The sequence below is a fragment of the Mauremys mutica genome, chromosome 9 (assembly GCF_020497125.1).
Source record: "Mauremys mutica isolate MM-2020 ecotype Southern chromosome 9, ASM2049712v1, whole genome shotgun sequence".
Classification (NCBI taxonomy): Eukaryota; Metazoa; Chordata; order Testudines; family Geoemydidae; genus Mauremys; species Mauremys mutica.
This window is the reverse complement of record NC_059080.1, coordinates 99,968,967-100,024,109: the sequence shown is the minus strand read 5'-3', so window position 1 is coordinate 100,024,109 and position 55,143 is coordinate 99,968,967. Positions and strand designations below refer to the sequence as shown.

The following is a 55,143-nucleotide window of genomic DNA, read 5'->3' as shown; positions in this document are numbered from 1 at the left end:
GAGCTCAGTATCCAGCTCTGTCATAGACTTCTAGTGTAACCTTGGAAAAGTCACTTAATCACTGTGTGCCTCATTTCCTACTGTGTCAAATTGGGATAATCATACAGCTTTACTGTGCATCTGTACCGCACCCAGCCTAGCACAGTGGGACCCTGATCCTGGTTGGGGCCTGTAGGCAGAGTTAAGGTTAAACATACAAGACACCCAAACCTTTGCAAATATGGAAGTCCAGTTAAAGTTGCCAACCTACCTTAACTCTACTGCAGTAGATCTGACCTCTGCTCATCCATGCCTGTGCTGAGAATGTGCACCACAGAACATGGGCATTGTATTGTGTTTCCTACACGTACATAGAATCATAGAACTGGAAGGGACCTTGAGAGGTCATCTAGTTCAGCCCCCTGCACTCAAGACAGGACTAAGTATTATCTAGACCAGTGGTTCTTAACCTTTACTGCGGCCTTTGGTTCTCAAAATATGTTCTCTCAAAAATCGTTGAAGTAGGTCAGTTCAAGTGTTATCTTATGCTTAGGTTTGATTAAACAAAGTAGTTGTACTTACGTGCCTGTGCTTAATTTGTGTTTTCGATGATTTACTGTCTAAAAAAATCTGGCAGGTCTCACACCCCAGCAGGGCCGGCTCCAGACCCCAGCACGCCAAGCGCGTGCTTGGGGCGGCGTCCCAGCGGGAGGGCGGCAGGCGGCTCCGGTAGACCTCCGACAGACGTGCCTGCGGAGGGGCCACTGGTCCCGCGGCTCCGGTGGAGCATCCGCAGGCATGCCTGCGGGAGGTCCACCGGAGTCCCGGGGCCAGCGGACCCTCCACAGGCACGTCTGCGGGAGGTTCACTGGAGCTGCGGGACCGGCGACCGCTGGAGCGCCCCCCGCGGCGTGCCGCCGTGCTTGGGGCGGCGGAAATCCTAGAGCCGCCCCTGCACCCCAGAAAGGGCATCTCACATCCCCAGCTTTAGGAGTGCCTTTTATTAGTTAATTTACAGAGAGATACAGTAATGCAAACTCGTGCATTTGGATTTAATTTAGGGGAGAGCTCTGTGTGTGTATGTGTAAGTCCATTTCACACTGTGCTGAATTTGCTTACATGAAGTTATATTGCGGTCCAAGCACCCACGTTAAGAACCACTGATCTAGATCATCCCTGACGGGTGTTTGTCCAACCTGCTCTTAAAAATCCCCAATGATAGAGATTCTACAATCTCCCTAGGCAATTTATTCCAGTGCTTAACCACCCTGACAGTTAGGAAGTTTTTCCTAATGTTCAACCTAAACCGCCCTTGCTGCAATTTAAGCCCATTGCTTCTTAGCCTGTCCTCAGAGGTTAAGAAGAACAATTTTTCTCCATCCTCCTTGTAACAACCTTTTATGTACTTGAAAACTGTTCTCATGTCCCCCCTCAGTCTTCTCTTCTCCACACTAAACAAACCCAATTTTTTCAATCTTCCCTCATACGTCAGGTTTTCTAGACCTTTAATCATTTTTGTTGCTCTTCTCTGGATTTTTTCCAATTTGTCCACATCCTTCATGAAATGTGGTGCCCAGAACTGGACACAATACTCCAGCTGAGGCCTAATCAGCGCAGAGTAGAGTGGAAGAATTCTCGTGTTTCGTGTCTTACAACACTCCTGCTAATACATCCCAGAATAAGGTTTGATTTTTTTGCAACAGCGTTACACTGTTGACTCATATTTAGCTTGTGATCCACTATAACCCCCAGATCCCTTTCCACAGTACTCCTACCTAGGCACTCATTTCCCATTTTGTATGTGTGCAACTGATTGTTCCTTCCTAAGTGGAGTTCTTTGCATTTGTCCTTACTGAATTTCATCCTATTTACTTCAGACCATTTCTCCAGTTTGTCCAGATTGTTTTGAATTTTAGTCCTATCCTCCAAAGCACCTGCAACCCCTCCCAGCTTGGCATCGTCCGCAAACTTTATAAGTGTACTCTCTGTGCCATTATCTAAATCATTGAAGAAGATATTGAACAGAACCAGACCCAGAACTGATCCCTGCAGGACCCCACTCATTACGTCCTTCTGGCTTGACTGTGAATCACTGAGAACTACTCTCTGGGAACATAGCTTGTCTCTGACACCAGCATCAACTTTTCCTCAAAAACATTCTAATTTCATGAGCACAGCATGTGAGGTTTGCATGTGGAGACGTGGCAGCTTTGGAAAATTGGTAGCTACACAGAACTGCAGGGCCCTGTCCTCTGAGGTGCTGAGCTCCTCCTGTGAGACGCTGCGGGGGGCTCAGTTCCCCCTGCCCTGAGAGGAGTAACAATCTCTCACAACTAGTTGAACAAGAAATTCTTTACTTTCTGCTGCATATTCTTATCAAATCCTTTTTCTCGGCTGACACCCAACACATGTCATATAATTCGGGATCTTCCCAGCCAAGGACAATTTTTGAGCAGAAGGTCAATCCATCTAACAACTCAAACAGGCCTTGACACGGTCCCTGATAGGGGCTGATACAGGACAGAGGAATGCAAAGCTCAACGTTGTTTTAAAAAGACTATTACTTGCTGTGGCCAGTTCTTCCCAATGTGTGAGCGTTCCCTCCCCTTCCTGCTTCCACGCCTCTAGGCTCTTCAGAGCTCCAAGGAGCTCCCCGGTTTGACCTGCTATGCTTCCATGCCCTTAAATCACCATTTTGTGCCTGCCAAGGGAGGCTCAACGCGGCTTATGGTGCCCCATTAATTTATTTATTCTGTGACCCGCTTGGTGAGACAAAAGCTCCTCCCGTGGACTAGTTCCTAGCTCCTTCTCCAATATCCCAGTCCCCCGAGGCAGTAAGAAGACAGTGTCTGGGGCCAGATGTTTCAGAGGGAGTGAACAGAACAGGGCAATTATCGAGTGATCCATCCAGTCCCAGCTTCTGGCAGTCAGAGGGTTAGGGACATCCAGAGCATGGGGTTTGTCTCTGATCATCTTAACTAACAGCCATCAATGGACCTATCCTCCAGGAACTTATCTAACCCTTTTTTGAACCCAGTTATACTCCTGGCCTTCACAACATCCTCTGGCAATGAGTTTCACAGGTTGACTGTGTGTTATGTGAAGTACTTCCTTATGTTTGTTTTAAACCTGAGGCCTGTTAATTTCATTGGGTGATCCCTGGCTCTTGTATTACATGAAGGGGTAAATAACTCTTTTCTATTCACTTGATTGGCATTTTGCTCAGACTGTATGTGGGTGCCCATTGTGAACCATACGACACTCAATTTACGTGTGAACAGACAGACTGACAAACATCTCTTGCCTGAAAGAAACCTGTAAAAGCAGCAAAGAATCCTGTGGCACCTTATAGACTAACAGACGTTTTGGAGCATGAGCTTTCGTGGGTGAATACCCACTTCGTCGGATGCAAGTAGTGGAAATTTCCAGGGGCAGGTATATATATGCAAGCGAGAAGCAAGCTAGAGATAACGAGGTTAGTTCAATCAGGGAGGATGAGGCCCTGTTCTAGCAGTTGAGGTGTGAACACCAAGAGAGGAGAAACTGGTTCTGTAGTTGGCAAGCCATTCACAGTCTTTGTTTAATCTGAGCTGATGGTGTCAAATTTGCAGATGAACTGAAGCTCAGCAGTTTCTCTTTGAAGTCTGGTCCTGAAGTTTTTTTGCTGCAGGATGGCCACCTTAAGATCTGCTATTGTGTGGCCAGGGAGGTTGAAGTGTTCTCCTACAGGTTTTTGTATATTGCCATTCCTAATGTCTGATTTGTGTCCATTTATCCTTTTCCGTAGAGAAAACCTGTTTTCCGTGAGAACCTGTTTCTCACTTTGCAGGTGACCAGCCCCAAGTCACAGATCTTAAGAGCATAATAGTCAGTATCTCTATATGACTCCATACATATTATCCGTATATATGTGTCGCAATGATTACAAGGGTCAGTTTGACGCAGGCTTTCATTGGAGAACTTTCATGACACTCTTTGAGTGAACTAGTATATAGATACCAGTGCCAGGGGACCCCTGTAGCTCTTATTAATGCCTGTGCCCTCTGCCTGTTGGCATCAAGAGGTCCCTGGGTCACAGCTGCCCAACAAGAAAGCATGGTTGTCCCAATGTATTTGCAGCTCCAATGAGTTATTTTTTTAAATGCAGGTTGTGTTGTGTTGTGTTGTGTTGTGTTGTGTTGTGTTGTGTATGTCGGGTCTTCAGGACAAACCTCAGCCCTCCCAAGCTCTGCTATAAATGCAAACCTCGTAATTTTGGCCTGGGTTCTAAGTTTGACAAATGAATTATTAATTATTATTATTTGTATTTGTATTTCAGTAGGGCTTAGAGGCACCAGTCAAGATCAAGGTCTCAGATTAGGTTTTGTACAAACGTATAAAGAGACCCTGCCCCGAACTGAACAGAAAAGACGGACAAAGGGTGGGAGAAAGGAATGGTTATTATCCCCTTTAATAGATGGCCAACTTAGGCACTGAGCAACCAAATGATTTGCCTGAAGTCACACACAAAGCCTGTGGTGGAACCAGGAACTGAGCCCTGATTTCCCCAGTCCCAGTGTGTCTGAACAACAAGGTTGGCTTTCTTCAGGATCCTCCCACACTTTTAACAGCACGGTTGCATCTCATTATTTGTAGACACCTAGGAGCCCCAGTGCTAAGCACTGCACACACACAGAACAAAGGGCTGGTCTACACTGAAAAATCCACCCTTCCCCCAAGAGACGTAGCTATGCCAACCAAGCCCCCTGTGTAGACAGCGCTAGGTTGAGGGAAGAATTCTTCTGTTGCTGTAACTCCCAGCTCTCCAGGAGGCAGGCAGATTAACGGCAGTGCCGGGAGAACCCCTCCTACCACTGTCGTGAGTGTGTCTATTGAAGCGCTCTCAGTGTAGATGTACCCAGAAAGACGGTCCCTGCTCGGAAGAGCTGACTTCTAATCCACATCTGTTTGTTCTGTAAACTAATCATTGTTACTAATGCAACAGGGGCCTAAATCTCAAAATGGAGCCTGTTCAGGTCCTGAATGTGTAAATGTAAATGTGTAATTGCATGCAAAAGTCACCATAATGACCCATTTTGCATATGCATCTCTACGTTTGTGCATGCTAATTTGGGATTAATAAATGCAGTTGTCCTGATTTTTACACATTGCCTTATTTCTGTCATTGACAAATAATTCCCACAGAACTGGAGGCTGAGTTAAGCCTGCTTTAACAGGCACATGTGTACATTTTATGGGTGTGCTTTTGATGGCCAGCTTAGAAAAATTGGCTCAAGACTGCCATGTCAAGCTTCAGGTCTGTTTAATTCCTTCTTTATCAATGCAGGAATGAATTCCTTTCTATAAAACTTAATCCTCTTTACAATCACATGTTACAACACCAGACTTTCAAGTTCCCCTTTGATAAGCCCTGCTTTGCACTGGAGAGAATTTGAGAAATGACTTGCGGTCTTAGTACTACCAGTTTGTTTTCTTAATGAGAAGGAAAAGAACTTAGAAATGTAAAAAATAAAATGTTGAATTATTAGCAAACATTTGGTGCTGTGCGAGACCATTTAGTATTAAGTCCTGATTTAGGTGACTAACACTGAATAGAGGAAACACGTTTTTTTCCACACAAGAGTGTAAAACCAAACCAGGAAATTAAGCAAATTATTTTAGCTCTGATAGACTGGTTCTTACATCCAGGCTTCCAAAATGTTGCACAGTGTTTCAGAACTTGTGTTTGATTCCTACTGCAAGAAATAAAAAAAAGGACGCCAAGAGCAAACTCTCTGGACATACAGAAACTGGGAACAGTAGGGGGAACCAGGGCTAGCTCTAGGTTTTTTGCTGCCCCAAGCAAAAAAAATGCAACTGCAGAAGCAAAAAACTGCTTTGTTTGCTTGGTTTTCTGGTGCCTAGAGCTGGTCCTGGGTGGAACACTGGAGAAACACAGTGAAATGCTTACACAAAACCCTCTGGCTCACCTATGAATTTCATATAACAGGTAACATTTCCACTGAAGCAGAAGAACAAATCCTTTCCCGTGAACTATAGTATGTTTTTATGAGTGGGGTGCTGGGAATATTTCCACTCAGTGCCAAGAGTTAAGAATTCTCAACAAAATGCTGATTACAAAGCGCTGAATATCAAGAAATTTCAATCAAATGTGCAAAGATGCTGATTAAAATTCTTGTGACCATGTTCAAAATACATTGCTTTGGTGGCTCTGAGGAATTAAAAGGTTCAACTGCCAATCGGTTCCAGCTCTGTAATTCATAAATCAATAAATTAGACACATTACAGTTTAGCCAATGTCTTTTCCTTTCCTTTTTTCCTCATTGTTTCGAGCAGTAAAGTGCAGCTGGCTCAGAAAATTACTCAAGCAGGAAAAGAAAGGCACCTCGGCTGCAAACTATGTGGAACTAGCAGGCTAACAAATATCATGCTATAAACAGAGCTGGCTCTATGAATGACAAAAGGTTTGATATTTAACACTAAGACCTGTATTTATGTACTTGTCAACGGAGGGGGAAAATGGGTACATGGCTTTGTCTGCTCACTGTTGTACTGATGTACAGTACAGCATAATCCCCATAACTCTTCCAAACCCAGCAGTTGGGTTCGATCAGTACTTGGATGGCTGATTTCCAAGGAAGCCCCAGTTACTGATCCTGTATGTGGTGCAGCTCCTGGTGAATCCATTCTGAACCAAAACCCCATTGTGGCGCTCTGGGTATTGTGTCTCTCTTCAAATGAGATGTACAGCAACACTCTGACCGTGAAAGGTCACAAGGAATGTTACAGTGGGTGTTTGCCCCAGTGCCCTGTCAAGCACCACTCAGGTCATTACAGTCTACCTCCCTACATTAGCTTTGAAATTTCAACTGGAAATGATGTTCATTACTCCCTGACTCGACTGTGGGATAACCTGACTGTGTGTGTTTATGAAGCTTGACTTCAGTGGTAGATCAAGTGACCCATGTATATCAACTTGCTATGTAAGTAAATAATTTTGAAACGAAAAGTGCTATACTCATAGAAAATACTACGTATTTTAGTATTCCCTCTTCCCAAACTGCATCACATTGGCAGGAGGACCCAGCCTGAGGAAAACAACATCCTTTACCAATGGTGACAGCACTGGAGGGAGGGCATGCAGAAAGAAGCAGGAAAACCACTGTCAGTGAAAAGTGTCTCTGTGTGTGTGTGTATGAGAGAGAGAGAGAGAGAGAGAGAGAAAGAAAGAAAGAAAGAAATGCAGTGTCACTGCATTAGGGTTGATATGCTCCAGCTGTCCTATTTTTTTTTCCTTTTCCATCTTTTTTTGTTCTTTGCAATCATTGCACTGGAAATACTGGCATACACCCACCTATCCCAGGCTAATTCAAGTACTGATTACAGAAGACAGGTCCAGTGCTTAAAGCACAGGCCTGCGAATTTTGGCTGTGCCACAGACTTGGTGCAAGTCGCTTAGACCTCTCTGTGCCTCAGTTTCTCCATTTGTAAAATGGGGCTAGCACTACTTCCCTACCCCACACATGATGAGGAGTTGTGTGATTTACTACTGATGTTTGTCAAGCACACTGAAATCCTGGAATGGGAGATACTAACCTGATGGACAAAGTCTTACACCAAAGCTATTATCCTGTATCTAAGTGCAATTGAGTGCACTATAAAAGACCTCATTTGGGTTCTAAAAAGGGACTGCAAAAAGAGCAGCTTGTCACTGTACATACTGTATCTGCTCCTTCTGTGCTTTCCAAATCTCATCTGCTTAGTGTGCTGTTAAATGTCATTATTATGGGTTGGTGTAGTTGAGAAGGGGAACCTGGATTCTAGTCTGCCTCAGGCACCATGAAAATCAAGGGCAGCTGTATTCTGATTCCTTCTTATAGCGGATGCTGTGCAAGCCAGAGAGAATGCAGCTTGCTTTTCAAAGCCTGGCATGCAGCGTCATCGTGTTTTGACTTGCAGACCTGAACAAGCTTTTGTTTCATTTATTTAAATCATTTATAAAGTGCCCAAAGTCAAAGCAGCCCCTTGGTAAATAAAATTAGACACTAGTGAAAAAAATAGGAATTGAGTTTGAGAACCTAGTCATAGACCCCCTAGCCTCCATTCTCACCTCCCACTTGCTCAGAAAAATACATGGAAGAGGAGACATTAGATCAGGGGTCTCAAACTCAATTGACCTTAGGTCCAGTGCCAATCCTCAAATCCTCCCAGCGGGCCAATAATGTCACTGAAGATGGTGTTCAGAAAAGAAAACATTTATATTGAATTTTTTATTTCGAATTTCTTAGAAATAATAAAACTGTTGTACAACGTTATACAATTCTTTGCCTGCCAGAGAGTTTTTAGTGTTTGCCAGACACCTGGAAATGCTTCAGTTCTGTCAGTTTGTTGATGTTTGGCCTCAGTGACAGAGTAGTTGAAACCTTCAGGATTGCAGCAAGGGGTGCATCAGATAGTTGTGTTCGGTATTTTGACTTGTTTATATTCATTGTGGAAAAAAGTGATGCTGCCTCCATGGCTGACTCTGCCCGGCAACTAATGACGCTGCCTCCATGGCTGATTCTGTCCCGCAACCAGTGATGATAGTTCTGTCCCTCTACCCCAGCCAATGGGAGCTGCAGGGGCAGTGCCTGCAGGAGACGTTGCTGGCAGTGTATCTGCCTGCATCTCTCCTCATAGCCACAGAAGAACCTGTATGAGCATCTTCCAGGGAAAATCCTACAGACAAGGATCTGTCTTCTTCTTCTATGATTCTAAAAGGGCCCAACTCCCTGCCTTGGATCCAAACCTTGGAGTGGTGAGAAAAGTCAACACAGCCAATCTGAGCCCTGTGAGCACCACAGTCCTAGGTTATACGGCAGCAAGTAACCATGGAGCCTAACAAGACATAGTCACTTCTCTGGCTCTAATTCAACCAAGAACTTGGGGGTCCATGGAGCCTCTTACTAATGAGAAATGAGGGGGAAGAAATGGAAAAGTGACTGTTGCTTAGCCTAGCTAAGAAATTGGCAGTGGCAAGAGGCAGTGAGCAAAGGAGGGAGTGGAATCAGTTTAGCAAATCTCAGTGGGATATTTTGTAATTCAACTTCTTGAAAATCCAGCCAATGTAAACAATGATCAGAAGTAATTTGCCTTTTCTGGCTTCGTTAATCCCATCTGAGACTTTGCAACCATTCTCTTCCCTGTTCTCTGTTAACGCTGTACAATGGACACTCCCAACAAGTAAACTCACATAAGACCAAGGTCGCTTGTAGCCACAGTATATTCAGGTTATTACAAATCTCTAACCAGTGCAGTTTTATCACACTCCTCTTTTAGAGAGTAAAAGGAAATGATCAGCGATGGGAAAGAACAGGGAATTTCTATGCTGTTTGTTACTCAAAGGGCCAATTTAAAATCTACAACATCGCTTGGAGAGAGAGGTGTTCGAGACACACACAGAAATTAATGCCGGTAGCACAACACCCATCACGAGTGACTCTTCCAATGTTATGCATCCCAAGTATAAAAAACCAGCACAACCCTACAGTGCCAAACCAGTAATTGTGAGCCAGCATAAATGTGAAACGACTGCCTTGGACCTCGCTATGTATTACTGTTGTTGTTAAAGTAGCCCCCAACGGTGCTCATCAGAACCAGGCCCCCCTCAGTTAGTGTTAGGTGCTGTACAAACATAGGAAGATACAGTCCCTGCCTCAAAGAGCTGGCAGTCTCAGGTCCCAATCCTTAACCCACAGTTGCTTAAGTTGAACCACATGAGCACTCCCATAATAATAACCCTCTCAATGGAAGTACGCACATGAATCCCAGTGGCACTATGCTGCCACACAGCCAGAGCCAGTGCACTGGCAGATGGTCCATTGAGTTCCATCTGGGTCATGAAGATTTAGTGGGGTGCAGGGCTGATGGGGGCAGGTGTTTTCTTATCTAGCTAGGAGTTATGAACGCATGCTCATCAGCATGTGTTCTGAGCCCTTATCTCTTGGTCTCGAACTCTTTCCGTTCTTATAGAGGGCTATGTAGAAAACTCAACAGCATGGAGAGCACTTGCGTGACCAGTGCACACCTCTGTCAAACTTCTGAATGCCCCAAGAGTCTCAGATGGAGCCCTGAAGACCTGGATCGACAGCCACAGATTGGATATCAGGGTTACAGCATAATTCCCCTTAAGAAATATCTGATTATGGAATTCACTGTTAGTGTATAACTGCTTCCTTATAGGAAATGGGTTCTCAGCTTGGGGGGCACCACCACCCTGCCCTTCCCACATTGCTAAATGGGAAAGAGGTCCTGGCTAGGTTAGGAGTTCCAAGAAGGTCTCAAAAAAGGGGGTGTTGGTATGGAAGAGGTTGAGAATCACAGTTACAGGATAAGTATCTGTGGATTGCTATAAAGCTGCACACGACTAGCTGAGTAATTAACGATTTTGAGAGCAGAATGATAACTGATGGCAAAGATATCCCCACAGCAATGCCAACACACCCCTGCAGGCTGCATTAGCACCTGGTGGTAGAAAGACTTATAATTAGGAGTATTTCCAGGCGTAAGAATTCCCTCGCAGCTTAAAACTGGCAGGTAACACTTACATCCACACTGAGCTACACAAGCCAACAAAACAGTGCAAAACTGCTCTGGACAACCTGTATGTTTTTAAAAGTAGTTGAGAATTATAGTGTCATTTACATCATTGATGTCAGGCCTCCCTGTTCTTCGATGCATTTCTCCTATGTCTTGCATTTGCCTCTGTGAGTATCTTTAACTATTGCATTTTATTACTTTAAGTCTTGCCTTTGAGCTGCATTTTGAAGCAGAACTTCCTACTGAGAAAGAGAACTAACAACAAACATTCACTCACATTGCTCTTTTTCTGCCCACTCACTGAAGCCCTTGGGCCCTCACCCAACTCCCACTCAAATCAGTGACGCCTGTGGAAGCTGCACCAGGTCCTCAGTGAACAAAAGGGGCTTAAGTAGCACAGTACACAGGTGTTCTGTTCCTTTGCACCAGTGTAAATTCTGCACCCAAAGAACTTCATCAAGCATTTGAATTCAGTCTAGCCGATCAGATATTAAATTGCAGCTCTCCACACATAGTAATCCTACCTGTATGCAAACTGAAGCAACTTCAGACTAGATTTTCACACTGCATTTTGATAGTAAAGCAATGGGACATGACTGAATGGGCAAACTGAATCCAATTTATTTTCTTCACTTCCATTTTATCTCCCTTTGCTAGTTCAAATCTGGCTTTTATCATTGGACATCAACTTACGCCAGTATTATTTCTTTCACAGCCCATTTATCCTTAGCATGCAGTAAGCATTCACTATTAAAAACACACATGGTGAGGAAGGTGATGGTTTGGGGGATTTCTGAAGTCCTACACAAAAAATAATCTTAATTTGTTCACTCTTTAGACACCAATGTCTCTCTTTTTCACTTCTGATTCATTGACCTTTTGCTTGTATGAGTCATACAGAAGATAATCAGTATAAAATATATGACCTGAAGCTGCAGTTTCAAAGCAGTTTCCTACAGTTTGTCAAATATTGCAATAACATCCAATGCTCCTCTGGTTTTCTTAGAAATGAAACAAGAAAACCATTCAACTACATGGCCGGCTACCTTTCAGAGACAAGCCCCACTGCCTTGCCTTGTGGTTTCAAGTACTTTTTTCTCCAATTTGTGGGTACTGAGTTCCTGACAAGCCCAGAAGCACCACTCATACAAAACAGAAAGAATTATGGCTCAGATTTTTAGAACTGCTTGCACAAAAATGCATGCACAATTGCACACCTAATTTGCATACACACTTACTGTAACTGTGTGTGCAAATCGGTTAGGTGCACACACAAAGAGAAATTAGATCCATAACTAGATATTTGCAGCCACAAATACTCAGTTTGCAGAGACAAAGGATGTTTTTTGAGGTTAAGGAATTGTACTTGGACTGAAGAGCTCGGGACTCAGTTCTTGCCTCTGCCACAGACTTCCTTTGTGATCACAGGTAAATCACTTAATGTCTCTTTACCTCAGCTCCTCATCTGTAAAACTGAGATAATACTTTCTTTTCCATACCCCTTTACCTGTTTAGACTGTAAGCTCTTTAGAGAGGGGCTATCTTTTCCTATGTATATGTAAAGCACCTACACAGTGGGGTCCTGATCTCAAATGGAGTCTCTCAGCACCATCGTAACGCTCACCGTGGAAATTTTGCATGTAAATAAGGCTCACCAATTGCCAACATATTTTTGCTCATTCTGTTCTGAAAATCTAGCCCTTCATATGTGTTACCCATAAACTACTTTTGAAAATCACTTGCTAATTATCAGAGTGAAAGAGTTCTGTATTTGTTTCACACCACACAACTAATGAAGGTGTTTCTTACCCTCTGTTTCTCAAAATGACGAGAACAGGTGGAGTTTCTTGGGTTTGAAAACGAAATAAACTTTTTGTCATCAGTGCAGAATGGTATACCCAAAGATTAAACCTACGCTCACAAATGCCTGTTCTTAGATCATTTGGCGTAGTCAGTTTAGTGATCGTTTTCACAGTCACTGGTGCGAGTCTGTGACCAACACCTCCTCACCCCAACCCTGTTTGTAAAAAACATTAGAGTTGCTGTTTACTAAGTGCTAACTTCAAGTACACAAGGAGCAAAATTCTGTCCATTTCAGAATTCCCCCCACTCCACACCTCTGCAAGCAGCTTGAAATCACATTCACCCAGTGAAACACAAGAAAAACGACTTACATCATCAGACCTTTGGTTGGCCGGTGATCCTGAGAGCAGGATGCTAATACCTAGCAATTTTGCAGAATTGATTAACCTTTTGGATAGGGTGATCAGATGTCCCGTTTTTAAAGGGACAGTCCCATTTTGGGGGACTTTTTCTTATATAGGTGCCTATTACCCCCCACTCCCACCCTATTTTTTCACAGTTGCTATCTGGTCACCCTACCTTTGGAGCTTTCATGTGTATCTTCCCCATAGCCACAAATACACCGCAGATTGTTTACAATGCACCATGATGTGCAGAACAAAGACTGACTCTGTGGAAAAGCAAAGATATAAACTTATGAATAGTCAGAGTGGCCCATGGAAGCAGAGAGCAGATCCTCACCTGGGGCACCAGAAGGACTGCAAAAAGGTGGGCACCCAGGGGTGCTGCCACCCCGTGTGCCAGGTCACAACGCCACTAGCTCAGCTTTGGCCCAGTCTCCCTGTGTCATACCACCTCTTTGCCATCCAGCTCTGCTCATCCTTGGTCCTCTGCCCCCGTTGCACCCCATCCAAGGTCACGTTCTCAAAAATGGGGGGCATGGCCCCACCTTTTTAAAACCGGGGGAGCAATGACTCTTCTCCACCTCCCTCCATCTCCGGCACCTGTGTCCTCACGCATGCTATAGCCCAGGGGTGGCCAACCTGAGCCAGAGAAGGAGCCAGAAATTACCAATGTACATTGCCAAAGAGCCACAGTAATACATCAACACCCCCGCATCAGCTTCCCTCCCCCGCTCCCAGCACCTCCCCCTCCCTCCCCGCACCTCCTGATCAGGTGTTTCATGGCGGGCAGGAGCCTCGGGGGAAGGGGAGAGGAGCGAAGGCACGGCAGGCTCAGGGGAGGGGGCAGGAAGGGGTGGAGGGGGGCAGGGCCTGTGGCAGAGCCAGTGGTTGAGCCGTGAGCACCTCTCGGCACATTGGAAAGTTGGCGCCTGTAGCTCCTGCCCCGGCATCGGTGCCTGTACAAGGAGCTGCATATTGACTTCTGAAGAGCCGCATGTGACTCCAGAGCCACAGGTTGGCCACCCCTGCTACAGCCCCTAGAGTACACTGCTCCGGTGACACATAGGGGCATTAAAACTGCCCTGAAAGGACACCTTAAAGTCTTAAGGCTCCCTTAGCCTCAGAATGCAAGAAGTCCCCAGATAGCCAATTCAGCCCACAGAGTTTAGAGAACAGTCTTCAGCCTTTGTCTGAGCTTTTCCCCCTGCACTCGAGATCACACAATTGTGCACATAGTGCATGCTATATAAACTGCTGTCTAGCCCCATAGATGGGATTAAAAAAATAAGAAGAAAACTTGGAAAACTATCATTTGTGAAGACCAGTAGGTCCACTGCTTCCTTATGCACTTAACACCAGCCCATTCTTCTGCTCCCATGAACCTAATCCTTTAAATTCCATCTGTGTAAGCACCAGCTGTCCCCACAAACAGGCAATCCAAGGCACTACACATTTCTCTCATAGCCTTGACATTTTGGCCAATATGGTATTTATGTCCACATGTAAAAGGGCCAAGGAACCCATTATTTTCCCCTACTAAAGAATATTCCTTTTGAATCATGTAACCGCTGTGCCCAAAACCAGGTTTCACACTTTTCTATACAGTGTTTTCATTGATTGTTTGCTCATATTTTTCCAATTAAATTAGCAGTTATGCTCATGTTTCACATTGCTCTGTTCTATTTCTGTTCTTGTTGGACCACATTTTGGTGGCTCAGAAGTTTGAGAGGTAAAGCACACTGACCAGATGGTATATGCAGGCCCACAGGTTTCCACAAATGTCAGAAAACGGGGAGAGATGAAAACTAGGAAAGCAACAGGTCCAGGCTGTGGAAAAAGGAGGATGAAATGGGTAGATTTTGCAGTCATGGTTCAAAGGACACTGACCTCTACCTTGGCAGTTGTCTGCATTGTAGATTTTAACATCTTCAGTATAAACTGTATTCTCTTGATGTTGTTTTAACTAATCCAGGTTGTAGCACTATAATCTAAAAATGAATCTTACTGCGATGTGGAGATTTTCTGTATCCAGCAGCCAAACCACCATGGCTATGAAGCAAGTTCAAATCTGGTCACTCTTTGATGCAGTGTGCAGTGCTAAGGAGGTCGGTGCTGCTGGAGATGTCATCTTTTAGACGAGATGTAGAAACTGATGGGCAGATCACACCTGGTCATAAAATGGCTCCTTTGGGAAAGAAGAGAGATGCTAATTCTTGTGCCCTGCTCAAATTCCCAAATCAGGCATCTAAATTCTTTCTCCCTAAATTTCCCCTTTTGGGTGGAAGGGACAATGTCTGCTCAGAAATCTTTCTTTCTGGCCTTTTTGAATCCTTCCACAGGGTGGGAGATCAAAGAGCCACAGCCTGGTGTGGGGAAGCCATGGGGTCATTTGCTTGCAATGCCCCCTTCACCTGAACTCTTCCTTGGGGCTAGAGGGAACAGCAGCAGGCTGGAGAGCAGCAGAGTCTTCCATTCCATCCCCAGACTCCTCCATGGACTTGGGGAGAGAGGAGCAGTTCCAGCCATGAACAGGGGCATGAGTCCAGAGCAGAGAGAAGAGCTAGGAGAGACACCTGCCCTTTGGGCTGCTTCCCAGTGGTTTCTGTGTGGTGCAGAGGGCTGGCTGCTCCTGTGCATACCCACTGAAATGCCTTGTCTGGCCAGTGGTGCTTGTGTGGGTCTCTGACAGAAGTGGGGGCTGAAAAACAACCGCCCCAAACCAAAGCAAACATGGTAACAACAAAAAAGAACATGCGTTCAGAATTTAATTTAACAAAAATACTCAGATGTGATATTTGCTGCAATGAGCAAAATGTGAAGCTGGCAGCTTCCCTTCAAATGGATACATGGTTATTATCCTCGTAAAAAATCTGCTGCGCTTTGCTGAGGTTTGGGGGGCATGTTTCATTCCTTACTGATATTCACCTCCATCCCACACAGACCTCCCATTATTTCCCTTTTTTATGATTGCAAAATCATTTAATCAGCAATGCCAAGCTGGGAAACAGAGCTTAGGGAAAGTGCTGTACCCAGCAAGTCTAAAAACTGCACCCAGATCAGAAAAATGTGCCAAGCGGCCCCAGTGACCCGGGGAGAGATGGGCACAATCCAAATTGTTGCCAACTCTCACCATTTTATCGCGAGTCCTACAATATATTTCCCTTAAAGCCCCACTCCTGGAGGCAAAGGATTATGGGAAAATTGCAGCTTTCATTTAAAAAAAAAGTACATTTCTAACCCTCACAGTTGCGTGGTAAAATGCTGAAAATGTGACCTCAGTGTGTCTTAAAGGCTCAAGAAAGAGCAGGCAAATAATAATAATACCTAGCTCCAATACAGTGCTTTTCACCAGAGATCTCAAAGCAAACTCAAACAGAAGCCTCGTTTCTTTTTTTAAATCTCATAATTTTAAAGCAAATCACATGATTTCGGAGGAGCTGACACATGATTGGAGTACACTGAGGGCTGGTCTACACTAAGGGGAAAAATCGATATAAGATATGCAACTTCAGCTACGTGAATAACGTAGCTGAAGTAGAAGTATCTTATATCGATAACTTACCCGTAGAGGTAGCCTGAGGCTGGCAATGTGGGATTTCATATAGGTTGATTGATGCCAGCATTGATGTGGGAGCCAGTGCATCGTGATGGCACAGGTGTGTCAGGGGATTCAGTGTGCTGGGCGGTGAGGCTGGCACCGGCATATCGGAAGATTTGTTTAATCAGTGGTGATGTTGGCACAGGTGTGTCGGAGGCATTCGATGCATCATGTTGATATTGGCACAGGCGAACGTGAAGTAGGGTTGCCACCTGGCTGTTTTTTGACTGTCCTGGCCAGTTTTTGTGCTGCCTTGTTGGTTTAATGTGCCATTTTGTTTCATTTTTCACTTGCGACACGTGAGGCAGCTCTGCCGTTCACACCTCCGCGGGCTGGGTATGGAAAGAAAAATGATAAAGTAATAGAAAAACGTAATGGCTCTGTAAAATAGTCATATTCATTAGCTCGAGTCGGCACAAGGACTCTTTTGTTGGTGGGGAGGGGAAAGACCAGTGAGCTGAGGGCATGTTGGCACGGAAACACACATAGCGACACACCGCGCCATGGTGCTGGCACACGGGAGGCCAGGCGCTGAGCCATAGTGCTGGCACACCCAGTGAGGTGCCAGGCCATGGCATTGGCACACGTGCAGTGAGGCTCTGGGCCATGGCACTGGCAGATGCAGCAAGGCACCGGCCCATTGTATTGGCACGAGAGGCAAACTGCCAAGCCTGGTACTGGCACACACGGTGAGGTGCAGGGCTGTGACATTAGCACATGGGAGGCGAAGCGCCAGGCCATGACATTGGCACATGGGAGATACTGGGCCAGGGCACTGGCACACAGGCGCTACTGGCCTGTGGCATTGGCACACACGAGAGGTGCTGGGCTGTGCACAAGCACAGCGAGGCACCATGCTGTGGCATTGGCACACAGATGAAGTCCTGGCACACAGCAGGCACTGAGCCATGACATTGACAAACAGGAGGCACCGGGCTCTAGTGTTGGCAGAGGAGAGGTGAGGCACCAGACTGTGGCATTGGCACAAGGGATGCGCTGAGCTGTGGCGTTTGGACACGAGAGGCGAGGCACCAGGGCATCGCTTTGGCACACATGTGGTGAGGCACCAGGCCATGGTGATGGCACAGAGGAGGCGCAGGGCTGTGGCATTGGCAGAGGGAAGGTGCCAGGCTGTGGCGATGGCACATGGGAGTCACCAGGACACAGCGATGGCAGAGGGGAGGCGCCAGGCTGTGGGGTTGGCACTCAGGCAGTGCCAGGCTGTGGCAATGGCATACGGGAGTCGCCATGACACGGCCATGGCAGAGGGGACGCGCCAGGCTGTGGGCTTGGCAGAGGGGAGGTGCCAGGCTATGGCATTGGCACACGGGAGGCGCCAGGCTGTGGTGATGGCACATGGGAAGTGCCACGCCATGGCGATGGCAGAGGGGAGGCGCCAGGCTGTGGTGATGGCAGAGGGAAGGCACCAGGCTATGGCGATGGCAGAGGGAAGGCGCCAGGCTGTGGGGTTGGCACTCAGGCGCTGGGCCATGGCGATGGCACATGGGTGGCTCCTTGCTATGGCAATGGCAGAGGGGAGGCCCCAGGCCGCGAGGTTGGCAGAGGGGAGGCCCCAGGCCGTGACACGCCCAGGGAGGTGCTGGCTGGCGCAGGCACTATGGGAGAATTGCACCCCCCGCCTCCCGCCAGCGCTCTGCCCTCAGCCTCCCCCATCCCCCCACTCGGAGGGGGCAAACTCCTCCCCCCGCCCGCTCGGTGCGCGAGATGCAGGGGGCGGTTTGCAGGGGGGTGGGAAGGGGCGTGTCACGTCGCGCTCCGCGCTCCGCGCGGCTGATTGGCCGGCGGCCTGTTAAAACGCGGCACAGTCTCCCGCTGTTCCTTGAGGGTGGCTAGAGGCGGCGGCTGCAGGAGCAGCAGGTGAGTGTCCGGCCTGAGGGTTGGGGCGCGCGCGCGGCCGCCGCAGGGCCGTTGGCGCGGGCGGGAGAGGCGAGGGGAAGCGCGGCGGCGCCCGGCCCCTCAGGGCGCGTCTAGTCACAAGCGGCCCCTCCCCCTGCCTGTGCCTACGTGCGGCGCGAGCCGGGCGGTTGCTGCTGCTGAGCTGTGGAGGTGAGCGCGGGGCGGCCCGGGGCTGGGCGCATGGGGGGGCGCGCGCGGGGCTGCCCGGCCGTTGGGGGTGGTCGGCTCGTGGGCTCCGCTGGCCGGGGACAGGCTGCACGCAGGGCCCTCGCGGCGTGCGCGGCCGGGGCGGGGCTAGTTCCTACCCCGCGGCGCACATGGCGCGCGGGGCTGCCAGGGCCGCGGTGACCTTGAGCGCCCCGAGGCCGCCTGGGGGACAGGCCGGAGCCCGGGCCGCGCGCGCCCTGCCCGGCCCCGGCTCCCTGCAGCGCTTCTGGCCGGGCAGTTCCCCTCGGCCTGGGCCTCCCCCCGCCCCGAGGCGGCCTAAACCCCGCGCTCCCTGCGGGGAGTCGGTCATCCTAGGCCTGCCGCAGCCCTTCGCCAGGTGTCTCCGTGGCCCCGCGCTGAGCCTCGGGCAGGAGCCCGAGCGCCATGTAGCTCGGCTGCGGGCACGCTGGGGAACGGGTCTAGCATTATATATTGTGGAGCGTTATAAAATGGCTCCTGTCAGAGCCTGCATTGTTGTGCCCTCCGGGCACAATAGCGGCGTTTTGCAGTTCCCTGGCAGGGTGGTGGTGAGGGATAGGGTGATATTATTTAACACCTTTTTGTACTTCTGCAGCTCTATTTTTAGACTGTCAAGGGAAGTCACTGCTATTGAGGCGGCTCCTTAGCCTGTGGCCTCTAGGCTATACGAGTACTTTTGGCAGGGCAGGGGTGCATGTCTCCATATTGCAGTAAGGACAGCTGGAGGTAGTACAAGTACAGGCAGGCTAGAGTTACCTAACCTTGTCAGAGCAGGTCACACTGCATTTGATTGACCAAAGTACTCCCATTATTGCTGCACTAATGTGGTGATTGTGTCACAGGACTTGCACTTAAAGCGCAGAGGTATATTTGCTGAGCTTTCCTTAGAAGTTGTGGACTCCTTCACTTGAAAGGTGGGGTACCTTCAGCAGGTCTTATCTAGGCTGCTACAGCAGCAGAGCACTGCCTGTAGGGTTGGATATCCTGTTTCTGGGAAAACTTCACTACTGATTTGGCTGGGTCATCTTAACTCATGCTACATGGACTATGAAGCCTCATAGGCCAAGGCCAGTACTTGGGGACCTGTGTTTGCCATGGATTTTTCCACTTGAAGGAGGGATGGCTTCAAGTTCAGAACTGGAAATTACCCCTTAGCCAACTGTGGTTTCTTGGGTGTCTAGCAAAAACCTGGATGTACATCCCCTGGATTATCTGTTTATATTTCAGTGGGTTTTAGGCACTCCATTTATAGACCAGCACCTATTGTACTAACTGCAACAGTTCATGTGTTCTTGAGGCAGGGACCATCAGTGTAAAGCATTACAGCAACATACCAAAAAGAGTAGGAGACAGTGAATGACAGGTGGTGGTCTCAGTAACTATGACCAGCTGCTTGTAGCATCATAACTAAGGAGGCTAGTGAGGTAGCTTTATTGACGTTTGTGGGGAGCTTCTCCCAAGGGTAGGGGGTGGAGAACAGCATAGGAGAAAGCATGAAGGTGTTTGAAAATATACATAGTGAAGAAGGCTGGCATCACTGGTCAATAGAGGCAGGAATGATTGTCTTAATCAGAGAACTGGAAGGGATCTTGAGAAGTCACCTACACCAGTCCCCTGCACTCAAGGGAGGAGTACATATTATCTAGACCATCCATGATGGGTGTTTGTCCAGCTGGCTCTTAAAGATCCTCAATGAAGAAGATTCCACTGACATGGCACTCTATGATTTTATGAAAGTATAATATAACTAAAATGCTTCATGCAAAAGAGGTCTTGTAAGGTATCATTACAAAGTGTATCTACTGAGTGGTCATCCTATTGGGATAAATGTATCCCTCTAGTGTCAAACTAGAACTATAACTCTAAGGTCCTATTGTAGTTATGCAAAGTGTAGGCCATTAATGGTGGTTTGGAATCCTGATGGCTCCCATTAACTAGGATAATTGACTGTAGAGGGTTCTGTTTTACTTGTAAGTCTTCCTGTATACCTGTGTGCTGGCAAGTGGGTAATGAAGTCTTACAGTGACATGTGATCATGTCTCCTGAACTGGAATCCATCTTTAACCTGGTGCTTTTCCCTTTAGAAGGGAGGGGTGGGAACCCAGAGGGACAAAGGATTCCTGCTTTATGCAAAAGATACAAGTGGATGGAAGAAAGCAAAGGGGAGCCATCATGAGAAATCCCCTAGCTATCACCTGAGCTGGAACAAGGGCTGTACCGGGGGAAGGATTGTGCTCAGGCTAGGAAGGCATCTAGGCTGTGAAAGAAACTTATTAAAACCTCTAAGGGTGAGATTTATCTGTATTCAGTTTTATTACTGTATTAGGCTTAGATTTGCACACTTTATTTTGCTTGGTAATTCACTTTGTTCTGTCACTACTTGGAATCACTTAAATCCTACTTTCTATATTTAATCACTTAATTAACCCAGAGTATGTATTAATACTGGGGGGCAGCAGGCAAACAGCTGTGCATATCTCTATCAGTTTTATAGAGGGCAAACAATTTGAATTTACCTTTTACAAGGTAAAATGAATTTGTTTGGGGTTTGGACCTCATTGGGAGTTGGGCATCTGAGTGGTAAAGACAGGAACACTTAAGTGTCTTTCAGTTAAGTCTGCAGCTTTTGGGCATGTGGTTCCAACCCTGAGTCTGTGTTGGAGCAGACTGGTGTCTGGCTCAACAAGACAGGGTGCTGGAGAGTCCCAAGCTGGCAGGGAAAGTGGGGGCAGAAGTAGTCTTGGCACATCAGTTGGAAGTTCCTAAGGGAGTTTCTATGATCCAACCTGTCACATCCACAACTTCCCTGGGCAACTTAGTCTAGTGCTTAACCACTCTGACAGGAAGCCTTTTCTAATGTCAGCCTAAACTGCCCTTGCTGCAATTTAAGCCTATTGCTGCTTGTCCTATCCTCAGAGGTTAAGAAGAATTTTCTCCCTCCTTGTAGCAACATTTTATTTGAAAACTTGTGTCCCCTTTGTCTTTTCTCCAGACTGAAAAAACTGGGTTTGTTTAATCTTCCATCATAGGTCATGTTTTCTAGACCTTGAATCATTTTTGTTGCTCTTCTCTGGACTTTCTCCAATTTGTCCATCTTTCCTAAAATGTGGGGCCCAGAAATGGACACAATGCTCCAGTTGAGGCCTCATCAGCATGGAGTAGGGTAGAAGAATTGCTTCTTGGGTCTTGCTTGCAGTACTTCTACTAATAAATCCCAGAATATTTTCTTTTTTTGCAACAGAATTACTCCTTCCTAGGTGGTCATTTCCTGTTTTGTATGTCTGCAACTGAGTATTCCTTTCTAAGTGGAGTACTTTGCATTTGTCCTTATTGGATTTCATTTTATTTACTTCAGAGCATTTTTCTTGAGACTGAGTACAGTAAGAATAGGATGTGAAGGAGTTGAGAGTAAAACTAAGCAGCAATGCTTGATGTGATGGAAAAGAGGGAGCCAGTAGAGGGTTGCAGAAGGGGTGACATGATCAAAAAGATGAGCTAGGAAATCCTTGCAGTGGTGGTTTGAATGGGGTAAGACTGAAGGTGTCAAAGCCAGAGAAGTGGATGTTGTAATTGAGACAGTATGATGATCTGGATAAGAGATCTGTAAAGAGAATTGGCAAGATTTAAATGTTCTGGATGTGGGATTGGCATGAATAATCAGATTTTGGCCAGTGTGCCTCTCTAAATGCAGTGCCATCCAGGAAAAATGGAGTCAAGATGCTTCACTAATGTCCTTCTGAGGTACTCAAGCAGCAGTTGCCTTAATGTACAGCTCAAGTTAAATTGCACAGTTTACATGAATTTACAACCTACACTAATGGGAGAGCTTCTCCTGTCAGTGTGCAGTAGATGTGCCCATCATAACTCCTGTCGACATAATGCTGTCTCAACCAGGAGTTAAGTCAATGCAACTTTGTTCAGCTGTGTAGACTTTTCACATGGCTGAACATAAGTTATAACAATTTACAAGTATGTAGTGTAGATCTGGCCTCAAGTGTGAACATTCTTGTGCATTAACTCCAGCAATGCCAGTGCACAGTGCATTCTTGAACAGGATGCAAATATCTCTGGCTAAAGTGAACAGGTTCTATAGACCACTACATGGTGGCTTATTGAGTTGTCACTTATGCACCCTAGGGTTCTTAGATGAGACATCTGGGCAAGAAACATCAAGTAATACTTCCCATTTCCTATAGCTTATTAAGTAAGCTAAATAACTATTTCAACTTAAGTGAGAGTCTAACATACCAAATAAAACTTCTTGTCAGCTTGGAAGGCAGTATGTTTGTCTGTCTGCCCCAATAATGAGGGCATTAACAGTTTGTACCAAGTGATAGCAAAACACTTATTAAAAAAAGACAGTGTGCTTGCCCAGTCAGCGCACAGGAAAGGCCAAAATTTGCCCATGCAGCCTTAATTTGGCTTCTTGTATAAATGCACTATAATCACATGCTAGTTTTACAGCACATCTGCCTCATTCTGTGAATGAGTAGTTCACAAGTATTCTCATTTAACTTGTGGCCTAAAGTGGTATTTAATCCATGCCATCCAAACCTGGCAGCAGATGCTAGATTAACCTCCTCATGGGTGTAGGTATGGTGCTCACTATAGTATCTGATTCACAAAACAAACTCTCAGAATATCCCTTTGAGTTTAGGTGCTGGTGTCCCCTCTTCACAGTTGGGGAGCTGAAGTGCAGAGTTTCTGCCCAAATTATCAGAAGGGTTGACTAACTTTGGATGCCCAGTTTGAGACAACTAGGTCTTAAACTTTTAAGAGTACTTGCTTTTTTTATAGCACTAAATATAGTGCATGTGACTTCGGGTGCCTTAGCAGATGTGCTGAGCACTCTCAAATCTGGCCACAGGTGTCATGTTGTGCACCCAGAAAACAAAGTGTGCAGTTAATAGTCACCTGTGAAGTCTGGTGTTAAATGAGTTGCCCAGCATCACATAGGAACACTGGCATATACAGAGAGAGATATTCTCCTGGAGAACTGGATTCTAACTGGCTTACCCATAAAACCATACTTCTGCTCTCCTCTACTTCATTCAGTATAACCCCTCCTCTTACCCCCTCAACACATGAAGTAAGGTCCTATAGACAACCACCTCATTCGCTACACAGCCTTGATTCCCAGGACACTATCATTCAATGAGTAATACAGGGGTCCTATAGAAAATTAGTAGAATTGATGCATCTTTAATCACATGTGTGCACAAAGGGGGTGGGGGGCAAATCAAGGCTACAGTGGCAACCTTAATTCTCACACTTCCTAACTCAAGTGCTGTCTCCAGCCTTGTTTCAGTATAGCATTTAACCCCTAATCTCTAAAAATAAAAAACAAAAATTGCATCATGTGGAACTACTGACACACCACCCCAGTTGGAACATCAACAGGGTTCCAGTCTCCAAATGCACAGCACAGATGTTTTATGCTAGCTGAGTGACTGCTGGTAGTGGTAGGCTGTTATCCTCTATAGCAGTGGTCCCCAACCTTTTTGGCACCAGGGACCAGTTTCGTAGAAAAAAAAATTTCCGCGGACCTGTGGGATGGTTTTGGGATGATTCAAGCGCATTACATTTATTTTTGTACTTTTATTTCTATTATTGTAATATATAATGAAATAATTATACAACTGACCATAATGCAGAATTAGAGGGGGCAGGGCTCCCACTAATCTGACCCCCACCCACTTCCTGTTCCCCCGACTGCCCGCCCCCTCAGAATCCCTGACCCATCCTGCTCCTTGTCCCCTCACCATCCCCCAGATACCCCCACCACCCTGGGACCCCACCCCTGTTCCCTGTCCCCTGACTGCCCCAACCCCTATCCCCCTGCTGAGTCCTGACAGACCCCCCCTGGAACACCCACAATCCAACCCCCCCATTCCCTGCCCCCTGACCGCCCCCCCAACCTCCACCCCCTCTCTGTGCCCTGACTGTCCCCAGGACTCCCTGCCCCTTAGCCAACCCCGCTGGCCCCGGGAGCTCCACACCGAGCGGAGGGAGCTGAGCTCAGCCCGGAGCTCACAGCCCCGCCCCCTCACCATGCGGCTTGGGGCGGGGCTCAAGGGCCCTGCCAGAGACACGCCGCTTGATGTGCTAGGGGTCGGTTCGCAGCCCGGGGGTTGGGGACCCCTGCTCTATAGGGATAAGTCACTAGAGGGATGACAACATGAAGCACAATGGCAAATATCTTCTGACAGCAGCACAATGACTTATGACTCTTGGATTTAATTCCAGTTTCTGTGGAGATGTTATAATTATGGGGGACAGACCCACCTGCCTTCCCCTGTTCCTCTCCACTGTTAAAACAAAACCTGTGCGAGGCTGATGTCTGGCATAGAGAATTTCAGCTCAAATGTTTAGTTTGCCAAAGTTACAAGTAACTGAAAATGGGGTCTTATAATAATGCTAGCAGCATTTGCACCTGCAGTTCCAGTTCAGGCTGTTGGAGGAAGAGTCAAATAACTTCCATGTTGAAACTTACTTAGGCCACAACTCTATCAGGTAAGTGATAAGATTTGTCAGTCACAGGTTCCATGACTTTCAGTGGCCTCTGACACTTTCTGCTGGAGCTTTCAGCTCCATGCCTTTTAGTAAAATTCAGACAAGTAACAGGCTTCTGTGAATTTTGTTTGTTGCCCATGAGATGTCTGAAATAACCATGATCCAAATCTTAACCTTAGTGATAAGTTTTACCTTGTGCTCCCTCCCAGAGAGCATCATGAGACATTCAGTAAAGTGCAGGACAACACATATTGCTTATTAAATTCAGTTAACAATCCTGGCATCTTGCTAACCACTTCCAGTCCATAAAAGATGTGCAATCTTTTAAACAGATTTATTTAACCTTTAAGTTTATTTAGTTGGTTCTAGGTCAGCGATTCTCAACCAGGGGTACACATACCCCAGCAGAGGTCTTCTGAGAGGATTAAAGGGTACATCATTCATCTAGATATTTGCCTAGTTTACAACAGGCTACATAAAAAGCACTAGCAAAGTAACACTAAAATGTTAGACAAAATGAGATTAAGTAGCTTTTTCAGTAATAGTGTGCTGTGATGTATATTTGTCTTTTTTGTAAGCCCCTGGCTTTCAAGTGAGGTGAAACTTGAGGTATGCAAGATAAATCAGACTCCTGCAAGGGGTACAATAATCTGGAGTAGTTGAGAAGCACTATTCTGGGTGTTGGAGAAACTATTCTTTTGGCACCATTCTGAGTCTGGCTTCTGAGAGCCCACATGCTCACTGCCAGTCACTGGACTTTAAAAAGTGTAGGGATGCTTGCTGAGCATGCATGCTTCCACTAATAAAATGTTGGGGGGACTTGCTATCTAGATAAGATGGTAGCTCTGATAGTCTTTCATCACTAGTAATCGTATACAAAAACATTGGTATTTTCCCTGCCATGGTAACCGCTAAAGTGTTTAAATATTGGATTTGCTTTTCTAACTGTTCCAAAACAAAAGGTTATTTAAGACTAACCACTCTTCCTGGCCTTGGCTATAAGGATTACTTGTTGGATGGGAGCCTATGAATGTATTCTAGTTTTTGTTTAGAAATTACAAATTACACTTTTTGGTTCTTAGCAATAAGCTTTAGTTAATAAAATAGATACATAACTAACGTTGGCTTGTTGGTGTTCCTTGAACTTGGTTTGGGGACTTTAAGAGACTGAACTCTGGGGTTTCCCATTAGAGACCTAGCTGAGTTAATCACCATTTCCTCCTCCCTCCCCCCCATCAAGCCTTTCAATGGTTAGGGGATGCAATTGGTTAAGGCAACTGCATCACTGTTAAAACAGACCTTAGCAACACTCGGTACACAAACAAGAATGAATATTGCACATTTATCCAAGTGAAGCTAATCCAGGTATTTGGCAAAACTGAATAACTACATTGGTAATATTTAAGATGAAGGCCCAGAAATGCTTCATATAGAAAGAAGCTACTTCTACATAGGCACTTACAAACTTTCTGCCATAGCACTAAAGTGGCATACCACAGTGATTAGTGTTGCATCTGGCAGATTTAAGTAATGCTGATGTGCATGATAGGAATTTTAATGTGTACATGTCTTTTTTGAACTTTTTAGGTTTCAGTTGAGTTGAAGGGAGTTCATTCAAGAAGTTATGGACCATGCTCGATCAGCAATCTCCAACTTGGTAAGATTTCCTGTCTAGTAATGTTGCTGTAGTCTGAACACTTGCTCCTAGCTTAACTTTCACCAGAAGTAGTGAACACTTGTAGGAATAAAATCTAAAAGATTGGCATGTAATAAGATATTGAGTTTGTGCCACTCCATGAGTTTCTTGCTATCTTAAATGGTCCTAGGCCATGGTTTTTTCACAAGTCAGGTTTCAGTTTGAGCACCCAAAAAACCCTAGTCAAAGTGATCACCATTTTTTCCCCCTGCACACCATGATGTCAGGTTGGACATATGAGGTCACTGGTCATTCTGACTAATATATTGGTAGTGTGAATGGAGGCACCACCATCAGCTAGAAATTGACAATGATTTTTTTAACCTGGCTTCACCAGGGAAGCTGAAAATGGCCAAGATATAAGAGGGGAAACGGACTTGTCTGTAGAACTCATACAGACTAAGGGCTTGTCAACAACTTGGCAGTATAGACAAAAGTTTTGTCTTTCACAGGTAGTCCCCCCCTGTCCTCCCCTCCCCCGCAAGATTTGCTGCAGCAAGTGGCAGTGTGAATTCCCTTTGTCAGCAGGAGCACTCTCCTGTAGTCTCCTTCTTAAACTGAAGGATTAGGACTCCAGAGAATTGCCTTTGCACTCACTGGGGGGGGCAGTAAGTTGAATTTTGTGGGTCTTATTTTTACTGCTGTTAGTAGAAACTGGTAGGGGGCAGTGTGTTATGAAACAGAGCTCTGATAAGGGGGTGGAGGTGGGAGACGAGTTACTTAAGCACCAGTGTGGACACAAGAACAGAGACTAGCCAAGTTTAGGCTGTAATTAGGCAACAGCCTCAAATCTTCAGAGAAGTGAAGTTCTGGAACAGCCTTCCGGGGGGGGGCAAAAAACCTAACTGGCTTCCAGACTACCTGATAAGTTTATGGAGCTTCTAAACAAGGACTTGCATCTGACGAAGTGGGTATTCACCCATGAAAGCTCATGCTGCAAAACATCTGTTAATCTATAAGGTGCCACAGGATTCTCTGCTGCTTTTACAGATCCAGACTAACACAGCTACCCCTCTGTTACTAAACAAGGTCTGACATGTAAAGCCTCTGTTCATTGGCTGAGCCTTAGTCAGGGGGCAGGGCTATCAGGAAGGCCAGGGCTTTATAAAGCAGTGAGCAATTCTCAATTTAGTCCTAAGTGGAGTGCAGGATTTGGCCCAAGATGTAACAGTGATCATCATATTTAACATCCCTGTGGTGGGAAGAACACCTCAGCAGCCCAACACTATGGAATTTAATTTTCAGAAAGGGGAACTGGGGGGAAGGGGGGAAATTAGGTGGTTTTTTAAACAAATTAAAAGATAGTGACTAGAGTGAAATCCCTGCAAGCTGCATGGACACTTTTCAAGGACCCCATAATAGAGGCTAACATGAATGTATACCCAAAGTTAAACATAGTAAAAAGAACTAAAGAGCCACCATGGCTTAACCATGTAAAAAGCAGTGAGATAAAAAGGCATCTTTTTAAAAAGTAGAAGTCTGATCCTAGTGAGGTGACTAGAAAGGAGCATAAACACTGCCAAATTAAGTGTAAAAATTTATAAGAAAAGCCAAAAAGCTGTTCAAACTTCTATCCAAAAACTCAATGTTTAAGTACATCAGAAGCAGGATACCTGGTAAACAACCAATGGGCCCCTGGATGATCAAGATGAAAAGGGAGCACTTAAAGATGAGTCATTGCAGAGAAACTAAATGAATTCTTTGCTTCAGTCTTCATGGCTGAGGATTTTTGGGAGATTCCCAAACCTGAGCTGTCCTTTGTAGGTGACAAATCTGAAGAATTGTCAGAAGTTTATTAGAAGTTTTGGAATTAATTGATAAACTTCAAGTCACCAGGACCAGATGGCATTCACCCAAGAGTTCTGGAAACTCAGATGTGAAATTGCAGAACTCTTAACTATGGTTTGTAACCTGTCCTTTAAATCTGCATCTGTATCCCGGGACTGGAAGATAGTGAATGTAATGCCAATACTTAAAGGGCTCTAGAGGCAATCCTGGCAATTACAGACCAGTAAGTCTAACATCATTACTGGGCAAATTTGCCAAAACAATAGCAAAGAATAAAACTGTCAGACATCTAGAAGAACATAAATTTTTAGGCAAATCAACATGATTTCTGTAAAGGGAAATCATGTCTTGCTAATTTGTTAGTTCTTTGAAGGGGTCAACAAACATGTGGACATAGTGTACTTAGATTTCCCAAAAGCCTTTGACAAGGTCCTTCACCAAAGGCTCTTACGTAAATTAAGTTGTCATGGGATAAGAGGGAAGGTCCTTTCATGGATTGAGAATGGGTTAAGATGGAACAAAGGGCAGGAATTAATGGTAAATTCTCAGACTGGAGAGGTAACTAGTGGTGTTCCCCAAGAGTCAGTCCCAGGACCAATCATATTCAACATATTCATAAATGATCTGGAGAAAGGGGTAAACAGCAAGGTGGCAAAGTTTGCAGATACTAAACTACTCAAGATAGTTAAGACCAAAGCAGATTGTGAAGAATTTCAAAGATCTCTCAAAACTAAGTGATTGGACAATAGAATAGAAAATGAAATTTAATGTGTAAATGTAAAGCAATGCACACTGGGGGTGGGGGTAACCCAACTAAACATACAATATGATGGGGCTAATTTAGCTACAACTAATCAGGAAAGATCTTGGAATTATTGTGGATAGTTCTCTGAAGACATCCACACAGTGCAGTAGCAGTCAAAAAAGCAAACCGGATGCTAGGGATCATTCAAAGGATAGGGAATAAGATGGAGATCTTATTGCCCTTATATAAATCCATGGTATGCCCACATCTTGAGTACTGCATACAGATGTGGTCTCATGTCAAGAGACACTGGCATTAGAAAAGCCTCAGAGAAGGGCAACTAAACCGATTAGGGGTTTGGAACAGGTCCCCTATGAGGACTGATTAAAGAGGCTAGGACTTTTCAGCTTGGAAAAGAAGAGACTAAGGGGGGGAATATGACAGAGGTATATTAAAATCATGAGTGCTGTGGAGAATGAATAAGGAAAAGTTACTTGTTCCCATAATATAAGAACTGGGGCCATTAAATTAATGAGGAGCAGGCTTAAAACAAATGAAAGGAAGTTCTTCACAGCACACAGCCTGTGAAACTCCTTGCCTGAGGAGGTTGTGAAGGCTAGAACTATAACAGGGTTTAAAAGAGAACTAGATAAATTCATGGAGGTTAAGTCCATTAATGGCCCTTAGCCAGGATGGGTAAGGAATGGTGTCCCTAGCCTCTGTTTGACAGAGGGTGGAGATGGATGGCAGGACAGAGCTCACTTGATCATTACCTGTTGGGGTCACTCCCTCTAGGGCACCTGGCATTGGCCACTGACCCCAGACAGGATACTGGGCAGGATGGACCTTTGGTCTGATCCAGTATGGCCATTATGTTATGAGGGGGATGCTATGATGAGACAGGCCACATGCCATTGTAGGCAATCAGTGATTGCCAGTAGCAAAAATACCCAACAGGTAGACAGGATGCTAGATGGAGTGGGCTTTGAGTTACTACAGAGAATCCTTTCCCAGGTGTCTGCCTGGTAGGTCTTGCACACTAGCTCAGGGTCTAACTGATCACTCTTTAAGGCTGGAAAGGAATTTTCCCCAGGTCAGATGGGCAGAGACTCTGTGAGGGGTTGGCCTTCTTCTGCAGCATGATGGTTCACTTGCAGGTTTAAACTAGTGTGAATGTTGGATTCTCTGTAACTTGAAGTCTTTAAACCATGATTTGAGTACTTACCAGCAACTCAGCCAGAAGTTAAGGATCTGTTACAGGAATGAGTGGGTGAGGTTTGGCCTCAACATGCAGGTGATCAGACTAGATCACTTTGCAGACAGGGGCTGCTGCTTTGTGAACAGGGGCTGCTAACAGGGAGTTTCGCAAGGGAGTCCTCCAGGTGAAGGAGGAGCAAATACAGCATCTATGGGGTAAGTGACTGTCTGTAGTGTGTGTTTGTTGTTTGGGGGTTACTTGCTGTGTGCTGAGCTTGTTTGTCAGTCTGTTTGTTTAGTTGTTTGAAGGACCGTGTGCTCTGGCTGGCAGTTGGAGGCAGGTTTGAAAGCTCAAAGCCTCTGGTAATTGGCTGAGCCTTAATCAGTGGGCAGGGCATTCACTCAGGCCAGGGCTTTATAAAGCCGCACACAAGCAACCAGGGGCTGCTAACAGGGAGTTCCACAAGGGGGAGTGGGAGTCCCTCACCAGCCCTAAACCCCTTCCCTGTAGTCCTCCTAAAACCTATAAACCGAACCACATTTCAAACTCCTGTCTGTAAACCACTCTTCCATTAACTAGGAGACAATGCAGGCAGAAGCCCAGCAGCAGAGTGGGGCCTATCCAATTTATTGCACTGAGTGTAGCATGTATGATTACCTGCCCTGTGGGTGGGTGGCATATGTGTGCAGTCAGTGCAAGGAGCTCCTGGCCCTCAGACCATGTACAGACTTTGGAGGCCAGGGTGGCAGAACTGGAGGAGCTAAGAGGCAGAGAGGTATGTTGATGCTTTCCGGGACACTGTAGAATTGTCCCACCTCCACTTAGACAGCCCCTCTGCTGTTGAGGAGGAAGAACGGCCCAGGGAAGCAGAGCAGTCAATGGGAGCAGAGGGAAACCTTCCCATAGTTGGGACCCTCCTTCCAGATGGTGCTGGGGTTGCCTCTCCAGGGGAGGGAACTCCAGTTTCTAGGAAAAGGCAGGTGTTAGTAATGGGAGATTCGATTATTAGAAATGTAGATAGCTGGGTCTGTGATGACCAGGAGAACCATATGGTGACTTGCCTGTCTGGTGTGAAGGTTGTGGATCTCGAGGCATCTAGACAGACTTATGTGTAGTGCTGGGGAGGAGCCAGTGGTCATGGTACATATAGGTACCAGTGACATAGGGAAGGGTAGGAGAGATGTCCTGGAAGCCAAATTTAGGCTGCTAGGGAAGAGACTGCCACCATAGAGGTCCTGGATTTCAGTCTCAGAAATGCTCCCAGTTCCACCCGCAGGGCCAGGTAGGCAGGCAGAACTTCAGAGTCTCAATGCGTGGATGAGACGATGGTGTAGAGAGGAGGGGTTCACGTTCATTAGGAACTGGGGAAACTTCTGGGATGGGAGGAGCCTATACAGGAGAGATGGGCTCCACCTAAACCAAAGTGGAACCAGACTGCTGGCACTAAACATTAAAAAGGTTGTAGAGCAGTTTTTAAACTAGGAGATTGGGGGGAAAGCCGACTGCTGCAGAGGAGTGTGTGGATCAGAGACTTTTCTTAGGGGAGAGTCTGATAGAGAATCTCCAGGTTATAGTCAGGAGCAGAAGATTGAAGAGTATAATGTAAGGGCTGGATCAGATGATAAGCAGTCACATAAAAAAGAATCTGGCCCATCAGAAAAAGGCAGGCTAATAAACAGGGACAAGTTTTTAAAGTGCTTGTACACAAATGCCAGAAGTCTAAATAATAAGATGGGTGAACTAAGTGATAAAGGAGGATATTGATATAATAGGCATCACAGAAACCTGGTGGACTGAGAGCAATCAATGGGACACAATCATTCCGGGGTACAAAATATATCAAGGACAGAACAGGTCGTGCAGGGGGAGGAGTGGCAGTATATGTGAAAGTGTAGAGACAAATTAAGTAAAAATCTTAAGTGAATCCACATGTTCCATAGAATCTCTATGGATAGAAATTTCATGCTCTTATAAAAATATAGCATTAGGGATCTATCGATCACCTGACCAGGACAGTAATAGTGATGATGAAATGCTAAGGGAAATTAGAGAGGCTATCAAAATTAAGAACCCAATAATAGTGGGGGATTTCAATTATCCCCATATTGACTGGGAACATTTCACTTCAGGACAAAATGCAGAGAATTTCTCGATACTTTAAATGACTGCTTCATGGAGCAGCTGGTACGGGAACACAAGGGGAGAGGCAACTCTAGATTTAATCCTGAGTGGAGCGCAGGAGCCGGTCCAAGAGGTAACTATAGCAGGACCGCTTGGAAATAGTGACCATAATACAATAGCATTCAACATCCCTGTGGTGGGAAGAACACCAACTGCCCAACACTGGCATTTAATTTCAAAAGGGGAACTATACAAAAATGAGGGGGTTAGTTAGACAAAAGTTAAAAGGTACAGTGACTAAAGTGAAATCCCTGCAAGTTGCATGGGCCCTTTTTAAAGACACCATAATAGAGGCCCAACTTCAATGTATACCCCAAATTAAGAAAAACAGTGAAAGAACTAAAAGCCACTGTGGCTTAACCATGTAAAAGAAGCAGTGAGATAAAGACTTCCTTTAAAGTGGAAGTCAAATCCTAGTGAGGCAAATTGAAAGGAGCACAAACACTGCCAACTTAAGTGCAAGAGTGTAATAAGAAAAGCCAAAGAGGAGTATAAAGAACAGCTAGCCAAAAACTCCAAAGGTAATAACAATGTTTAAGTACATCAGAAGCAGGAAGCTGCTAAACAACCAGTGGGGCCCCTTGACGATCAATATACAAAAGGAGCGCTTAAAGATGATAAAGTCATTGCGGAGAAACTAAATGGATTCTTTGCTTCAGTCTTAATGGCTGAGGATGTTAGGGAGATTCCCAAACCTGAGCTGGTGTTTGTAGGTGACAAATCTGAGGAACTGTCACAGATTGAAGTGTCACTAGAGGAGGTTTTGGAATTAATTGATCAACTCAACATTAACAAGTCACCAGGACCAGATGGCATTCACCCAAGAGGTTCTGAAAGAACTCAAATGTGAAGTTGCGGAACTATTAACTAAGGTTTGTAACCTGTCCTTTAAATTGGCTTCTGTACCCAATGACTGGAAGTTAGCTAATGTAACGCCAATATTTAAAAAGGGCTCTAGAGGTGATCCTGGCAATTACAGACCGGTAAGTCTAACGTCAGTACCGGGCAAATTAGTTGAAACAATAGTTAAGAATAAAATTGTCAGACACATAGAAAAACAAACTGAGCAATAGTCAACATGGTTTCTGTAAAGGGAAATCATGTCTTACTAATCTATCAGAGTTGTTTGTTGACCTCTTCAAAGATGTGGACAAGGGGATCTGGTGGACATAGTGTACTTAGAGTTCCAGAAAGCCTTTGACAAGGTCCCTCACCAAAGGCTCTTGTGTAAATTAAGCTGTCATGGGATAAAAGGGAAGGGCCTTTCATGGATTGAGAACTGGTTAAAGGACAGGGAACAAAGGGTAGGAATTAATGGTAAATTCTCAGAATGGAGAGGTGTAACTAGTGGTGTTCCCCAAGGGTCAGTCCTAGGACCAATCCTATTCAATTTATTCATAAATGATCTGGAGAAAGGGGTAAACAGTGAGGTGGCAAAGTTTGCAGATGATACTAAACTGCTCAAGATAAGACCAAAGCAGATTGTGAAGAACTTCAAAAAGATCTCACAAAACTAAGTGATTGGGCAACAAAATGGCAAATGAAATTTAATGTGGATAAATGTAAAGTAATGCACATGGGAAAAAATAACCCCAACTATACATACAATATGATGGGGGCTAATTTAGCTACAACAAGTCAGGAAAAAGATCTTGGAGTCATTGTGGATAGTTCTCTGAAGATATCCACGGTGTGCAGAGGCAGTCAAAAAAGCAAACAGGATGTTAGGAATCATTAAAGGGGATAGAGAATAAGACTGAGAATATATTATTGCACTTATATAAATCCATTGTACACCCACATCTTGAATACTGTGTACAGATGTGGTCTCCTCACTTCAAAGATATTCTAGAACTAGAAAAGGTTCAGAAAAGGGCAACTAAAATGATTAGGGGGTTAGAGAGGGTCCCATACGAGGAAAGATTAAAGAGGCTAGGACTCTTCAGCTTGGAAAAGAGAAGACTAAGGCGGGACATGATAGAGGTATATAAAATCATGAGTGATGTTGAGAAAGTGGATAAGGAAAAGTTATTTACTTATTCCCATAATACAAGAACTAGGGGTCACCAAATGAAATTAATAGGCAGCAAGTTTAAAACAAATAAAAGGAAGTTCTTCTTCACGCAGCACACAGTCAACTTGTGGAACTCCTTACCTGAGGAGGTTGTGAAGGCTAGGACTATAACAATGTTTAAAAGGGGACTGGATAAATTCATGGTGGCTAAGTCCATAAATGGCCAGGATGGGTAAGAATGGAGTCCCTAGCCTCTCCATCAGAGGATGGAGATGGATGGCAGGAGAGAGATCACTTGATCATTGCCTGTTAGGTTCACTCCCTCTGGGGCACCTGGCATTGGCCACTGTCAGTAGACAGATACTGGGCTAGATGGACCTTTGGTCTGACTTGGTATGGCTGTTCTTATCATGATCCCTTCAGACAAAATCTGAGTCAATACATGAGTTCATGGTCCTGTGCTTCCTCTAGAACAGGTGAGGGTGTCCAACACCTAAAACAATAAGCTGCCTTAGAGGTTTTACTTATCAGCATTTTATCAAAGTCCTGAGCTCCCTTTTCATAAACTTTAAAAGCTGACCTGACAATCTCAAACCTTTTAACTAGTAGGTTTAGATTGACTGCAGAGTTGAATGTGAAGATCCCAAATTTTGTGGGTTTATAGCAAACATCCAGTCTGACTCTAGACATATAATCACTGACAGTTAAAACAATTGTCTTTTAGAGTAGGTCCTACATAAATAAGACCCTCTACATGTGTTCATTCCAGAATGAACACAAATCCCAGATTGTAACAAGCAACATAGTGGGCTTTGCCATATCAGTCATGTAATCCTCACTCATCTGACTTTTCCCATTTAGTTTGGAAGTGGGCCGCTGTCATACACCCGTTTCAGTCTGGCTCGTCAAATGGATGGAGACAGTAGTCATGTGGAAATGAAACTGGCTGAAGAGGAGGAAGTTGGAGAAAATGGAATGACGGACAATGTTCATACTCATGTATCAAAGCCCAGGAATAGTGGGAGAAACCTCTGGTGCAAGGTTGCTGCAGGAGGCCTCCTCTTCTTAATTGGTAAGCTAAAAGGGCAAAGATAGTGGGAAAGGAACTGTACAAAGTATTATGTCTTGGTACCTCTGTGCTCTGTTACAGTGATTCTTCAGTGTGCATCTTGCTATAGACCATGTAGACTACAGTACAAGAGAATCTCAGTTAAACACCTCAGGACTGGAGGTTGTTCATAACTCTGAACAAAACATTATGGGCCTTTCAGAAGTTTACAACTGAACATTAACTTAATACAGCTTTGAAACTTTGCTGTGCAGAAGAAAAATGCTGCTTTTAATCTTTAATTTAAATGAAACAAGCACAGATGGCTTCCTTACCTTGTCAAAAAAATTAAACTTGCTTTTAACACAGTACTGTACTGTATTTGCTTTCTGCTGCCTGATTGCATACTTCCAGTTCCAAATGAGGTGTGGTTGACCAGAGTTAAGAACTGACTGGAAGTTCTCTTGTACCTCATTCTTGGGGCTGAAAGTGTGACTACCTGTTGAAGCTTTAAACTCTTAATGTTTGTAGTAAAACAATGCCTATCAAGGTAAAGGGCAAACCGTATTATGAGGAAACTAGTAAGTGGTTTTTTCCAACTTAACAGAGGAACAAAGCTACAATAGGTGTATTAATGTTGGAAGCAGATCAAGTAAGTCTTCAGGAAGATGTGGACTTAGTGCTTTAGTACTAGATGACTAGTTCAGTTGTCTTACAGTGATAGACTCAAAGCAAATGCAGCCATTCAGGTTTTTGTTCAGTATTGGAGACACTTTTAGATTAAAAAAAAAATCCATAGTGGTACAGGATGATCAATCACATTTGATCTTAAAATACAGAATCAGTTAAGGTGAACCTTAAAGCCATACTGTTCATAAGAACTTGCAAAACTTGCATGGGAACAAGCTACTCTCCAATAAAACTCAACTATTTAGAATACAGTCAGGTGGCTTGTGTTAACACTGGGCTGGCTCAGTTTTTTTTGTCTTTGTAGTGTAGAAACACATCTGATTTATTTTTCCTTAGGATTTCTGATTGGCTACTTGAGTTACCGTGGGCGAATGCAGGCAACCAGCACTTGTTCAGATGGAAGTAATACATGCAGAAACCCTGCTATTACACCTTCCACAGGAGATAACGATGAGTACATGGAAGAGCCTGAAATTGAACCTGTTCTTTACTGGAATGATCTCAAAATGATGCTGTCAAAGAAGCTGAGAGCTGGAAACATTAACAAAGTCAGGTAACATCCTAATTGGATCTGTTTGTTTCAGATCCTGAGTCTTGCTAGTCTGAAACAAGCCACCTACCTGTTACTGTCAAACAAGGGTGTTAAATAACTGAAGACTATTGCCACCTCAGTTACAATCATGAGTGTAGTCTAGACTAAACACTAAGTGGCTTGTTAGTAACCCAGTACACTGCCAGGTTGTGGGCTTTTAACCTGGTGTGCCTTTACATTTAACTTTCTTCCATTCCAGGGAGCTGTCATCTTATGAAGCTGGCTCTGAAGCAGATGAAAGTCTTGCTAACAATATTCATGGTCAGTTAACTGATTTCAAACTGGATAAAGTCTGGAATGATGAGCACTACATTACACTGCAGGTCCAGGGCAGGTATGTTAATATGCCAAAGACTATAAGCTGCTTTTATTCATTCAGGAATGGATCTTGCGCTTCAACAGTAAAATTCTTCAGCTAGAGCAAACATTTGAAGTGCAACTCCCAGCTAACATTGTTTGAGGGGGAAATCCAAGCAGAAGTCTGTCTCTCTAGGCATCACTTCAGCCTATGGTAGTGGCTACTAGGGTGCCTCAAAGTTCAAACTTTTTTTTAAAAAAAAGCCTGCCTTACAGAAGTAGAGATGGCAAACTCTTACCACAGTGCTTAATTGTAGAACTAAGCTTGTCATAGGGTATGTCTACACTACCCACCAGTCTGGTGGGTAGCAATTGATCTATGTAGTATAGATTGCAATAAATTGATCCCCAATCACTCTCCCATCAACTGCTGTACTCCAGCTCAGCAAGAGGTGGAAGCAAAGTTGACAGGGAAGCCACAGCAATCAACCCTGCACTGTGAGGACGCAAGGGAAGTTGAACTAAGATGCATCTACTTCAGCTACACTATTGTAGCTGAAGTTGCACATCTTAGGTCAATTCCCCCTGCCCCCATGTAGACCAGGCCCCGACTAATGATGTGCTTTTACCAAAAGTGAGGCTGAAGACATGCACTAAAGTTGTCAATCTGTTAATACAACCCCATTTCTGTTGGATATATGGATCCTGTAGCTATAGCCATAAACTTGTCTTGGCCTGCAAGACTCTTATCAACTCAAATCCTTCGTGTTAGGGGAAGGCAGACTTGGAGGAGTGTTTTGGGGCAGGGGAAGAGTCCCTAAATTCTACATAGTCACTTAGCTCACATATGGGCGCACTAAGTTCACAAGTATCCTAATTCTTTCTCTACTCAACACTTGCATGCAAGTGCCTGTCATCCCTTCTCAGGGTTAATGACTCCAAACATCACAGCCTAGTAGCTCATTACTATAATCTAAATGTAGGCTTTGTGGAGCTTGGCTTAAACTAGCTTTATGCACCATGTATACCCCAAATATTTAAATACCTATATGGGGGGGTGGGGAGTAGCATTGGAAAGCTAGATGGCTGTTTGACCTCCTTGTCTAAATGAAATGGTGAGACCTTAAAACATGTCATACTTCTAAATCAAACTTCTATGGTAATACACATTGTTTAGCTATTGAGTATTCTGTTTAGTGCTAACCATTTCTAAAATCTACCATTTTAGAACTGGTATCTTAAGTGGCTCTGCTTAATACTATTTCTTGCTGTCTAATAGCTCACCAAATAAAGTGACTATTGTATCTTCAACTGGAACTCCAACAAAACTGGAAATTACTGATGGATATGTGGCATACAGTGCAAGGGCAACAGCAAGAGTAAGTTACCTAGCTTCATGAATTGCAAACTAGTCTTTGACACAAGTCTCTCTGTGCTGAGTTTGGCTAACAAGTCAATTCATCTCACTTGTGGATAAGTCACTGACTAGGACTGATTCTTTAATAGTTATTGGCTCCATAATACTTCATTCTTAAGTCTGTCTGACTTTCACCCCTGAGGCACTGGACTGCTGCTTCACTTACAGCCAAGCAGAGCTGGATATGGTGGCTTGGAGTAAAACCACAGGTTATTAGGAAGAACAGCTCTGCAGAATAGTAAGAGGTAGTCCCTCCTGAGGCTTACTGCTGAGGACATGGCCCAAGTATTCCCAAGCTCCAGCTCATGAAGCAAGAGCGCTTTAAGACATAACGCAAACTCTTGCATCACACCCACATCTAATAAAGTAAACTAACTCAGGTCCCTGATTTAACATTCACTAGTAACAGTTGTAAATAATGCTTAGCTTATCACCTCAAGATTAGATCAACATGCTTAACTCTCATCCCACTTATGGTAAGTGCCCTCTACTCCCACCAGGGGAGTTGCAGGGCAATCTCCACAAACCCCTTTCCACCACCCCCAATCACCAAGGCCTGAAGTAGCTGGTGGCTGCTTCCCTCCTAGAGGGTTCCTAGCTAGGGCCCATCCAGGAGTCCTTAAAGAACCATCATAAAAAGGTGAGACTGGTAGGGCCCTCAAGAGGCCATCTGGTCAAGTCCTCCTGTGATGGGGCAGGATCAGATACCTAGACCATGACCTGACAGGCTTGTCCAACCTCTTCTTGACTCCCAGTGATGGCATGCCCCAACCTCCTTTGGAAGCCTATTCCAGCACTTAACTGTGTAGGTTAGATATGGGGGAGTAGTCTAAATCTCTCTTGCTGCCTATTAAGCCCATTACAATTGTCCTACTTTCTCTGAAGATGCAGAACAATTGATCACCTAACAGGGGGAACCTCTGCCCAGAAAGCTGGTGTTTTAACAGCTGGGAGTTGTTGCAGCTTGAACCTGATTATTTGCTGCTAAATGCATGAAACTTGGTTGAAGCTAGGACATTCAAGTTGCTGCATGAGTTTAAATTTCTCACTTGCTTCCTGTAAATAAGGCCAGTGGTCCAGGCCCATGGCTTTAGACAGATCTGGTGAATTATCAGTGACTGCTACAGCTACATCCATCTTACTTTGTTCCAGGGTAAACTAGTCTATGCTAATTATGGCCGGACAGAGGACTTCCAGGAACTAAATGAGATGAAGATCCCCATAAATGGATCTGTGGTCCTTGTGAGAGCTGGGAAAATTTCTTTTGCTGAGAAGGTAAGTAACAGCTTTTGGCTCCTATTCTGAATAGTGTGGTATAAATCACAGCTAATTTACAACACTTCTGTATTTAGATCTGTCATCTTCAGGTTAGTCAGGTCAGCCTTTAGTTTTAGCCCGATGTATTTGAGTGCCGCAGTGGTGGGGAGAGGAGGGGTATACCTCCTTGACATGTTAATGGACCTGGCAATTGTTCATGCTGCCGTGACTTCTGGCCCATAGCTGAAGGAAGGAGTAACCTGTTTCAGTTACTGTGCAAGAGACCAGTGAGAACTGAAATCTCTTTACTTTGGGAGTGAGGGGCAAGTAGACAACTTTTTTGTCACTCAGCAAGTGCTGAACACTCTGGAGTTCTTCTAGGTGGGGCTGGTAGCATTGCCTGTAAAGACTGAGTGACGCTTTCATAAGAATGGCCATACTGGGTCAGATCAGTGGCCCATCTAGCCCAAAATCTGTCTTCTGATGATGGCCAATGCTAGATGCTTCAGAGGGCATGAACAGAACAAAGCAACTATCAAATCCATCCCTTGTCTAGTCCCAGCATCTAACAGGAAGAAGATTTCCAGGGTCTTGTAATGCCAACAACCCTGTCTTAGTGGCTTGTGGCTTACAGCTTAGTCCAAACAATTGAAGTTTGGCAGAAACTTTCCATGCCACTTGTGTCAGGTGACTTTGACAACTTCATCCACTCAGACCAGTGAAACACTTTACCCATGGGAAAGAAACTGACCTCTTTGAGAAACTCTCGTCTCCATGTTTGGGAGCAGGAACTTAAAATTTGACAGGAAGGTGGCCTTTGGTCAGTGTGCCTTTTGCCATCCCCTGCAGAAGTTGACCAAGCTTGAGCCATTAAGCCATTGAAAAACTCTTGCACATGCTCTGTAGAATCTCACTAGACCTTCACAGCTAAATTGGCCAAAGATTCTGTCCATGCTGCATGTGCTCCAGTCTTGCCCTGATTGGGGCTCATGGCAATAGCAGATCTGAGCTGCTCCAGGCACCGGAACAGCAGAGGAGCCTGTTTCTTTGGGTCTCCCAGCACATTATCACCCCACACTGGCTCCAGGCAGCATAGAGGAAGCTGCCTCTGAAATGGAGAAGAAAAGCACTAGACTAGATTGGGATGGGTTGAGCTGAGTAGCCAGAGAAGGAACCTGGGACTGACTGGTCACAGGCAAAGCTATATAAGGGAGTGGGGAAGGAAGTAATGGGATCAGGCACCAGAGATGGGGAAGAGACAGGACAAGGAAGGGCAGGGCCATAGGCTAGGGGAGAAGTGGATAGTCTGCCCACTCCAGCACACCAAAGCTGCCCCACCTATGCATGTAATTATACTACCATAATGACCCTATAGTCTAGTTTTCCCTTGGACACTGCCCCATGTGCACAGGATGGGTAGTACTCAGTTAGTTAATGAGCAGCTAGTCACTCCTTAACTTGGTTACCATATACTATACACACCTGAAGGTGGAATTACTTCAGCATGGGCTTTTCTATGGCACTCATCTGTATAGTGCTTCTGCAAATTCCCCACCAGGCTCTGAGCACCCAAAAAAAATAAAACCAACAGTGACCACACATGAAAAGATTGGGTTAAATGATGTACCCAGTGTCACACAGGAACTCTGGCAGAGGCAGGAATAGAATCAAAATTTCCAAGCCATGTAACTTGCATAAGAACAGCCATACTGGGTTAGACCAAAGGTCTATCTAGTCCAGTATCACTTCCTTTCCTGTAATCCCCTGCACACATTCAAACTTCTGGTTTCATTTTTTTGCAGGAGTCCTAGATTAGACAAGTCTCCTCAGTACATAACCCTGCTTCATCTCCAGCATAGACCTTCTCTGTACACCAAGGCAGCATAGTCTTAAATTATGCTAGAACACCTCTACCCCAATATAACATTGTCCTCAGGAGCCAAAAAATCTTACTGCATTATAGGTGAAACCACATATCAAACTTGCTTTGATCCACAGGCATGCACAGCCAGCATCCCCCAAGCACTGCTTTACCACATTGTATCCAAATTTGTGTTATCAGGTTGTTATATCTGGGTAGAGATGTATGTGAACATGTATGAACAAGAGGTTACAGTTCAAGGTGCCCAAGCAACCTTGATTCTGTCCTTTAGAGTCCATTATGTAACAATGGCATAGCTCAGACTTCAGCTTAATCAATTTCACCCCTCTTCCAGGTTGCTAATGCCGAAGGCTTGAATGCAGTAGGTGTCTTGATTTACCCTGATCCTGCTGATTACAAAGTCCATAAAGAGGTTCTCTTTGGACATGTAAGTACTACTGGTGAACATTGGTTGGCTTCCCTCTGGAAGATGCAGAGCAGGACTGCATAGAGAAGAAACATGCAGTTTCTAGAGGCATTATGCAAGAGACAATTCTCCACTAATGTGAACTTGACTATGCTGCTTCCTTGATGCGGGGCCATAGTGGCTAACAAAGCACAGCTGTAGCTTTGCAAATACAAGAACACCAGTAGTGTGGATACAGCCAGATAGACCTCTAGCACCTCACTCTTACAGACCTTAAACCACTATATGTATCTTGCATGTAACAATATCCTTCATTGACAGGCTCATCTAGGAACAGGTGACCCTTTCACCCCTGGCTTCCCTTCATTCAACCACACTCAGTTCCCACCAGCTAAATCTTCTGGACTCCCAGGCATTCCTGTTCAAACGATCTCTAGTGGTGTTGCATCAAACTTGTTCAGGTAATATTGCCTACAGGTGTTTTACCAAGTGTCAGTAGTACAATTGTATCCCTATGAGTAATCCAAGAAATTGCTATGAGTCCTTATAAGCAGAGCTCTCCTCCTGTCCTCTAAAAGTGTGTATTGAGTTATAGTCCTGTACAGTTAGCTGCAGATTCATGAATATAAGACTCCCAAATTCTTGACTGTTTCATCAAATGGAGTCTTGTATCTAACAGTTATTCTTAACTTTAATATAAACATTGGCCTATAGCATTGCTTAAACGCAGGCTTTAAACAAATGTGAAAATTGTGGAGTGCTTCACCTCAGTCTAAGATTTGGAATTCCCCAGTATTGCACCAATGCAGTGTACTCTTAATCCAGCATGCTGATGGCTAAAATCAGGACCTAGTCTTGCCACCATCACTAATTCCCACCCAGTGGAAAGCATTCCTCAGTAAGAGGCTAAACCTTGCCAACACACAACTTTACAACTCCATAGTAAGGCTCTGAATGATATATGCTTAAAGGTGACAATGAAGTAAAAATTTGATATTTGAATACCTTTCCCCCCCAGCAAAATGAATGGAGAAGTCCTCTCTAAAGACTGGAGAGGTAGCCTCTCGGATTACAAAATGAGATCCCAGAACACTGAAGTGACACTTGAAGTAAACAATCAAATGGTAGAGAGAAAAATTCATAACATCTTTGGCGTTATCCAGGGTCTTGATGAACCAGGTAAAAAAGCTTTGCTAATCTTACTGAATAGTCTCGCCTCATTTAAAGCTTGTTTAGCCTGTAACTGGCATAACTTGCCTGGGAGAATGGACTGGGGAAGTCCTGAACTAACTTGTCTTAATGTTGAATAAACTTTTTATGTAACACGTCCTCATTACATGGAAATCTTCAAGCAAATACCTACTCTCTTACTAGGCCACTGGATAACAGGCAAAACAACCTTTCCCCATAACACAGGAGCATTGAAAATCAAAGGGTAAATGTGGGAACTCTTTGTACACTCATGGGGTAAGCAGGCTACTTCCTGAATTGGCCTGCTTCTTAACACTGTCCCAAGTTCTCTAGCTAAATGATCTTGCACCTAGTCATAGTTTGGTTAAACTTGCCCATTGTCTACACACTCGAACCAATCCAACAAAGGATTTTAAACCAATTTAAGCAAACAGTGCATGTTCTGGCATATGGTTTAGGCCTTGTTCATAACCAGTCTCCCAGACCTGTACACTTCATAGTGCCTAAAGACCCATAAAGATCAGAGCCTCACTCTCCCATGCACTGTAAATACACATGAGACTACTTGCTCCAAAGCACTTGTGAGACTGATCAGACAACCCTGAGTCTCCAAGACATGTTCAGCATCACCAGCCAGGCTGCCAACTGGATGGGACTCCACTTCAATGCTAGAAATGCACATCCCTGCATATCAATGGCAGTAGTAGGGACTCAGTCTAGGTGACACCATTTTGGGTCCAGAGCAAACCCATGATCTTCCTCAGCAGGCAAGCCTACCAACATCTCAGCGCAGCCACAGGTTTCCACATTAGCAGACACCTGAGGATATCATCACAGGGATCCTACAAATGTGGCCAGGATCAGTTCCTCCCTACTGGCACCATGGCAGAAGATCAACACCTTGAATACCTTCCTGATCTCCCCATATCGTTGATCCTGAGGGGATCTGCCATGGCAAAGGTACCTCTGAACAAGGCAAACACCATCAGGCTGCTAGTGAAGAAGTGGATGTTAAACACCAGTTCATTGCTGGCTCTCTGGGGAAGAATCTCACAGGCAGAGTGGCACCAGCATCCCTCATGTGGGTGATCTGTACCACATTGCAGTGATCAGTCATGCCTTCTGATGTGCCCACATGCTATGCAGGATGTTTCTCACCATGGCACTCTAATTTCAAGAAGTGAATTGCCAGGACCCCTCCAACCAAGATGTCACCTACCTGAGCAGCTCACAGGAAGGGAAATTTGGAAGAGACAGGAGGCTTTGCTTTGTTCTGGACACATGCCTGCAACACTACATAACAGGAGAAGCATATCTGCTGCCACTGGACATGGTGCAAGGAATGCCATGAGCTGGGAGTCCTGGTGCCACAGGTGAAGCATGCAGAGCAGTCATCACTCCAAAGCTAGAGCTGTGCTGGAGAGGACCTGAAGGATGCTATCAGCTGCCAATACACAGGGGGGAAACATGAAATGGAAGCCAGACCAAGGCATGGTATTCAAGGTGATGTGCAAGTGGGACACCAGCAACCACTTCCTCCTTGGGGGCAGTTTCACCTGTTTTTTGCCAACTGGAGGTTCATCCACAGGGCCCAGCTCAACTGCATTCCACTGAACAGAACCATGGGAATGGGACAAGCCATGCAGGAAGCACAGCTATGCCAATGAGATGCTAGCCTGTGTAGCTGCAAGCCCCATTCTGGACCCTAGAAACTAGCATAACATCACCAAGTCAGAGCTATCCCACCACCCACTGCAAAGGTGGACATGAACACCACCTTCCCTGGAACAAACAGCCAACTATGGCCAGTCATCACCAGTGAGGGCCAGAAGATGATGGTGGCCATCATAGTGCCCTTTGAAAACAGGACCCTGGCCTTCTGCTCCACCCAGCTCAAAAGGTGGAGAAAAAGACCCCTTAGCTCAACCCCTTGAGCTAAGTGTTACCAGGTTCAGGTGCATGTCCTGATTGTCCAAGCCCTGGGCACATGGGACCCCAGTAATGAGCAAGTGAGAATGCAGAATTAGTCAGTGCTACATTCAGCTGATGCAGCAACTCATTGTGTCAGAAGCCATCAGGTGATGGGACATCCTCAATACCAGGAGGGATGAGCTGGAGTGCTGATAAGCACAGTGGGGAAAGTAACTGAGATAATCCATGAGGGAAATTTTCTAAGTGCACAACTGACCTTAAATTCTCAATTACTGAGGGACAGTCTTCACTCACTACATTTGCTTTCAACAACCAACTCTAACTTCACATGAGTGATGTACCCAAATATTTGGGCACACTACTGAACTGTAGTAAACTTATTCACCTAAATTTGGGTTATTGATGTACTATATGTATCTTACAGCTTTTCATTTGTGGATAATCTAAGCACTATACCCACATATAAAGACTCTTCTTAACCTGTGTAACTCTTAACATTCAATCAGAACTACCATGCATAGATGGAGAAGTGGGAGGTTCCTTGTAGGATTTAACTATCTTCCTCTGTTGTACACTTGGCACTGAGCTGAATTGCATTTCAGACATGATCAGACTGTTCCAAGAATGGCCCTAATGCTGAGCTAGTGAAGAGCCCTCTTAAAATAGTCTTTCCCTAAAAGTTGCATGCAGCTTTCCTACTAGTGTGCTACATGGAAGAATAAACATTTTGACAAGTGTCTTGCCAAAACATTTTGGTTCTGACTGCTTTCTGAAATAGTGGGGCTGCATCTCATCGCTCTTGCCTTCTTTGCAGATCAGTATGTTGTGATTGGAGCCCAACGAGATTCCTGGGGTCCTGGAGCAGCGAAGGCTGGTGTGGGAACAAGCATGCTGCTGGAGCTTGCCCGTGCAATTTCTTCTATGGTAAAAACAGGTAAACAATGAAACCCTTAAGCCCAAGTACGCTTTCTGCTGTAAAAGGAACAAATGCAAGCCAGTCAGTCCTGCTTGATTGTTCAGAACATGCTTACTAATTGCTAGGGTTAACATAATACTAACTAGTGAGTGAAATGCTCCTGAAGAATCTCTACCTTCATTTCAGCTAGCTAAGAGGTCTCCTCACCACTGTGGGCCCTGCCACAACTTCATCCAAGTGCCACTTGGATAAGACAGTTGGAGTTGCCAGTTGAACTGACAACCTAAACTCTTCTACCAAAGAACTTCATCCTGCCAAGGTTTTCTGTGGTGTCTTGGGGTGGGGGAAAGAAAGTAGAATTCAGCAGTGGCTTGCTTTGTCAGTTTGTCAGGGGTTCTCAAACTGGGGGCTGGGACCCCTCAGGGTGATATTGTGGGGGAGGGGTGGTGAATTGTCAGCCTCTACTCCAAACCCCACTTTGCCTCCAGCTTTTGTAATGGTGTTACTGTATCTAGTGTTAATATGGGGGATTATGAAAAGGGTAACCAGTACAGACGTTTGAGAACCACTGGCTTAGGGTCTTTCAAAGCTTATCTGCTGGCAAAAACTCCTCTTCTATAGCAATGGCAGCTTTACTTTGTCTCAATCCTATCAAAGCATTCCTCTTCTCCTGGAAGTGCTAGCTACTTGTATACCATAGTACCTAAGTGCCCCAGCCATGGACCAGTGCAGTACAAAGACCCCAAATTCTTTGGCATAGGGCAGAGTATAAGACATGGTGGCAAATTGTTTTCCAGTACTGTCAATGACCATGTTGGTTAGCATAATAAGCTGTAGTCTCGGCACAAGAGCAGCCTAGCTAAGTGTTTGGCTGTCACAGCAAGTATTTCACTGAGTAATCTTGCAAATTAAGGTGTCAAACCTTAGGTTGCTTAACTTTAAAGATTTTGGAAGACTCTTCCAATGTTCATGTATAAATTAGCATTTATACAACTTGCATTTTGGCTATTTGATGTATGTACATTGCAGTACCCACCATGATATAAATGAGGCATACATCTGTAGCAGTGAGGGGTAATAACCATTGGAATAGTTTACCAAGGGTCATGGAGTCTCAAAGACACTTAGTGAGGATTGGATGTTCTTGAATTAGAACCTCTTTTTCGGAAGGAATTACCTTGAGGAAATGATCTCTCCTGTGTAACAGGAGATCAGTCTAGATCACAATGGTCCCTTCTGGCCTTGGAATCTGAGTGTTGGGCACTCCTCAGGTAGTCAAGAAGGAATAATCTGTGCTCCTGGGGGCTGGTGACAGACTAGGGCATTTTTTGGGGGGGAGGGTGGGGGGAATAACTATTCAGTGCCAGATGTAGTCAAATTGAAAGTGACCTGAGGTAACTTGTGTGAATGACTTGGTTAAAGAAGCTTTAACCCCCCCCAGGTAAAACTGACTGCAATTAGGTGTCAAGTTTGGATAAAAACATGTGGCACTCAAAGGACTCAACAAAATCAAGAGTTGTTTTGTTCCTTCTGTTATATGGGCCCTCTTAGATGGATTGTTCTCTTCTTTCAAAGGCACAATCTATACCTGTTGGTCCTACATCTATAATTCAGCTAAAGGCCTGCAGTCCTGGTATCTGGGGAACTTTATTACAAGTACACCACAAACTACTGTTCTGGCCCAGAGCTCAACTTTTTTTTCTTATTTAAAGGTGGCTATAAGCCCAGAAGAAGCATTGTCTTTGCCAGCTGGAGCGCAGGAGAATTTGGAGCTGTTGGTGCCACTGAGTGGTTGGAGGTAACTAATCTTGGTTTGATCATTGATGCCTTGTACCTACTCAGAGCATACCTCTTCTGTCTCAAACTATACTAGTGTTAAAGTTACTGCCTATTAACAGGCATGGTTTTTCTCCCATTTTTAGGGTTATTCTGCCACACTGCACACCAAAGCCTTTGCATACATCAACCTGGATGCTGCAGTTGTAGGTAACTACTGCTCTGTTAGCAAATCTACAAAACTCTATAAAATTAGAACTGGTCAAAAACAAGAACTTGGCAAGCTGTCACCCTTCCAATGTTAAGCACTGAAAGGACCAGGCTAAATTTAAGTAGCTACCAGTGCCCAATAACTAGAATAGCTGGTACATCAGGTGCTTTGGGTTAATTCTGCTACTGTACTATATTGTGTCTTAAAACAGTCATTACTGATGAAAATAGAAATGGCCCTAAAGAGAAACCACAATGCAACTTCATTCCTATAATTCTTGTACTTGTATTGGCAACATGTTCCAAATCTCTAACTTCTACCATCACAGGTTCAAGCAACTTCAGGATTTCTGCCAGCCCAATGCTGTACAAAATAGTGGAGCAGACTATGATGGGGGTGAGTCCTAGTCTCTCTGGGCTAGTCTGAACCATGATCCAGGTATACAGGGAAGTGCTTGGACAGTAACTTTACTCTTCATCTTATTGCAGGTGGAGTATCCAATAAATGGGAGAAGCCTGTATGACAAAGTTGGTTCTGACTGGGCCAAAAAAGTGTAAGTCTCCTACTCTGTTTAACAGTAACTTCAAAATGCTCTCCTATCTGGAGCAACAGAGTGAACCTAACCTCTCTCAACCCAAATGATCCCCTCATAAACCCCCATATAGGAATAGATCCACTGACTAGGCAGTCACTCTAGCTTTAGTGCTAAATTTCTTGCTACTCCATTCAAATCCTTGAACTACAGCAAACCATTAGGACAACCCCTTACCCATTATGACTTGGTTCCCATGTCAATAGTGCAATAGTTGAACATGCAGTGTTTCAAACCAAACAGATCACATACCAATCTAGCTTTCCAGCTGGTCCAAGGAGAGCCTTCTAGGAGATGCTGGTGTTCATGGGACTGCAGAAACTGGCTTCCTAAAGCTCCATTCCCTTAACAGGAATGCCCTGTGCCACCGGGCCAGGTGTGGCCATCTATTTTTAGCTTAAAGCATCAGTTATTGTAAATGTTGGATTGGGTAACCTACAGTTCTGAGTAACAATGCCAATATTTCTCATTGCAGTGTTCCTTTTCGTATGGATAATGCAGCCTTCCCTTTTCTAGCATATGCAGGAATCCCAGCCATTTCGTTCAGTTTCTATGATGTAAGTCACTTATTTGTGGTAAACAACCTCTGCCAAATGGAGTAGGAATGTAAATACAATTTAAGCTTCCTTGCTTACAGTAAACTTATGATAGGTTTGACTCTCCTGATCTAGCTAGTTGGAAGAATTTAAGATCTAATTTGGTTTCATTTTAAGCACAGTGCTAATGACTTCACAGTGGATTAGAATCTGCTAAAGAGCAACTCCTGACAGATTCCACTGCTCCTGGGGCTCAAGGCTTCTTACTACCTCCTGGACTGATGTGGAAGCTGAACTCAGCAGTGCAGGGGAGTCAACTTTAACCTCGGCAGCACAGCTGTAGGGTTATACCATCCTATTTCAGTACTCCCCTCTTAGCCAGTGAATGCAGTCTCTTGTATGAGCAGCTTCCTAGTTCTTTAATGAAAGGCAAGATCAGACTGTTAAAGTACACGGGTGGCCCAGAGGTAGAGCAGTTACTTCTAGACTAGATAGCTGTCTCTGGCTCTCATCCAAACTTCAACTATTCAAGCCTTAAATTCTTACTCTTCCTTCAGCCATTGGTTCATACAGTAAGACTAAATTATGGTGAACTAAACAGAATTCTTCATGGCTTGCCTGCATTCCAGACCCTGCTTACATACTTCCTTGTGTATGTAGATATGAAGCCTGTGTATTAATGTGAGTTTCTAAACAAACCTACACATTCCTTTTGAATGGAGCTAGAATTCCTGTTTACCCAGATGTCTCATGTTTCACTTTCTCTGTAGAATTAATAGCACTAATACAATAACGATGTGCCTGTTCTACATACTACAGGCATAACTCAAAGTTTAGCTGAGCAGAGAAGTCAAATTACTCTTCTCGAAGCTCAAATAAGCGCTACAAAGTTAAACCTCCAACTCTTGACACTTGCATTAATGCTTCTGCAAATATTTGATCATGCAGCTTGCTGCAACTCTCATGATATTGTTTGAGTGGATACTTATGTGAGAAGTTATATCTGCTAAGTCCAAATGGCTTTTGGCAAGTATTCTTGCCAGTGGAACTTGTGTATTGCTGGTGTATTGTTTTTTGCAGAAAGCCACCAAGGGATGTAAGGGTTGATGTCTGAGTTTGTTGGTAAAGCTGTGCTGCAGAGCTGTGGAGTATTAGCTAATCACTAGGAAATGTTGGGTGGAAGTAGACAGCAAGCTGCTGTGCCAAAGTGGTGGTGCTGGCATGCATACAAGTAACACTTCCCTATTCCTCATCTTGGCCTTCTGTAGGGCAGAATGAGTGCTTGGCAGAGGTGCCAAATACAGTTCAGTGTGGGAGCAAAAAGAAGGGACTGGAGATAGCAGGTCAGTCTAGTACAGCCACAGAGTAGGGTAAAACTCACAGCTAGAGAAACACTTTCCCAAAACCAGGGTTAGGTATAAGAACTGAGTGCAAATGCTTTTTGTCTTGCAGGATGAGGAAGGGTATCCTTACTTGGGCACCAAGCAGGACACTTGGGACAAGCTTGCCTCATCTGTAACTAGTCTGGATGAGCTGCTTCAGACAGCTACAGAAGTGGCTGGCCAGATGGCTATTAAGATGACATATGATCACCAACTTTACCTGGATTATGAGCAATACAACCAGGAATTGCTCAAGTTCGTAATGAAGATTTCTCCATATAAACAAGAGATAAAAGTAAGTACCTTCCTAATGGAACTAACTTTAAGGTTATGTAGGGCTTTTCACTAACCCTAAACACTGAAATCTGCCAGTCTTACCTTCTCGTGCCCACTGATGAGCTAGGGTTATTGTCCATTCAATTCCTGGGGCTGCCAACGAGAGCCCCAGTGTGGTGACCTGGCAAAATGAGCCAACTATTAGATGCTGGACAGAGATGCTGTTAGCTATATGAAGAGTAGCCTGTTAACTCCTAAATCTCCCTTTCTAGCTTGGTATCCAAGCTAGAATGGAAATAAAATAGCCAGCTGGAGATACTATAGCACCCAACAAATAGCATTAGCAGTAGTGCACATTCACATACCCAGATTGAACCTCATCTGGATGGGCTCTTCTAAAAGGGCCTCTGAAGGTATAGCTGCTTAAGTTAAACTTCTTGAGCAGTGTCCATCCTAAAAAAGCTACCAGTAACTCAGGCTATGCCTATAGTTCAGTTTTTAGCATAACTTGTCTCAGGGTGTGAATAAATCTCCCTTCTGCATGACAAGTTACACCAACATAAGCGCTGGTATGGACAGCACTAGGCCTGCAGGAGAGCTGCTGCTGCCAGCCTAGCTACTGCAGCTCACTGGATTGGCACAGTAAAGCCAGTGGGAGAGTGCACTCCCATCCACTTAGCATAGCTACACTAGAGAGCTTGCATAGCTGCATCAGTGCAGCTGTGCCACTGAACTCTAGTGTAGCCATGCCCTCAGTCTTTCAAAATGGTCTCCTGGTAAGATTTTTACCAACTCAGATTCCCAACCCTGTCTCCAGATAAATCAGGAGTAAAATTACTTACTATAGCTCCTCTCCCTACAAGGAAATGAATCTGACCCTTCAGTGGCTGTATTCTGCCCGTGGAGACTTCAGTCGAGCTACAGAGGCACTGAGAAGAGATTTTGAAAACACTGACCTTAACAACAAGCTCCTCTGCCGCATGATGAATGACCGCTTCATGAAAGTAAGTATTCTGAGCTTGGTTAAAGAGTTAATTTCACTCCTTAAACCAAAGGAGCCCAATAGCAAATAGAGCATTCATGAAGGGTTCCAGTGTATATTTGGACTAGAGTCCACTGGATTTATACCCAGTGACTGGTGGACTAGCTGATGTATTCTACCTGCAGCCACATCTCAAGAGGCAGAGCTGCTTTCCTGGATCAGGGCCTGCACTTACAAAGTGGTCACTTCATGCCTTCCAACAGTTGTTGTTGGATTAGAAAATGTCTCTGGCCCATGTGGCTGCCCTGGTAAATCCTTAATTCACTTCCCCTAGCAACATGTCTAGATGTTAATAGCTAACACTGTGGCAGAACCGCCATGCAAAACCTAACAAACACAAAAGCCACTAGGAGGGGATGTTGAAACCACTTCTGAGTGTGGGTTTTTTCCAGCTCCTAGATAATCCCTGGCTTCTGGCCCCTTCACCACTTGTCTCAGTTCTTGATTACTGGACTGAATTCCTGCCAATGTCAGTGCAATTCTAAATTTTATATTTCCTCTTAAGGGGGAGTACCACTTCCTTTCTCCATACGTCTCTCCGAAGGATACTCCTCTACGTCATATCTTCTTTGGCTCTGGTTCCCACACTCTGTCAGCTTTGCTGGATCACTTGAGCCTCCGGAAGACCAACCCAAGTGCCTTCAACCCAGACCTGTTCAAGAACCAACTGGCTCTGGCAACCTGGACTATTCAGGGTGCTGCTAATGCCTTATCGGGTGACATTTGGAACATAGACAATGAGTTTTAAATGCATTAACCTTAATGCTGGGGTGCAGAAACAGGCAACCCTACTCTTCCTCAATGACACGGAGTGAACATTTACACTAAATCTGACAGGGTATTTGGAAACCTACATTTTGATCAAGTAAAACTTCAAATTTGATTTTTGATAGGGAAACTTCACAAGCAGCTGTTTAAGCAGGGATTTCAGTCTATCCACTAAACCTGCATCTCCCTCAGAACAAGAGGTTCCTCTGATTACAGTATAATCTCACTAAACACTACTGCTTGTGGTGCTACCTTTCTATTGTGCTTGAAAAAACAGGTCAGACTGATTAAAGCCAAGATACAGTCTAATCAAATATAAATTCTGGTCTAAAACTAAATTGGTACCGTTGAGTGGGGAGGTACCTTTTGTCTACCTGGGTTCTAAAATGTTGGCTTTCCCTTTTGAGGTCAGTCCTAAAGTTTAGTGAAGGCAGAAGATCGCCTTCATAACAGTTCATGGGGAAATTCATAAGTGCTTCCAGCCTCCCTTCTGGGGCCATGAAGACACCTTGACCTCAAGTAAAAGCTGACTATTTTTTTTCCACAGTAGTAGCCCTTAGCTGCTGAAAGAGTCAGGAAGTTCTGAAGTGTCTAGCTACCCAATTCATTGTTACCATGTGAATGAACAGCTTGGCTTCCCAAGAAGAGGTGACTTAAAGACTAACCCTCTTACAGAAATTTACATCACAAAGGGGGTGAAATCCAGAGATTAATTTATGCCCCTTGAGTGTCCTGGCACAGTCTTTCAGATAAAACAGGCCACATGGTAACCAATAGCTTTGGATGGCTACAGCTGACACTTCAGACCCTGTTGCTGTGAGGCCTTTCATGCAATCTAGTCTTTGCCAAACCAAAATTTGGCAAGCAAAGTAAGTTAGGCAACTCAAGGAAGGCTCTCATTTGGCACTGAGATATTTATTTTATTTATTTATCAGTGACAGAGTTCACTATAAATGGTGTGTTTTTTTTATAGAAGATAATTATCGGAAGCAGTGCCTTCCATAATTATGACAGTTATACTGTCGTTTTTGAATAAAAGCAGCATCTGCTATTACAATCGAACATGATACTGGAATTTTGCATTCAATTTTTTAAATGAAGCAATGGTCCATGAAGCCTAAATCTATTAGACAATTACCAATTCAGCTTTCCATCATTTTCAGATGTGGACAACACACATGGAGATCTTGAGTAAGCATTTAATCTGGTACTAAGTGCTCACTTCTAAAGTGCATCTCAAAATTTAGGGGTTTTCGGGAGTCAAACAAATTAAAAACTGCAATTAAGCTTCCCTCGGACTTACTGCCTAGCCCTGAGGTCAGGCTTCTATCTTCCCCTGCTTCAGTTGATGACCTCTGTCATTTGTACAGGGAGTGCAGCTCCATAACCTGCTTTAGGCCTTGATTGATGCAGAAAAGCACCTCTGAGCTTGGCAGATAAAGGTTAACTGAAAGGTCTTAAGGATGCATTAATTGGGTTAACCATAGCCCTGCTTCCACCCTTGCTAAGCCTAGGGTGTTGTACACAAATGCAGACTTATACCTCTAAGATCAGGCAGCAATTCAATCACATGGCAGCTTTGCTGCAAAATTTCCAGTACCTTATGTATCATGAAAACCTAACTCATTATCGGGAGCAGTGTCTCCCATAATGTATAAAGAACAAGGTAGTTTTTGCCTACCAAGGTGTTATATCGGAGGCAGTGATCTCCATATGTTGCACTAAGGGTGTATGTAATTATCGGGAACAGTGTTTCCCATAATTTTCTTATGCTTATCATGCAATGACATCTACAGAGCTTGATGGTTAGTATCTAACGTATCCTCAAATTCCTGCAATTCTAGTTCCACTTTCCTGTGGTGCTGATGCTAGTGTGTATTAGGCACTCAAATTTTTTTAAACCCACTCTGTAGGTTAAACTGTTTCAAGTTGTTGTGCTGTAATCTATCTAGGTACATGACTGCTGGGTCTGACTGTTTAGCAAATATTAGAATAGTAAGGCTGTTTGATCTGTCTTAGAAAGGTGAAGGGAATTGACTATAAAGGCTTGAGGAATTGCTATAGTGAACATATGGTACTCAATTTTAACAACTCCACTGTTTAGTCTCATTATGGTGTGTAAGCCTGTACAACTGATTTTGTACTTGTTAACATCAGCCTAACTAGCATCACTAGAGACTAATCAGTTCAGCAGACAGCAAGGCTTTGAGGGTCCACATCTGCTCCCTAATCAAAGACCAAGTAGACTCCCTTGTTCCTTCAGATATGTTAGTACTTCACTGGTAAGTTCCTCAAGCCTATTTAGGTTCTGCTAAATGCTGCTGTCTCTAGC

At 44.7% G+C, this 55,143-nt stretch overlaps 1 protein-coding gene across 1 annotated transcript; it reads left to right on the top strand.

The window, feature by feature from the left end:
- The first annotated feature begins 18,173 nt into the window (after positions 1 to 18,173).
- TFRC (transferrin receptor) lies at positions 18,174 to 54,916 on the top strand. The gene is made up of 19 exons (XM_045030339.1): positions 18,174 to 18,240; positions 26,566 to 26,635; positions 35,462 to 35,672; positions 36,675 to 36,891; positions 37,130 to 37,264; positions 38,507 to 38,606; positions 39,797 to 39,919; positions 42,118 to 42,210; positions 42,511 to 42,650; positions 43,208 to 43,368; positions 46,127 to 46,246; positions 47,941 to 48,026; positions 48,151 to 48,214; positions 48,544 to 48,611; positions 48,704 to 48,768; positions 49,283 to 49,364; positions 50,796 to 51,020; positions 51,865 to 52,005; positions 52,549 to 54,916. The coding sequence occupies exons 2-19, from the start codon at positions 26,603 to 26,605 to the stop codon at positions 52,789 to 52,791; spliced, it is 2,307 nt and encodes a 768-aa protein (XP_044886274.1). The 5' UTR covers positions 18,174 to 18,240; positions 26,566 to 26,602; the 3' UTR covers positions 52,792 to 54,916.
- The last annotated feature ends 227 nt before the right edge of the window (positions 54,917 to 55,143 follow it).

Excerpts from the sequence above, each read along its gene's own strand:
- TFRC (XM_045030339.1), top strand. The coding sequence starts at position 26,603 with ATGGACCATGCTCGATCAGCAATCTCCAACTTG. Across the intron at positions 42,651-43,207 it reads GTTGCATCAAACTTGTTCAG|CAAAATGAATGGAGAAGTCC; the intron begins GTAATATTGCCT and ends TTTCCCCCCCAG. Across the intron at positions 51,021-51,864 it reads CATATAAACAAGAGATAAAA|GAAATGAATCTGACCCTTCA; the intron begins GTAAGTACCTTC and ends TCTCCCTACAAG.